Genomic DNA, 60,948 nt, shown 5'->3' with positions numbered 1-60,948 from the left:
CATACATAATTCATCCATTAAAACCAACACATCAACCTGGTTGGCCCTTATATACAACCTTCTATATGTATTCATTACCTACAATGTGTAGGAAAGGCTCTTGACAGGACCACTGACCAGCAACACCTACACCTACACAAGTGTTCTTACTGGGTGATCGCCAACTCTGGACCCCTCCCCCTTTCTACATCTATGTATGTATAGGGTGTTATGTTTAAGCAAACTGCAAGCACCTGTGGTTTGATTCACCACTTTACCAAATCACATATCCAGACAATGGATTGGGTGCAAAGAACTGTGAGCGAAGGAGGATAAAATGGATTGGTAATGTTCCAGGAATTATTGTGCAAGAGCTAACAGAGAATGACTTCTCTCCTCTGCACAGAGCCACTATACATCAGGAGTACAGTAATAACATACGTTGATGCAAGGAAACTTGTGGCTGGGTGGGGGAGTTCATGAAAAGAGCTTGTGTAGAGTCTTTCTTCTGTAAAGCAGGAAACAGTTCTTCCAGGGCAGGGAGGCATTCCCACTAATGGAAGAGGGGTTTTTGATGCTTTCGCCCCAATCAATGGTTAGCTCTTCTGTATAGAACAGGCAGGACATACAGATCAAACTCTTCAAATGAGCACATATGCATCCCTGGAAGAATGCACTTTTGCAACTGATCGCAAGGTTTGCAAGCTGCCTCATGCACTGATCTTGACAAAAATAGAAAAAGGAACAGTGCATAAATACAAATACTGTACGGCAATACACACATAACTACGACGTCTCTACATTTCTGTTTATTGAGACAAACTAATTAAAAGGCACAAACATGGGGCATATGTTTACATGACATTATAACAAACATATACATTAAAAGTGTAGGAATGTGTTCTCTTTCTGCTACACAGGAAGTTCCTAAGCTTTTATATATACAAAAGTTGTACAATTTGATGTCCTAAGGTACAAAAGATCATTTATAAAATTATTTTACACTAAGTTCTATTATTCCCCCCCTTTTTTTTACTATGTAGTCCAAGCCCCTAGAATTGTTTTCACATACTGGGCATCCGTCTCCTGACCCCAGACGTATGCCTCAAAAGTACGGAATATGTTGCTTTTACACCGACACGATGGGTATTAACACAAAAAAACCACACCAGTGGGCTTGACCCTCACAGGCTTGCCTGCATCCTATTAAAATCAAAGTATTAATAGCCACTTTGTCGTGAGGCCCCTGGTTCCAATCAATAGCCACCTGGCTGCTGCTCCAATTATTTCTCACGTCATCTTGTTTATAGGACAGGTCTTAATGAAGATTAAAAAATGTTTGTGACATGATAGCCTAAAAAAGTAACCTCTTCCCTAGATTTTCCATCCTACTTTTTAAGTACAGATTAAAAAAGTTGAAAAAAATGTGTAGCTGTATTTTTTTTTTAAAAAAATGAGACCATCGGGTGGGGGAAAGGGGCATTTCTCCTTCACTGGATAGGTCAGATAGTTACTGGGAAACCCCCCACAAATTGATAACTATGGGTTAACACAATTAACTAAAAGTAAAAATGATTTGGGGGGGGTTTCTCCTGCAAATATTTACAAAGTTGAAGAGATCTGCACAACACTTGATTAAGGAGAAGGGAAGAAAGGGGCTTTAAAAAAAGAAAAGAACACAAAACAATAAGATGCACACTTGGCTTGTCCTGAAGGGGCATCCTAACTAGTTAGTGGTTAGAATAAAAACTGTATATCATTTTATAATATAAGACAAAAAACTTCTAGTGAACAACACCTGCTCTCCTTTGTCAACAGTCAGCAGGTTCTGATTGGGAGAATGGGGGGCATACATACATCATACCCCAGCATCTCCACAGTCTTCTAGCTTAAAGCATTGTTTTTCTGTGTTCCAAAGCCCATTATTTGCTCTTCCGAAAGAGTCCCAACTGGGTTTTGAGCAGAGACCATGCTTGTGTAGGTTTCAAATCCTCTTCCACCAGCCACAGCTGTTCCTTGCCAAACATTGAACAGTTTTTTTTCTCCTTTTTAATGTTGAATATGATGTTATATTCCCTTAGGGTAATATGTCTCGTAGTATTTACATCTCCAAATATCAGGTCACAATCCCTAGTTATGTATATGTTGCAGGTAGAATGATAAGTTACCATATGCTTTGCATATCAGAGCTGGTATCACTTTTCCCATAGGGAATTCGGCCTGAAATTATCATATTCCCAAAAGGTAAAATGCATAATTACTCAAAATGCATTTTCTTAAACAAAACAAAAAAAGGACCATGTAATGCATTTACTTAAAAAAACAACACTACAAACACTACGTTCTGAATCAGAGGGACACAGAGCTGGCAAGTGATCCATCTCCATCCTATGATAATATGGAGGGCCTTTCTTAAGCCTTCTAGTGTTCAGGTTAAAACCGTTTCTTCATTAGATTAAAACTGTTTCTTCATTCGCAATTTCCAGGGCTATCAGCAATGCTGATTTATTTATTTTTTTAAAAAATGAGTGGATTCAACTCCGATCTGTTCCTCTTCCAACATCACTGCCAGCTTGAAGGAAACAAATGTGGTCCAGTAATATAGATCAACAGCCAGCTAACTAAACAGAGACACTATAATAGTTTTCCATTTTTAAAAACTGTGCATGATTATTATTATTATTTTTGCCCCAGCTGAATTAGCCTGGTTTCATTACCACTGTTAACTAAAACGAAACAAAAACAAACGAAACAAAAATATAATTGCTGGTAAGGACTTGCTTTTCATTCCTCTTTTTAATACTGCTGTGAGTTTTTGTTTGCTTGTTTTTACCATGGAGGAGAGGTTGGCAATGCCTGGGGAAGGAAAGGCATGCTCTCCACTGGCCTCATTGCTATATTTAATGGACCAGCTAATGTCATTGGCGTCGGGAGGTTCATGGGTGAGGTTATAGTGACCGGATGTGCTATGTTCACTGGAGCAGTTACTGAAGTTGGTAAATTAACAGGTGTGGTGAGTGTTAACGGAGAGGTCATAGACAACGGACTGGTAATGGTGACAGGGTGGCCTAGGCTCATCGGGCTGGAGATGTTAACTGCGCTTGATACATTGACTGGGCTTCTCATGTTCATTGCAGCAGCCACTGTGACTGGGTTGGTGATGGTCCCAGATGCCACTGAGGAAGTTATATTGAAGGGAGTAGAAAGAGTCACAGGCGTAGTGGCAGCAGTGGACGTTTGGCACAGGTTAGCAGCTTCTAAAAAACAAGAAAGAGATATAAAAAGAGACCAAAGGTTGTTTTTTTCCTAAACATTAAAATTAAAAGACACCCCAGAGAAGACTTTGAACCCCTGGCATGGCAGTCCTTAGAAGGGTCCACTAAATAAAACTTACTGCAATTTTTTGTGGGTTCATACCTGTACTCTTGCAAAGCCAGCCCTCCATCTCTAAGTATCCCTTCCCACTGCAACACATGGTCCCTTCCAGCTCCAGGCCCTCATTGCTGACAGTTCACTCCTGAGCAGCGAGAATGTTTTGATCCCCTCACAGCAGCTCAGCCAATGGCTATGGAGTGCTTGCAGGCCAACAAATTAACCATCAACCTGCGGCTATTCTCAGGTTTCCTGGTAATCTGGCAAAACCACTGGATTTTTTTTTAGAAAACTAATGGAAGTCAACAAATTCTCATCTCTCTCTGCAACAGTTAAGTATCCTCAAACAGCATCAACTTGGGAATAAGACCATTAAATACAATTAATTCTACAGCCTAGGTTAACTTCAATCATGCAATTCATCTGAATTAAATACATTTCCTTCGAAAGTTGTTTTTTAAAATATAAAAGGGGGATTTGTTCATAAAAACAGCACAGTATTAGCAGAAAATCCTCTCATGAGGAACATTATAAGTAGAGGAGAGTGTACATACCGAATGGTACGTACTCTATAGCCTTCTCAAAGTTGTACTGACATTCTGTGAAGGTTTTAAAAAGTCATTATTAGGGACCAATACATAAAGCTGGTTTCACTATTTACCTGCTTAAGATCAATTTAAACCACAGTTGGCGGAATAATTTAGTAAGTGTAACTTCTTACTAAATTACTACAACACCCCAGTCAGTGAGGTGTGTGCATCAAACCCCACTGGTCACATAGCTTTTCAGGTTGGCTAAAAGTTACACACCAGTGTTTCCTTTAGAATTTTGAGAAAGAGTTAGGCTTATACTGTACACCAGAAGGACCCTTGGGACTAACTGTGTGGGGAGAATAAGCAGGAAGCGTACATGGTAGAGGTAAATACCTCTAGTATATCAGCACCACCTGCTGGCTAGCCATAGAATACTTATGCTCACATAGAGGGGGAAAAGAAAAGGATGTGCCACTAACTCCTCTAGTTATGGCATGAAAACAAACAGCTAGCTGCTCTTGGAAACTTCAACTTAGGCAAGCTCCAGGCATAAAGCCAAGGCATAAAGTTGTTCACATACTTGCTAGTGCATCAAAGCCATATAGCCAGAATCTCTTTCAGGTTGCAACTTGTGTGAAGCCTTGGTTGTGCCATGCTATTGCTCTGCTGCACAACAGAAAGACTGTATCCCATCCTTCAAAAGGTGGGCCTCATACTGCACAACTAGGGAGGGTGAGATTAAGAAAAGACTGGCAGGGGCAAAAGGTGGTTGGGTAGACAGGGCTCTATCCCCTATACAATTCCCCAGGGTGCTTAGTTCTTAGTGACAGGCAGCTAGTGTTATTGTCAGAGCCTGGAAACTGCCGCTTTGTAACCCACAAACGTGGAGGAACTGCATCTGGGGAATCAGATTCTAAGAGAGCCAAGGGTCTGGTCTTACCATACAAGCTATATAAATGTATCTGACCCTACCTTGCTTGACTGAAGTTGGCCTCAGTGTCTGTTGACTTTCTGCAATCAAAATTGGAGGTGGAGGAAAGGTGTTGCAATTAAGCCATTCAATGACATTTCTCTAGTTTCCCCCTACTCTCTAGTATAACCGAGGTGACTGCATTTACACACAAGCATGAAACTGTCATGTCTAACTTTAAAATTTCTAACCAAAGCCAAGTGTTCCCAGGCAACATAGGCTCTCAAACTGTGAGGTGAAAACCTATCCCAGTACTATCTACTCTTACTAGCAGCTGCATACAAAGTCTTCAGCGAACCAGGGGACTTTTCAAGCTCAGCAAATTTGAGATTTTTTAAACTTAAGATGCCATGGGTTGAATCTGCCACCTGCCACCTGTGGAGCATGGGGTTTTTCAACTGACCTACAGCCTCTCATCATGCCCTGATCTGCCACCTATTGCATACAGAAGCTGCCAGCACTCCAGTCCTGACCATCACATTCCTTAGGATACTGTGCATGCACAATACTGCCCTGCATTTATAACTGTTGGAACCTAGGTGCCAATAATTCAGTGTGCACCAATGTAACTTGCCATCACAAGAGAAAATGAGTTAAGGAGCACCCAGACTTTAACAGTGCAAGAGAAAAAGAAGCAAACACAAGTAGGGCATCCAGGCTTCCTGGTACCCCTGGGATGAGCACATCCTGACTTGTGTCCCAAGAAGCCAAGGCAGGATGCATCCTGAAGTCAGATCTTTCTGTTTGTTCACTGGGCTGCTTTGTGCTGTGGCTGGTGTTTCTGCAGCAGAGCCAATGGGTTCCACTTCTCAATGGAATGCAACTTTTGTTCCTTTTGTGCAAGTGATTCAGAATCGATTAAGACTAAAGTACTTTCCACTCGCACTCTGGCCATCCTTTCTCAGGCTATCTCCACAGCCCTTTAATTACCAGGCAAAAATTATTTGAATGGTTTCTTTTCTTGACATTCTGATGTATAAAAATGCTCGGTCTACATCATGTGTGAAAACTCTTGTCTTCCAAAAATCAATGGTTAAAACTGCCTTAAGGAATGGCGAGTGCCTTCTGCTTCTTGCCCAAGAAAGTTGGCCATTCATGCAACTGCAGGCTCAGCTTCCACCAAGTTGTCAAACCATCCCTGTTCCTAGGTTGCGGGGGTTTCTCTCCCAGTTCAGTCTTTGCACCCTATGGAGAGTTCAGCATTCCACAGGTCCCCACCCAGCTACAACTCTAAGAACAGTCTCTCCATCCCCAAGTTCCCTGGTCCTGTGTGCATGCACAGTTCATAAAAAATAGGGCAATGCAAATTAATATGCCAGCAGCCACCGTAAGCACCAGAGGAAGATGAAGGAGCAAATGGCAACACAAGAAAGAAATGCAGGTGTTTGGTGGGGCTAAAGTAAGATGTCAGTTATTGAGGAACTGGAGTTCACTTCAACACACCTTTATCTGGGAAGGAAGGGAAACTCTAGGTCCTAAGGAAGACTCTATGCATTAAGCATTAAGAGCATGTCAGGATCATATACATAAGCAACCTGGATTTGCATTGGGGAACCCAGGTTCAAATCCCTAGTCAATCATAAAATGGAGTAATAACCTTGAACCAGTTACATTCTCAATTTATCTGTGAAGCCAAATTAGCATGAAGCTGTGCATGCTGCCATTGGAGGAACAGGATTATAAGATTAAATATTGCTACATCTTTCACTAGAAAGAGTGGGATTTAGTGTTCAGGATTCAGCATCCCAAGAAGTCTTAGCTTTTTCAAAGGGAAATTAGAAGAAAGCTTGGTAAGACTAGTGTGTGTCAGAGTGTGTTCTAGTGGCCCAGAAATTATAATTATGGAATCTACTGTATCATTCTTCGCCCTGATAATCTCAACTCTAAAAGCAGAATAATGCAAGAGGAACACCTGGATGGTTTGTTGTAATTGCCAGATTTCTTTGGTGTATAACACAAAAATCCAAATAATAAGGATAACAATATACTCGTTAATCCTAATAAAAACTGGACATTGCCATATGATCATTATCTACAAGACTTCTACTATAGTAATCTTCTTTAAGAAGTACACTGATCAACAACAGTTGAAAAAGTTAGTGTGGATGGAAGGAGAAATATCAAAGTGGACCTGTAACCAAGAGTTGTTCTGTAGCTTCTATTCATGCAAAAAAACCACGTATATATTATACTGGCCTAGTTCACCCATAACCCAAAACCCTTGTTTGGCTAACAAACCAAGAGTTGTTCCACAGGCAATCTAACAAGATATGGCTTCCTTCTCAAGAGTTAGATTTTTTTCCCCTAGCTACACTTGCCTTCTGTCTTTGTAGCTTGGCAAGCATCTAGGTTGCAGTGGCTGAACAAACCATGGTTAAGGAAAGGTACTGGATTTGCACACAATGTCAAAACATTGTCAAAACAAAACTTAGCCAGCGAACTATGGCTTCAGAATGTGGTTTCTCGGCAATTAACAAACCATAGTTAAGCTGCTGGACAGGGGATCAGACAAGCCAACAAATCATGGTTTAACAAGCCATGACTTAACATATGTGCAAACTAGGCCACTATTACCTGAATTTAAACAAAGATTTTTAAAATCTGGCACTGATTTTCACTGCATTAGGTCGCTGCTACTTCCTTGTATAGAAACCACCGCAAGACATAGAATGGAAAGACATGTGTACTTTTCATACTATTTTAAGAAAAAAATGTATCTGAAACAAAAGGGCTGCCATTAGAAGCTCAAGTGTGGAGAAGAATTAGTAACTTAGACTTCATTAGATGAGTTATGTCACTATCCTCCAATGGTCAGCCAACACTTCCTTGGCTTACTTGTGTGTGTTATAAAGTTAAGACAAAAATGAGCTACAAAAAAGGCAACTGAGTGACCAGCTCAGCCTACAGCAGGTCTTGGAGTCACCATGGCAAGATGAGAACATACCACTTTTTGTTGTTTTGCAACTAATCACACAAGAAAGCAACAGAAAGTTGTTAAAATGTCAAGTGAAAGACAAGATGGGAATAAAAAGCAAGTGGGATGAGATTGGTAACAAGGTCAAGAAACCTAGGCCAGATGCCTTCCTAGCAAACTTAGAGCAACCTGACATCAAAATTGAGAATATCTACACTGTGGCTTTATACCAGTTTAACTTCTCTGGCTTTCCAAAGTTGCTGAGAATTCTCCATGGGGAACCCAGAAACTAGTTCTCTGATGAAGGACTTGTAACTTCTTTTTTCTTTTCTTTTTTTAGTCTGCCTCTGACTGGTCTTAATTCTATCACTAGAGTTCATAGCTTTACAAAAGAAATTGCCATAAAAGGTTTTAAATCAAAGTTTTCTATATGTCCCTGATTCTTAACACTGGAGCAAGAGCTCACATTTTTTATTTAAGCAGCAGACCACGCTGACAGGTGACTTGCTAACACATAATAGGACTAATGCCTCCCAGCCTGGCTCTCATAATTGGGCAATTGCTTGAGGTGATTAAGCAGTAAGGACCTATTGTGAGTCTGATTGGCAATGGCAGGAGGGAATGCCAGATTATCTAGTGGCTGCTGCCATGACACAAGTGTTATTGTGAATTTGATCTATCACCAATAGCATAACAACATTCTAAGGGCATAGATTTTTACCTTTCTTCCTTGCTTTAACAGCTTCTTCCCATAATCTCAGGGTCTCTACCTGTTTTCCAGGCCAGTTAGTGACATGCTGTTGTGGCTGCTGCTGTTGCTGCTGCTGCTGCTGTTGCTGCTGCTTCTGGTTGTTACTCTCTTCGTTCATGCATGCTATTCCAGCCAAATTTTTTATAAGAGAGACACATATATACAGATGCATGTTAGAGTTTTCATCAAAATGATTAATTTTGTTGAAGTTTGGCAACTCTTGAGTAAAGTGGATTTGGGTTTTGGAAGATTTGCATTAGCTTTTCCATAAAACTATCCCTTCATGATTTTGAACAGAAGCAGTTGTGTGCAAATAATTTAACACTTCCAACATCACCTCTGCTAGGACAGCTGTATAAAGCTTCAAACCCAGCCATTTAACAGATTGGAGAAGAACTAGGAGACCAAACCCTCACCTTTAAGTGTGCTGCTGAAATGACTGGGAAAAACATAGCCTACCACTGCCTCTCATTTCATAGGTCCAATTTGTTCATCTTAGATCAGGAGTTCTTTAAGGGACACTGACCTGTCTACTTTATACAGAGTGGATTAAGAGCAAGAACAAATGAGTTTTAACAGACCTTCCCACTGGAAGAGACTCAGCTGCTTTCCGAACATGTAGCAACTGCAGGTATACCGTCTCTGCCAACTGGGAGTTCCATAATGTGTCAAAATGACCACTTCTAAGTCAGACTAAAGTGTGTGCACAGTGGCCAAGTGTGTGCAGCTTTTCCTTATACAGTGACCACAGTTGTGGATAAAGCAGATGGATGGAAGGTGGCCTAGCTGCATTGACAGACTGCACTGCAGGACAGATTGGCTGGAATCATTTATGGAGGGGAAACTGGAAACCTATGCCACCATGGCTTGTACAAGGGCTCAGGGTGGTATCCAAAGCTAGTCCTACTCGGAGTAGACCCAATGATGTTAATGAACGTGGCTAATTTAGGAGCACCGGTTTCAATGGGTCCTCTCTGAGTAGGCCTTAGTTAGATACTCTCGGTAGCCTGGTTCATACATAATGGCAAGCAAGAGTTAAGCAACTATGGCTTAATAGGAATAAACAGGTGTGCTAGTGCATGCTGCTCAAACTGCACCTGTCCCACCTCCTCTCTTTCGCAAAGCCAGAAGAAAACAAACACTAGTGTTGCATACAGATCAGCGACTGTGGCTTGTTTCTCTCAAACAAATAAGAACAAGGAATATCTTCTTTGGATTATTCTTGTGACTTGTTTGGAGAGGAACCAATCAAGGGCCCTGGGTGCACATAAGACTGAAGCCAACACTTGGTTTGTGTCCTTCCGGCAAAGCAAAGCAGAGGGGCGCAGCTCTGATTTGTACAGTGGTTGCTCATTTGTGTTAAGTCATAGTTTAACATGCAAAGAAGTCCATATCAACAAAAAACTTAGTATCTTAATAAAGGCAGGTTATCAGTTACTGCATCATGCATTTCCAGCCTAATACCACTAACAATATCAATTTTAGACAATTGCTACTCACAAGCAGGGAGGTGCAGATTTTCTTGCTTGAAAAACCCAAATTCTGCAATTAAGAGGAATGTGAGTGAAGCGACTTTGCATAATTTAACACAAGACACCATTTATCTCCACCAAAAGACTTCTTTTGCACTCACAATGTGGAAAGGCACAATATGGAAAGGGGTAGGCGACAAACAGAGAAGGTGAAAGAATGGGGGAGACACAGGCAAAGGAAGGCTGCTGTACAAGGGGAAAGCAACAGAGCCTATGTGGTGAGTACAGGCTACAGTTTGAAGATGGGAAAACTTGGTTCAAGTCCCCCTGCCAAGCCATGGAGCTGACCGCTAGCTAAGTCTGAATCGATCCTTACTGGATTGTTGCAACTGTATCACAAATAAAAGTATATATTCTGAAGCAACCCTTCTGAAGTTATTGGGGAAGAACAGGAGTTATGAGGAAGGGCAATACAGAAACCTTTCTTCCAGACTGCTAATCCATGACCGACTCTTGCCTCTAGTATCTGAGGAGACTGGGCAACAACACACATAATTATTTTCCTTCAATTTGGTAGGTTATCACTTATTTTGTAGCTTTATTAGTTCTTAGTCAGCCATACTCATAAACCTATGAAAGTTACTAGCCCACATCTTATTAGTCGTGTCTCAGCTACACGTGCAATAGAATGAGGCAAAAGATTTCTGAGCTGGTAGACTGGACTTACTACTTTTAGACAACAGGTAGAAGATGGGAGGTCTTTTAGTACTGAAAGTAAAACTTTCTCTGCAAATAACCCCCTCTACCAAATAACATCAGGGAGATGGATCTACTGCAGCCTATCCTTGTTGTGCCAGTTTTCTGCCTGAAGTGTTATTTATTTTTAACTAGCATTCAAAAATGCCACTCAATGAGGTGGCACAGCCTACTGTACCACTTCAGATCTCTACCTTCTCATTCTACTGCATGTATAGGCCAAATCTTCTAAGTGACTTAAAATTCATAACAACTCCTATCCATCCTTACTCACCACAAGTTGTTATTTATAAATCTCTGTTTGGATTAGCAGATTCTGACAAAGACATCAAAACCTATTATGTGATGAACAATTTGATCCTATAAATTTCTTATCTTGCTTTCCCCATAGCTAATACGTGCCTTCAAGCTTTTTCACAGAGAACTGAAGGAACAAAAATGAAAACGTTTGTTGTGCTATGGAAATCCTTCAAAGGAGGAACTGAAGTGAGCTGCTGGACCCCTAACTCCTTTACGATCCACTGAAAATTCCATTCTTATGTAGCTGTTTTAGAGGAGGAAATGTCTTCATTATCTGCACTGCTAAACATGACTGGGCATTTCAGCTGCAACAACCAAGATTTATCTTCAGTGCCCTAAAAACTCCATCAGGATGAATGCTTTGTTTAAAAAAACTTGTTTAGTCATCAGCTCTAGCATGCCAAGAACTTTGAAGCGACAATTCAGGGCCTGCTAAAATCAATGGGATACTTTCCACCGACTTCAAAGGGCTTTGGGTAAGGCCTGGCAACATTTGAGATCGACTGAGGTAAGGAAAGAAAAATTGGTGCAAACTCCAGTGTAATACAGAAATTCCTTTCCTTGCAAGTCTCATTTGTTTGACTACAATTCCCCGTAATTTCTCACATAAGCTACAGCAGGCATAGGCAAACTCGGCCCCCCAGATGTTTTTTGGGACTACAACTCCCATCATCCCTGACCACTGGTCCTGTTAGCTAGGGACGATGGGAGTTGTAGTCCCAAAAAACATCTGGAGGGCTGAGTTTGCCTATGCCTGAGCTACATCATGTATTTTATATTTTAAACATGCCACACATACACTACATATAGCTGATGCTAAAGAGTACGTTGAAAGACTGTTTTGAAAAAAGGGGGTGTCCACTTACTTTTATTGATGCCTTGTTTACAGGTATTACAGTTGATACTTTGGCTTTGCCCATGAGTCTTTAAGTGGCTGGTAATATACGCTGCGCTCAGAAGTTTACCACAGATGTTACATGACACCTTTCCTTCATGGCGCACCATGTGTGTCCGCAGCCTGTCTTTGGTGGCAAAGGCAGCCGTGCAAGTCTACATGGAGGGAAACAGAAGGTTTGGGCAGGTACCCTTACACCAATGAATGCTAATTTTAGGTATATTCTTATTATTAATACACCATCAGTCCTTACACCCCACAAAGGAAGAACTGAAATTTGAGATTTAGTTCAAACCCTTCTGACGTGCAATTAAAGCATAGCAGTATTCCTCCCCGTAAGTATACACAGTGAAGGAAGACCCCTTTCATTTGTAGCCCAACCAGTATGGCTGCTCCCCACCCCACCCCAGTAGTCATATCGATCACAGTATGTGTAAACGGGATGCAACACTTAATTTGTTAAAACACAAGTAAAATTGTAAACCTGTATCTGGACTGTACAACTTTAGACTGCCCAGAGTGGGAAGACAGCAGGGGAGAGTATCATGACTGAATCCTCCTGCACACGAATTATTTGCAATATAGGCTAGAATCCTTCCTCTCCTTCTTTCTGGAAAGAATCTGTGTGCGTATAATGCCACTCAACTATGTGAACCATGAAGTGGTTTGGGAGTTTAGCACATCTACCAGGCCTAACATGCTTAGCCACCGAAGTACGCTTTTGCAGCTGGTTAGTATGAAGGCAGTATGAAGATGCAGCCGATAAAAGACCAGTCTAAATACATTCTGGGATTCTATGAACTGGATACCAACTATGGTTCCAACCGTCTCTTAACTGATGCACCCATTATCCAAACACTGAACAGCACACTCATGTCATAGAGCTGAGTAATACTTAAAGAGGACAAAAGTGGGACTTCTGTGTTTTGATAGCAAGACAGTCTTGCATACCAAACTGCCATGGGGCTTATAAATGCTAGGAATACACACACAGGTGGTCTCTTGTATTGTTTTCTGCCAACACTCCTGCTTATGATTTTTCCACTGTTCAGTTACATTTAGTTAAATAAAAATCAAGACAAAAACTAAGCACAAAGCATGAAGAGTCATTCCTTTTAATTCAAAGCACTAGCTGGCCATAGCTGAGTCACGGAGAACAAGCTCAGTCTTGCACAGATGAAGCAAGATAGCCAACTGTTCAATAAACTTAGCCATTTTGCTTGCCTTTAAGCTCAACCTTGTAAACTAGTTGACAAGTTATTAGCCAATAGAAAAAGAATTGCTAGTCTGCCTACATATGCATGCAGGTTGTCATTTATGGCACAGTGACAAGTTGCAAGTGGGGGGGAAAGAACACAACTATTCCTTCAGTTTACAAAAGCTTAATTAGGCAGTCAGCTGAAGGAGATTCCTATTTGCAAACAGATGTTTGCAAGTATGTCTTTGGTTCCTAGCTAACTTTTGTCACAAGAAATTGTTTTCAATACTGGGACTAGAAGTGGCAATATTTGCTGAAAATGCCTTAGAATGTGCTTACTGAACTAAGACTAGATATGGTCTCAGGATGGAGGACATTTTCCATTCTACTGGAGGAAACAGTGAAATTAACATGTTTAAGACAGCAAAACAAGGCACTCAAGTAATCCACTTGTACAGTCCTGCTCAAATACATTCATGCTTCTATCAAGAACATCTGGAGCATGTACATTCAGCCAAGTAAACATAGCTACACACTTTATTCACTCATTATATGCATTTATGTACATGCATTCATGTTGAACACGGGTGTCAAACACAAGGCCCGCGGGCCGAATCCGGCCCGCCAGACCTCGTCATGTGGCCCGTGTAGCGCTGGCCGTTCTACATAGGAAACCTCCACTTTACATGCATTCAGGAAACCTCCACTTGTTTTTATATTGAGCGCATGCCATCCTGTGATGTGACAGATACAACCGGCCCTTTGAGGGTGACCAAACTGCTGATGCGGCCCCCCGATGAATTTGAGTTTGACACCCCTGATGTTGAAGAACAAGAGTTATCTAAGCAGCTTACAATGACAGTATTAAAATGCACTCACACCCATATACACCTCGTATAGACACTGGAATGGTTGGGGCCCATGCAGACAGTCTATGGACCTAACACCCCTAACAATGGATTAGGAACATGGGAAGCTGTCTTCTACTAAGAGAGAGCATTGATTCATCTGTCATACCTGGAAATGCCAGAGATTGAATTTGGGACTTTCTGAATTTAAGGAAGATGCTTCACTGCTGAGTTATGGTTCTTTCACTTTCTCTTATGACAGTTAAGTGTCCCTGCTTTGGTGAATTTATTAAGTTCATGCTCTGAAGTTGGGAAAGGGGAAGAGATCCACCTTGAACTTACAGTGCTCTTTTGTGACATGCCAAGCTTAGCATAATGCCACAGACATGACCCAACACTTTGGGCTGGCTACCAAAGTCAGCCCAAGATCAAGGAAGCTACTACCAGAAGCGGGAGCTTCCCTCTCCCTTGTGCTTTTTCACCTACGCTATAAAAAGTATTCTGGGCCATTTCAGCACTTAGCCAAAGTCGCCTCATGGAGATAAGCTGAAAGAGTGCTCTAAAGCAAGGTGAACCCTACTGAGGCAGCCTAAAGGTGAGATTCCAAGGATTCATACTGCGACCCAATCTGGTTCTCACGCCCCATTATTTCCAATTCAAAGAGCCCCTATGACATCCAAATCCAAACTCTTGTGTGAAGCAGTTTAGCAGACAGCAAATAAATTTAGCACTGTAGATCACCAAACCCCTTACTTGGCATTTGAAGGGCCTCTCTGTGGAATGAACGTGTTTAACATGACAACTTAAGTGATCAGGCCTGTATAAGAAAGAAAAAAGTAGAGACACAAAGAGAACACATTGTTACACATAACACAGTGTAGGTCATTTATAAAACCCAACATCCTCCACAATAAACAATTAACCAACCACCCAAATCTTTCAAATCCATACTTCCCTATAAGCAGCATTCTAAGTGCATTCCTCAAAGAGGTCACATGGCTTGCCTGTGATTATTTGCAGGTCTGCCTAGAAAAAAATTAATCCTCCCCAGCGGTATAAATGGGATATACCCCATTGGTATAATTCTCTTTTTAAGAGAAAGATCTACTAGCTATTAGAACTGGAGATCATCCAAATAGAACAGAATCTCTGCTTCCCCAATACTGCTAGATTGGTACTCTTTCTGGTCTGTATAAAAAGAGTTGTTTTAAGATCTCCATCCACGCCCTGCTCATGCAAGGTCCAATGCAGACCAACATAAATAATTTTTGTTTTAAATTCACAGGCAGCATGTCCTATCACTTGCAAAATTGCCTTTAGATTCAGATTTTAAGACCCAAGAAGGGTCACTGTCCCCTCCCCCACCCCACCCCACCTCCCGCACTCACTTTCCTTATGGCCCCTTCCCACCCCCACCCCCCGCGCGAACACGGAATGAAAATCCAATACTTGAGCTCGCCTGGGATTTTCTACATGGTACCTCGAAAAGCCTTTTCCACAAACACCACAGGTGTAGGGTTTGGTGATGCCACCCTCATGAGACCTCACGTGATAGGTCATGCGGTCCTTCCTTTTGAAACGCTGATTGCAAATTGGGCACTCAAAAGGCTTCTCATCTGAGTGGGACAGCTTGTGCCTGTTGAGGTGGTAGACATCACGGAAGGCCTTGCCACACATCTCACAGGCGTGGTTCTTTTTGACAGGCTTACTGGGCTTCTTCGCCGTCTGCGTTACCGGCATGGCCGTGGCACCAGCACTGCTGCTTGGGTTGGTGGCGGAGGAAGACGTAGTGACAGTTGAGAGGATACCTGCGATGGTCGAAACCAGCGTTGACCGGTTGTTGTCACCTGCGATGGTCGAGATTAGGGGCACCATCGTTGCAGGAGCTTTCTTTGGCCGTGACACTAACTTTATCCCTGTGTGGCAGGATTCATGGCGCCTCAAATGGTAGCTGTCCCTGAAGGCCTTGCTGCAGTATGTGCACACAAAGGAGGTTTTCGGTTTCTCCTTTTTAATCCCGACTATGGTATCTTTTAGCGTTTCCGGTGGGGGCTGAGGTTTCTGTGTTATTGGTAATGGTAAAATTGGTTTCTGGTCGGGGGGCTCAACAGCAGAGCTCAGGAGTGGCAGCAAACTGTTCTGTGCTGCCTGCTGTTGGTGATGTGATGCTTCGTGTGCCTAAAAACAGAAATATTAATTTGTAACTTACAAATGCACCACTTAGCTTTGATAAGGGAAGACTGCTCAGAAACCTGTTGAGATGGCAAATTCCACGCATTACCTAATCTGGTAGGATTTAATTTGGAAGGCAAGAGCTGCCCTTCACTGGAACCGATTTGAGGGGCCCCAGCTCCTAATGTTCAAATGGCACTTAATGTGTAGGACTGTGCACACACAAGGCAACAAAAGGATTCAAGCTGCACACAGAGAACACTGAAAGCAAATCTGTACATATCTTACCTTGCTAATTTATACTACCACCACCAAAATTCAGGTTTTTAATTTCCTCGCCCCTCCCCCCCCCACATTAGCAAGAGTCAGGAAGCCTGACACAAGAATTGAATGAAAGTTATACAGACTGAGCAAACAGAAGGGACAAGACATCCAAGTTTTACCACAGGCCTGACTAAAGTGGTTTCATTTTCAAGTCATCAGTCAGTCAATGTGCTTTCAAATTTTTGACACTGTAAGCAAGAAACCTGTCTTAACAAATGAATCTTGTTCTCATGTACAGCCAGCCAGCAGTTTGTGGCACACCTTTTATAGAATTACCTCCTCCAGGAGATCCACCTAAACTCGTCATTTTCTATTTTTAGGAAGCAGGTGAAGGCAGTTCATAAAATCTTCTTTATACTTCTTTATATGAAGTACTGGAAACTTGCTATAGCTAGTGCAGGAGTGGGAAACTGGATCCGTAGCTCCCCAACCCACCCCCATGGGCTGAATTTGACATGTGGGGGCTGCTCATCTATCAATCATCTGACATTGCAAATGACATTGCAGTGCTGTGATGCACAGATATCTACTGATAATCAGGATTTCAAAGTGCTGTGCAGTACTTTGAAGCTCGGCTGATCAGCTGATAGAGCTTTTAATACCAAAACAGGTGATTGACAAGTAGGTGTGGCTTGGTCAAAATTGCCTATAGATGGGCCAGAGGTTCCCCACCCTCAGGCTAAGAAATGGAAGAGTGCGGTTTAAGTACTGGTTTAGGCATTTGCTTTTGTTTACTGTATGCCTTTTAAATAGCAACCAGTATCAAACTTCCTGGTTTGAGGGAAAGCTAAGAGTATGAACCACCACAGAACATGTATAGAGAAGGAGAGCCTACAGAAACAGCTACAGTCAGGGCTTCTCTTCTGACTAACTCCCTTGTGCTCTGCAGCTAAGAGGAAGGCCAGGAGGGCTGTATACGATATACAGTCGTACCTTGGAAGTCGAACAGAATCCGTTCTGGAAGTCTGTTCAACTTCCAAAACATTCGGAAACCAAAGTGTGGCTTCCGATTGGCTGAAGGAAGCTCCTGCAGCCAACCAGAAGCCACGGAAGCTGTGCTGGACATCCAGCTTCTGAATATCGTTCAAAAACCGGAACACTCACTTCTAGGTTTCAATTGTTCAGGAGCCGATTTGTTTGGGAGCCAAGGTGTTCAAGATCCAAAGTATGACTGTACTGTAGTGTGCTTTCATCTCATATTTCAGACTAATTCATGTTCATTTGCCGAAAGTGCTGGGAATGTCAAACTTCCAAAGTCTTCCAATACACCTCCCAAGACATCAAAATCCTAATCCATGCTCCATTAAGAAAGCCACCCACACGGCCACCAATGGGATCAGAATGTTGATCCTCAACTGGCTAACAGGCCAGGAATAACAAGTAATGTTTGGTCCGCCTCACCCGTTACTTAATACAACTGTCCTCTGTACTTACTCAGCCCAAAGCCACATTTTTGTACGTTCTCAACTGGGGGTGGATTTTGTATGGATTTTAATTGTAGGAACCAATCTTACTTGGAAAGTGAGGTATTGGTCCATCTAGCACTTGAAGGGACAAACTTATCCAAGAGAAAGGAAAGTAATACTGATCCTTTTGTTCCCAGCAGGTATATTCTACTTTATTCATAAAAGTATACCAGAGCGGTTTAAAACAATTGCATGTAAAACACTACAATACAAAGCATACAAAAAGTTAAAATCAAGATCAGCTAACTATTGTGGAAAGATGTATAACTGCCTACATAAGTCTGATGGGATAGGAAAGTTTTCAGCAGGCATTTAAAGTTTGAAACTGAAGGAGCCTGCTGAATCTCTTTTGGCAGAGCATTCCAGAATACTGGGCTGGTGCCACTAAAGCTTTGTTTCTTGTCAAATGAACCTTACCAACATAGTTGGTGACACATCAGGAACATCCTTCTGACAGTAAGAGCTGTTTTACGGTGGAACAGACTCCCTCAGGAGGTTGTGGACTCTCCTTCATTGGAGGTTTTTAAGCAGAGGTTGGATGGCCATCTGTCATGGATGCTGTAGTTGAAATTCCTGCATTGCAGGCAGTTGCACAAATGACCCTTGGGGTCCCTTCCAATTCTACAATTCTATGGTTCTATCACACTCCAGCAGATGACTGAAGTGACTGAGCTGGGATATAAGGGTTCAGGTGGTCCCTAAAGTAGCCTGGACCTAAGTTGTTCAGAACTTTGTAAATCAATAAAGACATTGAACCTGGTTTGGCTGTAGATGGGGAGCCTGTGAATATACTTTAACATTGGTATCACATGCTGTCAGCCAGATGCCTCCATCAGCAATGTAGTCATAGCATTCTGCACCAGCTGAAGCTTCTGAACCAGGCCCAAGGGCAGACCCTACACAGTGTGTGTTACAGTTATCCAGCATCGAGGTTACCAATGCATTGACTACAGCAGTTAGGACTTGCAGTATCCTTCAGGCTAGAAATAAAGTTAAAGCAGAAGGCAAGCTCAATGCAACTCAGCAGTAGTAAAATTCACTACAGAACCCATTTTATTTTGTGACGCGTCTTGAACTGTTTCAAAATATTAATAAAACAGTTTCTCTTATTGCTGATTATTGGGAAGTATATTTATGCAGATTGACTGTTGATGAATTGAACTTTTTTTAAAGAGCAGGTCATCCTAAATAATAGAAAATAGGCAGTAAGGATTGAAAATTGCAGCTAAAACATTTTTTTTTAGGTCACTGCTCTCAAATACTTACTGAAAATAAGTTCCCCTGAGATTAGGAGAACAGATTTGCATATAATTGGTCTGACCCAGAGAGTCTCATGTAGACTGCCCACTCAGACTGCCACAGTTTTTGTAATTTGCTTTGGGTTACTCTTTTGTGATGAAAAGTGATATAACAAACAAACAACCAACCAGCAGGGTGTTCAAACTTTTTCTCTTCAGTGGACTTTTCCCATTTTGACTGAAGTGCTAAGGAATGGCTATGGGTTGCAGAAGATTCCAGGGAAATTTCCAAGGATCCCAGAAAAGAGAAAGAGAGTTGCAGACCACAAGCTTTGCACTGCAGAGGGTATCTAGTTCAATTTCTAGCATTGCCAATTAAGATCTCAGGCAACTAGTGATGGGAAAGATGTCTGCCTGAATTTCTGGAGAGCAGCTGCCCGTTAGAGCAGACTGCACTGGGCTAGAGGAACAAATACTTGGACCATGAGGTTATGCCTTATGTTTATTATCACTCCAGTGGTACCTCTGGTTGCGTACTTAATTCGTTCTGGAGGTCTGCTCTTAACCTGAAACCGATCTTAACCTGAGGTACCACTTTAGCTAATGGGGCCTCCCACTGCAGCTGTGCAGCCACTGCACGATTTCTGTTCTCACTCTGAGGTAAAGTTCTTAACCCGAGGTACTACTTCCGGGTTAGCAGAGCCTATAACCCTGTGTTTGTAACCCAAGGTACCACTGTATTGACTATTTGACTTCATCACTAAACCTGCTTGAACCAAGCATACTCCTAGAATATAGGTAGGCAGACTTAAGACATGCAGGATCTCCTTTTTCTTTTTTTCTTTTTTACTAAAACCCCAAATCCTCCAACCAGAACAAAAGACACACTTAGAATTAAAACATTCTAAACCCAATAACTAGTTTTTAATACAGTACAACTGACAGAACTTTCAGTCCTTCCACAAAAAGATCCCCTCCCCTACTCCTAGCTTTCTTCATTTCAGCCATATAATGGGGGAAGCAAATATTTTGTTGTTGCCATTGTTGAACCACCAGGATTGTGTTCTTAAAGTAAATTGCTGGCCAACTTAAATAGCAATGTCACCTGCAAAACCACTGAAGTTTCCACCTTTTTACTATGCCATTCTCTCCCACTATAAACACAGGAGCAAATCCTCAACATAAGAACTGAGGTAAATGGACATTAGAGTTATATAATCCCACCCACAGTAATTTCCCCAAAAGGAAGATAAGCCACTTGCTTTCTAAATACAGGCGTTCATCAGGCGGATATAGTAAGGTGCACGTTTCAGCAAACCATTTTTTTAATTCCTGAGGGGAGCAATTCTTGCAGCTAATGACTGGGTGTATGCCATGCTGCTCAACATATTACATGATCCCTATCTTAATGACAGCCTATTTGGTTAACTACAAGTTACAAATACAATTATAATGCCCAGTCTGCTCTATTAGATTGTGGATACATTACATGGGGGATAACACAACTGTCGACACCAGTCCACTGACAGGAAGGCTGCTTCTGAAAGCCAACCATGAGCCCGCCAGACAGACAGTACAACCAAGTCAGTTGTACTTGTAATAACTTGTCCATGCTGGAACTAAACACAAGGAGCATGTACGGGGAACTCACACCTTCTGACATGTATATATTTAGTAACACAATGACTAAGGCATTCCAGGCTGAAGACAGGTGAAAATAAGAGATGTACTTCTTATTCTGTCAGCAGCTCCTTGGGGAACAGATTTTAGATCGGCAAATATCGAGGATCTGGTGACAACCCAAGAGGCTTCACTTCTAAATCCATAATGGGGCTATGGCCTGCAAGCCATATCACCTGGATGCCATGGAGAGCACAAACAAGCTGGGCTCAAGGACAAAGGGAATAGTTCTAGCTGAACGACACTTCTATAGAGGGAGCAAAGGTAGGAGAGGACATGACATTTGGTTGGATTTCTCACTTTGAAATGTTAAAAAGAGCTCACAAGAGAAATATTCTCAGATGAGCAACTTTTCAAACGCATGCTAACCTGTGCTTAGGGAGTGTATGCGTGGCCCTGTTTCTCGGCATTTAATGAGAGCTTTTGACAGTGCTCTGTATCAGACAGAATAATAAACCAAGGGAGATGTGAGAATAGCTGCTAGCTGTATCCCTGTTTTGAAACTCACTTGCCCAGCATGAAGACAAAAGAGATCCCATGTACAGTTGCTCAAGTATTCCATGACTCTGCTTAAGAAGGGGCGTGGGGTGGATTCCAGCCATACTCGAGTGTTATCTAGGGGTACTATGTAAGATTTGGCAACCTTAACAAATCAAAGTTGTACTAAGCTTGCTTTCCAAGTAAAGAAAAGTATTTTAAAACCATAAATGGGTCTCACTGTATAGGACTGGGGAGAATTCAAGCAGAGACTTCTTAAAACTTGCCAGAGTACAAGTTGACCCTGAATGACTGCAGAGAAAGACAACTGTACACACTATGTCATTTCCCAGGAATGAACAGTTTGCCTGTACTCTTGCTCCTACTGGAATCAGACCCTATAGGTTCTCTTCAACTGGCCAAATTAATTGTTACCAGTACAGTTTATTTAAATTTTGTCTATAGAGGTAAGAAAAAAATTGAGGCTTGTTTCCTTTCACGCTGTATGAGCTGCACTGTCATTTGCTTTTCGATAGTTGGGATTAACCAAAATTAGTCATACATTTTTAGTCTGAATCAGAATCCAGCGTTGAAATGGTTCTTCATTTGAAGACAGACCTTATTGAAGCTGAGTTAAACAACCATGTTTTGAAAGAACCTCCGCAGTTCATGTCTAGAGGCACTCCATCAAGTACTAAAGTGAAAAACAAAGCCTTTCACAAACTTTTGCTACTAGAAATAGCTTAAGGAGACTTGCAAGGCATGCTGAGTGAGTAAATCCAGGCCATGTTATGCTCACACTAGAGGCCTGCACGAGCCTTGTGAGAACTGGGCTCTCTGGATAGCATAGGCTGGTTCTGAAACACCTGGATAGCTTATTTCAGAGGAAAACAAAGTCTAAACAACATGCAACCCTCTCATGAGTTGCACAATTTCAACCATATATTTTCACTTGAGATAGTCTGACTTAAACCAGCTAACCCACCTCATATACAAGGATCAGCCAGCCGGTGACCCACAACATGGTTCTGCATCATGTCCACAAGCCACCAGGCACAGAGTGCAGGAAGTGACAAGAGAAGTTCCCAAATATTTCAGCTTCCCTGCCCACCTTTCTGCCATTCTCTATTCCATCTGCACATGGCCTGGAAATTAGATAGCACCTCTGGCCACTTTCAGCAAGGCTGGAAGAGGAGACATTTCTGTCCTTACAGAGTCCTCCACTATATTCCAAGCTGAAAAGATGGGCTTAGGAGAGTCCAGACTCCCATTATTATGAAGTTAGCTGTTGCTGTCAGGTTTGTTTTTAACATTTATTTATTTCACTTATTAGACACCTAGTAAATGTACTTCTATAGCCAACATAGAATTAAAAACCAAATTAAAATATTACAACCCCAAAATTCAATAAAAGCCACCCACAACAATACAATAAAATCAGCAAAGCATAAAACAGCACATGCAAGTCACTAATTACTAATTCACAATCAGTAGCACATCCCTCCAAAAGCAAAAAAGAAAAAAGCCTGTGCAAGTACGTCTGTCAGATGCTGCATCTGAGAGTTTATTGAGACCAAAAATGGCTGCAACCTTTTTCCAACTGCCACCTTTGAAATGATTGCTTGCTGAAGATAAATGGCACTGTGTTGTTCTTTGGGGGGGGGGGAGGTACTTTCCAAGGATAGGTAATGTGAGTGCCCAATTTTGTATGAATTGCACAGAACCCTTTTTGCCCCAAATGCTCACAGGCATCTTTAATATAGCAGGGATTGGAGGCTGGATGACCAGAGCGTGAACCCAACACAAGGTTCCACTTTTCATCAAGATTTCAACTAAAATATCATAATGATCCTGTAAAACAATTGCAGCCAAGGATGCAACCACTGGAAACCCAACTCAGACAAGCTTTAACTCTTTTACTGTATGTATATTTCCTTGTAGGCTCTACACACAAAAACTGAAGACAGTAAGCATTCAGAGCCCAATTATCTTCATCCAAAGTTTTTACATATTTTAATACACTGCACACATTATCTACGATGGCAGCCTGGAAGCAGTTCTCAGCAGGGGGCCAGGGCCATAGCCACCTCTATCAAAGTAGCCTGTTAGTGATTAGCACAGCTCCTACATCTGCTTCCATGCCCTTCCCTTTACCTCTGTTGTTAACTGAGGCACCAATAAAAAATAATGGAAGGGAAAGATTTGGCCCAAGGCACCTAACCTAAATCACATTATCAAGGCACAAACATATCAGTTCAAAATGGAACACAAATCCTTCAAACAAGATTCAAGAAACCACACTTTAATAAGAGCCTTTTAAAGCTTTTGGGTTTGTGTGGACCCAGCAAGAAACTATGGTTTAGCATCATTAGAACAAGCTTAGCTTCTCTCTGGACTTGCACACTCTTCTCCCCAACCCCCATGCAACCATGAGAAGACATTTAGGTCCTCTTTTATTACCAGCAACTTGCCATTTTATCTTGAAAAACTGAATTATTTTACTATGGTTAATAGAAACAATCTAATTTCAAACCATAGTTAAAAGAGGCTGCCATGCTTTCACTAATCACCAGTAAGATTTAGGGTTCGGATAATAAGACTAAACTGTGGTTTATCTGAAATTGAAGTGGAAGCTTCCAAACTCTTCTTTGCAGCCCCACCAGGCAAGGGGGAACGTGAAAGTCTGAGGGAGGCTAGGTTCATTTTTTTAACATAAAACCTACGTAACTGTTAAGATGGCTGAACTCTATATACTCATAAAGCTTTCTGCTATAAAAGTAATTTGAACAAGGATATGTACTTTAAGACCTGGGTATCTCACCTTGCTAAGAGTTTGCTGAAACTGGTAAAACAATGTCCCTTTTCTGCCAAAAGCAATGGTTTCTGTGATTCCTAATGATCTCTTGCATTAAGGCCTTCTAAAAAAGGATCAGAGGCTAAATGGTAAATGAGAGCATGAGCATTTGACTATCTTTTGTTAAGTCATTTTCATTCACTTACAGTGTAGTTTTTATTTAGCCTGGGTTTCAAATCAACAGCTTATGATTTTCTTTCTATTACTGTGATTTCTGTGATAGAAAACAAAACAGTTTCAAGACCCAGGGTTCAAGGATTGGCATTGTGAACTTTCATTGCCAGAAGCAAAGTTTTTTTGCACTGAAGCCTTGATGTCAGAGCAACCAATTAGCATAAGTGAGTCATACCTTGGTTGCATTATTAGATGGGTTATCTTTCCCCCAATATTAAACATGCAACGTGTACTTCCTAGGCAGCTATAAAATCTGCTTTAACATATACATAAGCTCAGACACTGGTGTGTAGGCAAAAGTTACTCAGGCTTAAAACCTCCACCTTGCTTCAGAGCAGGACATTTTCAACACATGAACAAGATCAAAAACCTTTAAAAAGTGGGGAGAAATCCATCATGCATACTAATTGACATTAGCATATTTTTATGAAATTGACCTCCTCATAAGATTAATTTTTACCCCAACTCTGAAATACTGTACCAAATTATTTAGCGAAGCAGTAAAAGCCAAGTACAAATATAACTGTGAGACAGCCATTAAGGTCCTAACATATATTTTCACAATAATCATTCCTTCAAGTGGTTATTATGGAAAGAAGCCAAGGGAGTAGAGGTTGGTAAAGAGAAGAAAAAATGTATCTTATAACCTATGATTCACTAAGGAGATTAACAATGTTCAAATCTCTAAACAGGGAAAATAATCAAACCCATCATTGGACTGCAGATGTATCACTGCTAGAATCTGCCTATGGTAAAACATTTCATTCCTTGTATTCAAAGATAAAAGTCACACAAGAGCTCTTAGTTATCATAAGCTCAAACAGATTCTGTTTTCAAGAGGATTTTTTAAGCCTGCATCCAAAGACTGGGCACCTAAGCGAATGACTCATCTTTGTACTTGGGTGACTATTTTCCTTTAGAAGAGAAAGACTGCAGTGCATTTGCCTCAGATTTATTCCTTCGCTTCATGTTTTCAAACTGGAGTCATGCTTTGTATTTTAAAGAGAACAGAAGACTCAGTGGGAAAATGACACAGACTTGTAATTTGCAGAGAGGATTATTTTACCTTCAAGAAAGAGGGGGAGAAGAGGTATTGTAATTAGTTTACTTTTTCCAAGCTAAAAAAGGGGAATGGTTTGTAATCTAGGGTCTCACTTGGATTGTAGATTTAAGGAGGAAGTAGCTTGGCATGCTGCATTCCTTACAGAATATTAATGCTTTTAAGTGACTCAAGTTGTAGGCTGTATGGCATCATTTTGACTACATTATTCTGGCATCTTTTTAAGAAAAAGCAGTTAATGGGAGTTTTGTTTTTCAAAGGGGTTTAAGCAAGGAGAGCTGCTTAATAGAAGACACGTTCATCATTCACTCAGGCCCTGGTTTTAGAGAGCAATCCCTCAAAAATTATCATGGGCAAGTATTCTTTGAAATCAAAACTGCAGACTAGTAAATTGATTAGGACCTGAACATATCCTGCCCCCACCCCAGATGGTTTGTCCCAACATTTTCTTATTAAGTCAACAAATTCCAGCTACATTATCAACATGCTCTCTCCTCAAAGAAGCCCAGTATTTGATTCCACATGCAGGTAAGGGGATTCCTGACCTATATCCCAATAAAGAGGGTTAGGCGTGAAAATTAAAATATAATTTGTCCTTAAGACTTTTCCAAAGAACCACTTACAAATAATTTTCAGGAGACAGTGGACTACTTTCCTAACAGAAGAATAGTAAAAACCCAGGGGGTAAGTAGAAGGGCTTTATGTGACAGAGTAACAGAGAGGAAACAGAATAAGGGAGAAGGGAGAAGAGAATAGTAATTTAAAGTAGGAGAACAGAACAAAAGGGTAGAGAAAGTGACAATTTTTTGAAGAATGGGCTAAGAGGAAATGAAACATGTGAATACACATCTTTAGAAAAAAGGGAGAGGAAACAGGACAAACTGGAGAAAGTGATAAATCTTTAAAGAAAAAATATGCTTTAAAAGTACATGGTAAAAACTGAGGGGGGAAACAAAGAAAAAAGGTAGAGGGAACAGAAAGAGGGAGAAGGAACCAGGAGGCACAGCAGATAGAAAAATATGAGGGCAAAAAAAAAGTAGTAAAAATGGGAGGACAAAGTTGCAAAAGGTAGAAGAGCATAATTGTTTAGGGAACAAGAATTAGTAGCTCAGTTCAAAACTGGAAAACAACAGAAGAGGGCAAAGAAGGGAGGAATACAGAATTCCACAAGCCAAAGTAAGGAGGGGCAAAAGATCAATAATTTGTAGGACAGAAAAAGAATGAAAAATCAGTAAAATTGGCACCACCAAAAACATGGTTAAAAAAAGAGAGGGAACAGTTAAAGGTAACATGCTAGGGGTAAGGGCAGCCAAAGTAGCAGCAACTTACAAAGTAAGAAATTCCAGAGTAGCCGTTAGTTTCAGAACACACACATACACACATAAGGCCCTAATGCACCTTAAAAGACTAAAGGGAAAGTGCCGATGAGTAAAAGAGGGGATAAATGCAAATAAAGCACCAAAGAAAACATAAAAGCAAAATAAATGGGGCAAGGGGGAGGGAGCCAGCACTTATTTTTAATAATAAAAGGCAGCAAAAGTATCTTGGGACAAGAGAAATAATGCAGACCAAAAACTACTAGGAGCCTGGGGAGTAAAAGGTGTTGAGAATCTTTCGAGGGGGTAGAGAGGACATGGTAAGGATTAGTTAAGGAGTCCCAAAGCAGCAGAAGTATTGAGGGAGAAAAATAAGCAGCTCAAAAACACAAGATCTAGAGGAGATTGAAGTGAATGAAAAGTATGCAGAAAATCCTATTTTCCATTGTGGGAGTGAGGAGAGAAAAATAATTTAAGATTCCCAATTAAACACGGGGTAGGGGATGAGATGAAAAATGCAAAAAGAGTTGAGGGGAGAGAAGAAAGTAGGGTGTACAGAGAATCTCATAGCAGGCAGTTAGTTAAACATCCAAAAGAACTGGAGGGAGTTGGAATAAAGAATGCAGCAGAAAATGTGGTGGCAAGGGAAGGAGCAAGAGAGAGTGCACAGGGAAGCTCATGGAGGAAAGAGGGAAAATTAGTAAATGAGTCCTAAAGAACTGGGGGGAGCCAAAGAATGCAGCAGCTGAAAATGCGAGTGAGGAGAGGGATATGCAAGGGGAGGGGAGATTAATTAAAATCGTAAACAATTAGAACATAAAAAAGAACTAAGAGCATACACACACACACATATATATATATATATCAGTAGAAAAATCCGGTGGGGTGGGGAGAAAGAAAAACTAATGTGTCAAGGAGTTTAGCACATAAAGGGGCACGGATACTTGAGCACAAAATGAGAAAAAGCACAGAAGCCCCAACAAGTACAATAATATATATAGGAACAGGTTTTGTTCCCCTTAAAAGCCACCGATATGAGCCCAAGATGGGGGGGGGGACTCTAGCTCAATGGGTGGAGGAGAAAACACTGGATGGCCCCCTTAAAAAAAAGAAACGTAGGCCACCAATATCTGAGCAAATACGACGAGTAGACGGGAGAGCGGAGAGCAGCCACCACTCCCCAAATTAAAGAGAGAGAGAGCTCGAATTCCTTCTTCTTTGGGAAGAAAAAATGGACACACACAAAAAAACCCAACCAGCTACAGAAGGCAAAGTATTGGGGGGGAGGAGGAAAGCCACCTCCGCAAAACAGGTTTGTGTTTGTTTTTCGGTAGTGGCGGGGCTGCTGTTTCGGACGCAGGCGGCTGCGGGGGGGGGAGGGTGCGGGAGAGAGGAGAAAAGAGAGAAAGAGGGAGAGCGAGCGCGCTATAGCCGGCCTCCCACAGCGCCGTAGAGAGCAGCTACATTCTCCTGCCTCCCTCCCTCTCCCTCCCGCTATTCCGCCCCCCCCCCGCCTCGCGCGCGGCTATTCTAGCGGGGGGGGGGGTCGCCCGCCGCTGCTGACAGAGCGAGCCGGCCCTTTGCAAGAAGAATCAGGGCCTGGCGGGGAGGGTTGCGCGGGGTGCCTTGTGCGGGGGGGGGGGGAGGCAGGCAAGCGCGGGCGGGAGGGAGGGAGGGAGGGGGGGTTGGGGGAGGGAGAGGCGGGGACATTTAAGGAGGGGGGGGCTTTTCAGAAGTGCGCGCGCGGTACGGGGGGGGGGTTGGTTTTTGAAGAGGGTGGTCGTCTTCCCTCACCTGAAAGAGGAACGCGGTCCAATTGGCTTCCATGGCTTTGGAAGCGGCGGCGGCAGCCGGGAATACGGAAGGTTATATATATATATATGTTTTTTAAAAAAATAAAAAATAGTGCCTTCTGTATATAGATAGATGAGAGTTATAAGATATAGATATATATATAAATGGTGCCTCCCTCTCGCTCTCTCTCCTCAGGCCCGGCGGCCTGGTCTTTTTGCGGCTCCTCACAGCGCCCGCTCGCTCTTCCTGCCTGCTCGCCTCCCTCTCCCTCTCTTTTTTTCCCCTCTCTCTCTCTCCTCTCTCTCTCCCCCGCCCGCCCCCTCCCCTCCTCCCTCCCCCGGGCCCCCAACTACATGGAGCCGACAACAAAGCACAAGCGGCGGCGGCTGGGGCTGCGGCGGCGGCGGCGGAGGAGGAGGAGGAGGTGGAGAGGAGGAGGCTGCTCAACATGGCAGCGCCACAGCGGCCGCGCTTCCGCTAACCCGCGGGCCGTACCAATACCCCGAATAGGGGGGTTCGGCGGGGAGAAGGGAGAGGGCGGAGCCGGATGGGGAGCCGGGGACCCCGCTCCTCCGCGCCCTGGCCCCAGGGGGGCTGAGCTCCGGTGCGGTGCGGGGAAGAGAGGGGCGAAGGGGAGCCCGGGGGGAGGCGGGAGGCGAGGGTGGTGAGGAGGGCACCCCCGCGGAGGCGCGGAATGGGACGGCCCGCTCTCCTCAGGCTGCTGAAGCGCGGGGCGTGGGGGGGGGAGGTGGAGAGAGAGAAGCGTTTGAGCCTTTTTTGAGCTGTGAGAAGATGGAGGAGAGAGGGCTGAGGGTGAAGGCCCGGGCTGGTCACCAAGGCTATTCCCCGTCCCGCCCTCACTTTTTTAAAAATAAAGCCAAACACAGTGTCCTGTTAGGCTGAAAAGCGGAGAAGAGGAATTCCTGTCAAAAACAGCATCTGGGGGCGGAGGAATTCCATTTTTCCCTGAGAAGTATTAAAATCCACCAAAAATCTGCTTCACACAAATATGTATAATAGGTGTTGCTTAGCGGGGAGAAATCTCCCAAAAGACAAAGGCATACGCAAAATAAAACCCAACCACACACACCAGAAGGTGACAATATGAATTATTTTATCAAATGGGCTTCTCGTTTGCCTTTCAAAACATAATTGGCTTGTTACAATGTTCTGAAATCAATGTCACCATTCACAAATAATGAGACCAGGCAGAGCAGGGTAACTCTTCCATGTCAAACCCAAATCCCCAGCCTAAAATTCAAAATTGCAACATTGGGGAAGTTTAGAAAGTTGCATCCTGCAAAAAAAGAATCCTGCCATTTACACCATCTAAGCTTGCAATCCTAAAAGGACTTACATGGGAGTAAGTCCCATTTAAAATAATGTGACTTTCTTCTGAGTAAGCTTAGGATTGCCCTGTATAGCACTTGGGTGTGAGCCTCATCTAATGCAATACGACTTACAGCTAACTTACATATACAGAACCCTGTACAAATTTCTTTAGTAATGTAGGGTTTCCTTGTTCTAATCTGAAGTACAATTTGTCAGGTCAACAGCAGAATCCTGCATGTTTCCTCTGAAGAAAGTTCAATTTATTTATTAAGATACTTATTTATTTATTTATTTATAAATTTACAATTTATTTATTAAGATACTTATATCTTATCCGTCATTCTTCAGCATAAAACAAACCACCTTTAAAAACGTACTCCCAGACTTGCATAGGATTGTGGCAGACAACTCCAATCCAATCCTAAATGAACTTGGAAGTTAACTTCGAGTAACGTTAAAGATGTTTAGGATTACACAGAGTCTAGAAAGCAATTCAACATATGTGGTGCCAAGTTATTAATAAATGATTACATATAATTGCCAAATTATTTGGCAATATTGGTTTTTTAAACTGTTCATAAACAATGGTCTTAATCTATGGCATGCAGTATATTGATTCTATTAACTTGACCATGTGTGTATTCTTACAGTTTTTGCTTCTTTATTTGATTCTCTCTACTTCATCTATTCTCCAGCCATCCATACAATCAAGGCCATTATCTGTGAAAGGTTATGCCACAGTAACAGAATCTCTAAAGTTTATTTAGTATGCAAACTGGGGTATCCTAGAATAAGAGATATCTGGCAACCCTACTCAACATCCAATGGAAACACGGTTCACTCAATCAAGACCCACTCGGAAGTTAAGTGCCCATTGTGTTTCGCTCTTTGGAGAGGCCTACAACTCTTTATAATGCCCCAAAAATCCAAGGAACAGAAAGTAGTACTGGATTGTGGTTGAAAAAGCAGATTCACCCCAACCCCAGAGCAAAAACATCTGAATCCGGTCAAAAGTTAGCTGGTCAATAGTGGCTGGGCACTGCCCCACCAAACTCAGTCTGTCCTCGGACAGCCCCCACCTGCTGGACATCTTACTTACATGGGAAGCTGCCTTAGACCGAGTCAGAGCATTTGGTGCCTCTAGCCCAATACTGTCTACACTGACTGGCAGTGGCTCTCCAGCATTTCAGGCAAGGAGTATTCCAGGAATTGAACCTGCGGCCTGCTCTGCCAAAATGTTGCACTGTTGCCATCCTTATAAACATGTTCCTCTTCAGGTTTCTTAGCCAGCTGTTCCCACCAAGCAGAAAATCTACTCCCCAACTCTGCATTCTGTTGCTAAAGAGCATGATCAGTCCTTCATGGGCTGTTTTTAGCTCACTTAGATTTCCCCCGCTCCAAATCTTTGGGGATCCCCTGAGCAGGTTTCCACTTTGCTCTTACTTCAATCACAGTCGCCACTTTTGGGCTACCATCCTGCTGGTGGTACTCACCACCTGAGTTTGCTAGTAGAAGCAGCAATTAACAGTTGATTGCTGTTGTCTTTAAAAATATCTGCTGGTCAATTAGCCAGGGGACAAGATGACTGTTTAATTGGTCACATAGTGTTTAACTGATTAACAGATCAACAAAACAGTTACAGTCCTACTCTTTAGGCGAATGCCACTCAGGTTGTGTACCCAGTACACACCATACATTTAAAGCACATAACTTCTCCCAGAGAATCCTGGAAACTATAGTTTGCTATGGCTGCTCTGTGGGGGGGGGGTAACCTACAGTTCCCAGAGGTTTTCTTTAAAAAATATGTAGGATATAGAATGGAAAACTCTCATCCTGCAACTCAAAGTCAACCTCTTAAGGAAGTTTCCAGCAGCCTGATTACAATATGTGTCTTTATTTTGGATCTTATTATTTGTGTGGAATTGTTAGATTTGTACTTTTTTGATGTTTTGTTCATTGTTTATGACTGTTTTTGTTAGGTTTGTAGTTATGACATTTTTTATGGGTTGCACAAGCCGCCTTGAGAGTGGTTTTAACTTTGGAAAGGCGGCAAACAAAGAAAACGATGGATACATTATCACCATATAACTATGTCATATGGAGGGAAACTTGTGGCCCTCCAAACTCTACTTGGAGTACTATTCGCATCACCCCTAAACTTGGGCTGTGCTAGCAACGTCTGGGGGAAACACATGTTCCCCCATCTCTGCCCTAGGTACCATCACCTATACTGTAGAAGGGGCACACAATGGGCTATGAAATAAGTTCGCTGAAGTTAGTAGCCCATAACAAAAGTCACTAGTTTATTTTATTATTACTTTTATATCCCACATTTCTTCCAAAGCACCTCAAGTGGCATACATCGCTCACTCCCTCCTCTCCTGATGTCATCATCACAACAACCCCAGTACGGTAGGTTAGGCTAAGAGACACCCAGTGAGGTTTGTGCCTGGGCAAGGAGTTGAACCATTTGTGGACGTGCAAAAAATGTCATTTTTAGAGGTCCTTGCCTGTCCCTGCCCCCTCAAAAAAAAAAAAAAAGCGCCTTAAACCCTAAGAATAGTATTTACAAGCCTTGGAATAGTATACTCAGTTCCCCTAAGAAGAACTGCAAAGTTAAGCATCATCAGCTAGTCTCTATCCAAGCACCAATGGCATTTTCACGCATTGTTCCAGTAATGAAAGCCATGCAACCACCTATTCACAGGCAAAAACGGGATCCTGAAAACACAGAAAAAGAATTCAACAAGGTATATCTTTACCCTTAATGGGGCAAAGTTTGCTCAATAAACCTGTTGACAATGTTCAAGAAAACTTCAGAAACCAAAGCAGTCGGCTGAGTCTGGAATAACCTTGTGAAGTGAAAGGATAAGAAAGGGATTTATATCTAGATGTTAGGATAGAGATGATAAGGAAAACAGGAAGATACAATGAAAGGTAAATGAGGTGCTGTGGGATTGGTGGAAGTCAATATTCTTTTTCCTTTTTAGTGTTTATATTATTAATTTGTAAGATTTGGATTTGTTTTTTTTATTTGCTTGTGTTTTGTGTATTGTTATTTTTCATTTTTGTTGTTGTGCGGAAAATACTAATAACATTTACTATTTAAAAAAGAAAAAAGAAACCAAAGCAGTCAATACATAGTCTGTTCTCCTTCACGGAGCAGATATATATATAACTTTAGAGCCCTGCTGGGTAAGACCAAAGGTCCCGTTTCCCCACAATGGCTAACCAGATCCTTTCAGGAAGACCACAAGCAGGATGTAAAACCCACAGCCCTCTTCCGATTGCTTCCCCCCGCCTTATGGTATACTATTTCTGAACCTGGAGGTTCCATTTCGTTATGACAGCTCATAGCCATTGAGCAACCTACCCTCCCATAAGATTAGCTAACCTCCTTGCATCATTTCCCTGGGGTGGAGGGCCTGAGGCACTTCAGATGTTCAACTTCTATCACCCGTGATCCATGGCCATGCTGGTTGAGGCCAATAGGAGTCCATGCCCAACAACATCTGGAGGGCCAAAGGTATGTCTCATCAGTGATATATACAGGTCACACTCGGTTTGGCTTAACACCCGAATTTTAAGTAACTTACTTAAAAATAATAATAGAGAAATCAATATATTTGTCCTCCACACAAGAGCTTGCCTCAGGAAGAAAAGTCACCAGTATCTTCATAGCTCAGTTGGTTGCAGGTTTGATCCCCGTATGGGACAGCTGCATATTCCTGCATTGCAATGGGGCTGGATGCACAGAAGAGAAGGATGGATCGAGAACCCAGTTTGATCAGGGTGTTGGGGGAATGGACTCTGTTACATATTCTGTTAATCCAGAATGCGGCTGCCAGACTGGTGCTTGGTAGCAACCACCGGGACCCCATAAGACCGGTCCAATGTGAGAAGTGAAGTTACAGGGAACCAGGCCTTCTCGGTAGAGGTGCCTGCCCTGTGGAACATCCTCCCGTCAGATGTCAAAGAGTGAAACAATTATACGAATTTTAGAAGACACCTGAAGGCAGTTCTGCTTCAGGAAGCTTTCAATGTCTGATATATCATAATGTATTTTTTTATATTCTGTTGGAAGCCACCCAGAGTGGCTGGGGAAACCCAGTCTGATAGGCAGCATATTCATATTATTTAGCATATTGGAATATCTTCTCCATGTATTGTGGAAGTGAAAATCTTGGGTATGGGCTGTTACTATGGGGGCTTTAAAAAATAAAAGAAAGGGGTTTTGTTTGTAGTTTTGTGCGTGTGTATTTTATATTTATTGGCTTGTATCCAATGCCAGCCCTATTCAAAGTAGACCCTTTTGAGTCATATGCGGTGTTGGTCACACTTGGAGTAGACCCATTGAAATTAATGGAGACGGCCAACTTTGGTCCATTCATGTCATCAGGTCTGTGCTAAGCAGGGCATAGTGGGAATACAACCACCTGAAATAAATGGGCATGTATAACATGGATCTATTAACAGGATCTATTTGTGTAGAACTGGTCCACTGAAAACAACCTTCTTGCTCTTACTGAAGTACATATATTGACCGTTTACTGACTGATTTTACTATAAATCACCTTGATGTCCCCAGAACAAATAAATAAATATACAAGGTGACAAATAAATGCACATAGTATTGTTGTTTTTAAAGCCAATAAAGAAAGCAGCAGGCAATAAATAAAATGGCAATCTTAATATTTCTTCACATATTTCATGGTGAAGTCCTAACTGGGGTGGGCTGAGTTGGGGGCAGGAAGTCCCTGCGCTGGAGAAAAGATTCATGTTAAACCCTGCAGGAATTACTAATATTCCAAGGGATACCTAAGGTTGCCCCTTTTCCTCCTGTGTCATTATTATTAATAAAGATTTTCTTGATTTACAAAAGTGTGTGCAATGTCTCTCTCTCTCGTATTCCCCCCCCCGTAACATTTTTGCAAATCAGTTTCATTTGTTGAGACATTAGGAAGAAAAGGGGGAAATAGGTGGGGGGGGAGAGATGGGGAGGCTATTGTGCAAACATTAAGCAGGTGAAGGTTCTTCACATCGCTTTATCCCTAGATCCCCTGTTAGGAAACGCTTTGCCTGTTAACGGTTTGTTTGTTTTGTGTTCAGTCCACTATTTAAGACACAGGAGCAGGGGCAATTAAAAAGTTGGCAACGGTACCCATCACCACCATCTAATTTTCCCCGCCGTGCTCTTGCAACTTATATTTTTCTCTGGAATACCTTTTCTTAAAAAAAACAAAACCAGCAGCTAGAGCACTGATCTGCAATGCTTTCCATTGTTTTTCCCCCGTTTGCAGCTTTTCTGCTGCATTGTGGATGCATTTCAGCAGCGCTTCTTGAAAGAATTCCCTTCCACGCAGTGCCAGTTCTGTATTCTCTGGTGGCATCTTCCCTATGACTGCAGTGTACCGACTTCACCTCTGAGGGAGGTGGGGAGGAGAAGCAGAGTCTTAAAACAAACGCTACAAAATCGACTTGAAATGGCAGCGCGGAGCCAAAAAAAAAATGCAGAAGGAGGCTGGCACATACATCTTCCTTGTTTTGCAATCTGCCTTGCAGATTTGAGACGGGTGGCGTCCTTTTATCCCCCCACCCCCTACTGATACAGGCACTCAGATCCACATTCCCATACCCCCGGAAATATGCTGATGATGCTACTCTGAGGAGGAGATGCCCCATTAAACCGGAGCTCCTTGCTTGTGGCAATCCACCAGGGACGTGCTACTTCCATCGAAAAGGAAGGGGTGGGGTGTGAGGAATCGACTGCAGCTACGGACGAGCTTGACAGCGGAGGCTGCACAACACAGCTCAAAAGAAGGCCAAAGGGTGCGATGGTGGCTATTGATCCCCTTGCAAAGGGTCACTCGGCTCTTCCAAACACCTCCCCTCCCCCCCCACTCCTTCCGCCGCCCCGCTCCTTTCATAGTTGGATTTACCTTTCTGGCCTATATACGACATACGTGTTTAAATACAGCGAGAGAAAGTGTGTGTGTGTGTGTTTGGCACAGGCTCGCTTCGGCGAGTAATTAAAAACAAACCTCTAGGAAACGCAAGGCGAGAAAGGAGGCCAGCCGCCAAAAAGAAGAAGGAAGAAATCCGTGACACCACCTGGATGAAATTCAGAAATCGAGACGCATTAGAAAGCCACATAAGCAGCGGGAGGCGAAGAAACCAGGCGGCTGATTAGACACAGACGTCCCAGCCCCGATCTAAAAGGGAAATGTAGAAATGTGTCGGAGTCTCTTCGACAAACACACACAGGGGAGGAGAACTTGTGGCTCTGAAAATTTTGCAGGACTCCAGCTCTCCTGGGGCCCAATCCTTGTGGTCAGGGAAGATGGGAGTTGTAGTCTCACAATAATGGGAAGAGCCTGGGTTTTCTACGCCTCCGACTCACCCAGATCAGCGTCTTACGGTGCAATCCTACGCAGGCCTACTCATAAATATCACAGAAGGGACCCCAAGGCTCATCTAGTCCAGCCCCCAGCAACGCAGGAATCTCAGCTGAAGCATCCATGACAGATGGCCTTCCAACCTCTGCTTAAAAACCTCCGAGGAAGGAGAGTCCACAATCTCCCGAGGGAGTCTGTTTCACGGCTGAACAGCTCTTACTGTCAGAAAACTCTTCCAGATGTTTAGTCGGAATCTCTTGTAACTTGAAGCCATTGGTTCGAGTCCTGCCCTCCAGAGCGGGAGGAAACAAGCTTGTTCCCTCTTCAATGTGACGGCCCTTGAGATATTTGAAGATGGCTACCATATCTCCTCTCAGTCTTTTCCATGCAGCTCCTTCAACCGTTCCTCATAAGGCCCCATATCATCTGGGTTGCCCTCCTCTGCACACGTTCCAGCTTGTCAAGTCAGTTACAATAAATGGGCCTGTCCCATTCCGCCACCTGAGGTAAAACAGGAATGTGCCACCCTCTGCCCCACAGCATTGCCCTCATCCTGCCACTGCTGGAATGCACACACACACACACCCCTCACCAAATGGCAAGCGAGGCAGCACTCCACAAGGCCTTGATGTTCATCTTCTGTCAGGAGCCAAAATCAAGCATAAGTCAGCGATCAAAGAAAAATACTCAGCTCTTTATTCAAGGAACCCAAACAGCACAGGCCTAGGGATCCCATCAACTCTTCCCAGTAGGTCTTGCTCCAACAGGGCTGTTGCAAGGACTTCAGGTCCCCGCCTTCCCATCACTTCTGAAGTAGGGCTGAGCAAAGTCTGGTTTTCAACATTTTAGACCCCTAAGTAGTAGCAGTTGCCAGGAAATTACCCCATTTGCCTCTATGTAGTGCCATCCTTATTTAGACATTGTGATACAGTGGTACCTTGGGTTACAGACACTTCAGGTTACAGACGTTTCAGGTTACAGACTCCGCTAACCCAGAAATAGTACCTCGGGTTAAGAACTTTGCTTCAGGATGAGAACAGAAATCGTGCGGCGGCAGCAGTGGGAGGCCCCATTAGCTAAAGCGGTACCTCAGGTTAAGAACAGTTTCAGGTTAAGAAAGGACCTCCAGAACGAATTAAGTTCTTAACCTGAGGTACCACTGTATATGAGTACAGTCATACCTTGGAAGCCGAATGGAATCTGTTCCGGAAGTCTGTTTGACTTCCAAAACATTCAGAAACCAAAATGCGGCTTCCAATTGGCTGCAGGAAGCTCCTGCAGCCAATCGGAAGCTGCGAAAGCTGCTCCAGACGTTCAGCTTCTGAAAATAGTTCGCAAACTGGAACAGTCACTTTCGGGTTTGCAGCGTTCGGGAGCCAAAACATTTGAGAACTAAGCTGTTTGAAAACCAAGGTACAACTGTATTGCGATGTTTAGCTGGTGATAACATCAACTACTTAGGGGTCTAATACTGATATAGTTTAACTTACCTTATGTTTTACTTATGTTGTATTGTTACAACTGTTATTCTATAATACAGAGCAAAAGGGGCGGCAGGAATTATGAAAGAAGTGGTAACTGGACCCACGGTTTTTCCCACATCCCAATTGTTTTTTCATAGCACACGCACACATCGTGATTCCTGATATATCGCCATGTTGAGTATTATGAAGCTGTTACCACAACGTGGACTTGAAACCGGTTTTGGACGATGTACATTGCCCTGCCCTATTCCTAAATCTCCTCCTCTCTAGGGTGTTTCCCAAGCAGTCGTAGACTGAGCCTGCACAGAACCCGCCTCTGCTCTGCCCTGTTCATACCTCTGCAGCTTCCGGGAGACCAGGGGAGAAGGGAGCTGGTCACAGCAGGAGGGGCAGACTCCCTGTCTACTTCAGCAGCCAGCCTCATCTATGTCTCCTGGCCCCAAACCCTTCCAGCCTCCGCTTCTGCTTCAGAGTCTGAACTGCTCTCTTCCACAGCCTCTTCCTGCTCACCAAAGCCTGTTACCTCTTCTGTTTCTGACAGCTGCTCCTCCCAGTCTGCTCCTTCTTCTCCCTGTGACCACTCATCGTCATCCCACCACCGGCTCGGAGGCTTCTTCCCCAGGGGTGCCCTTGGGGGTCCCCAACTTCTGCCTCCCACCACGCCTCTGCATGCAGCCAGTCCATGGCATATTCTCTACCCCAGTTGTGAGGAAGACAAACGGCAATGTCACGTGCTGGAAAGTCCCCCTTTCACCAAAAAGTCAGAGAGAAAAGGGTTCCAGTGGTGGCAGAAGTTGTCGGGCAGGGTGCTTGTGTTTCTGCCGCCTGAGGCAGATGCTTCACCCCACCAAATGAGCAAGCTGGCTCTGCAATGAATGCATGCTCTGTGTGTGTGCTTTGGTGTGTGGCAAGGTGTGGGGAACTTTTGGCCTGCCAGATGTTGCTGAACGACAACTCCCAGCAGCCACAACCATTGCCCATGTTTCTGGGAGTCAGTACAGCAACGTCTGGTGGACCAAAGGTTCCCCACACCTGGTGTACTGGGTTGCAGCCACAGGAGGCAAATTCCATAGGGTGTACTCACACCATACATAGAAAGAATATGACTTCCCCCAAAGAATTATGGGAACTGTAGTTTTCTAAGGGTACTAAGATGCCCCAGGATGCTTTTGGGTGGGTTCATGTGCTTTCACACATATATGCAGCCACAGAGAGTATACTGGGAGTAAGACCCATTGAAATCAATCGGGCACATTCCCAGAAAAAGTGTCTATAGAGCCATTGACTGCAATCCTCTACACAGAAGTAAGCACACATAGGATTGTACTGTTAATTAGGAATCTATTCAAAATGAAAGTAGGGAAAAAGTAATTTCTCTTCTGAATGGTTAAATTATCACATTGCTTTGATTAGTGTTATTCTGGGCATTGATAGGGCATGCAGTACATATGAAGGAATATTCGTTTATTTAAAAAAAATCAGCTGGGAAGGGGTGGCAGAGAGACACATGTGGAAGCAGATATTTAAAAAGTATCTAATGGAAGTATCTAATGATTTTAAAGGAATTACAAAGGTTGTTCAAATTGCTTTTCCTCAACTGTAGTAACTAATATTCAAAATGAATTTTTAGGTAGTAATTAACCCATTGTGGTTAAATGACCAAGCCAATGAAACACCTTTCTACCAATTACATTTGCCAATAGGGGTTTAATTAATTGATCCCTGACTTGTTTGAACTGCTTCACAGTGTAGTCTTCTTCTTTGGCGATCACTCGTAGCCGAGCAAGATTGTCTTCCATGACGAGTCTTAGCGGTGTGGCCGTAGGTGACTGTGGAGGCCGATTCTGGATCCACACGTCCTTCCACAGTGGCGACAGAGGTTTCTGGGTGGGAGTTGATCATGGTGAGGGTTTGCCAAACATGTCTTCCTCTTAGCACGTTTCTCCCTTGCGTCCTGAGTTCAAGCGTATTCGAAGTCTATGACACCTTTGATAAAAATAAATGGAGTATAGCAAGTTTGCTCATCTCTGCCTTCTGACAGATAGTCTGCCGGTGGGAATTCCAGAACTTTCTGTGGTGAAACAACAGCTCTAGGTACCGGAAGCATTTATTCTGCTCTAGATTATGGCCATCTAGTACCCATTTACAAGGGGAATATCTTTTATCAAAGACCAAAATTTTGGATTTCTCATAGTTGATGGATAACCCGTTGTCAGAACAGTGATCTGAGAGCTTAGTTCGTATTTCAAGCCAGGTCTGGAACAAGAGAGGATGGTCACATTGTCCACATATAGCAAAAGAGAGGTATTTCTGGTTCCTATTTCTGGGAGATGATCATCTGAGTCCATTAGACTTTCCTCCAAATAATTAAGGAAAAGGCTAAACAATGTGGGGGACAAAATACAGCCCCTTCTCACTCCCCTAGCCATTTCAACACAGTCAAAAGTTGGCCCTGCAACCCACATCTAACCTGCAAATTGCTATCACTGTACAGAGCTTTAATAAGGAAGAAGAGTTGTTTATTCTATAGTAACAGCTGTAATTTGGTCCATAGTTTCGATCTAGAAAAAGCACCTGCTATATAAGGTGCCTCCAGAGTCAGTGGTGACTGGTGCCCGTAAGGGCTGGTAGGGAGCCAGAAGATAAGACAGAACCAGAGGTAATGTCAGACAGAATCAACCGTTTTGTCCCCATCCGCCTCCCTGCTGAATTCTACAAGAGCAGCACTGAGACTAAGTCAACTGATATTAGTGGGGCAATGCCTCAATTGCCCTATGGACCAGCCAGCCTCTCCAGTGTCCACAGAGTCAGTCTTTTGCAGGAGAGAAGCTTAGGTTTGTACATTTTCAGTGGATTGAAGGACTCTGTCACCCTAGCTCAACAAAACCACTTTTTGTTTTATTTAAATAAAGAAAAGAAATGGAATTCTGTGGGTAGGACAATTATGGGTAAATGCAATTAAAAGTGTGAGTTGAAGAAATTGGAAGACTGTAAAAACACCCCACAATCAAGTCAGCCTAGATTGTTCAGTTGGTTAGAGCGTGGTGCTGATGACGGCAAGATTGCAGGTTCGAACCCAGTGTGGGATACCTGCATATTCCCGCATTACAAAGTATTTGGACTAGATCCTCAGGGTCCCTCCCAACTCTACAATTCTATTATTCTAAATCAAGATGGATGCTCATTGTCATATACTTCCCCAGCAACCAAATCAAACCAAATGCTTAGTAAATTCCGGATATGATCTAACTTTGTACCAGAAGTTAGCAAACCAGAGCAAACGCTCTCAATAAACAGGTCATCTGTTTAAAAAAAAAGGAAAGAAGAAGAAGTCATTCATGCAAGGGCTATTGGTGCCTCTATAAGTCTGTTACGGAAACATGCCCAGAGGGAAGGTGCAAGCTGAATATAACTTAAATAAGCCTTGACTTGCCCGGCAGAGAAGTCCGTCAACTTTAAATGCTAGCAACTTGGCTTATGGAACTGGAGTTTTCTGCTGAGTCATCCTCGGAGAAAGCGAGAACACATGCTTGGGAAGTCCTCGGCGCTGAGTCATAAATCAGGCAAACACCTCACCTTGTTTCTGGCTACTCATAAACAGTCTCGTACCTCCGGCCGGCCTGTTCATGTTTCCATCCGCCTACATCCCCAAGACATCTGTGTGAAACTTTGGTCTTTTTCGGGGAAAGTGCCAAAACTGCAGCTCAAGGTGGAGGTGGGGGGAAATATGTATTTAATTTAGTTTAAGAGTGGAGCAGTAGTCGTTTTAAATGGAGAGAAGACCACAAAGAGAGAGAATTCCCTAGGTCACGGGGTGAGAAGGTTTTGCAAAAGCATCAAGAAGGGGAGCATCATCTACGGTGACAAAGCAGCTGCTTCACATGCAGAAAGTCCCTGAAATCTTCAGGTAGAGCTAGGAATCTGCCCTGAAACTCTTTAGAGAAGCTGACAGTCAGAGTAGGCAATACTGGGCTGGGATTGTGCTCCCTGTTTAAATCATGTTTAGAACCTTGAGGACTGGAACCTTGCTTTTTATTTACTTTGCATGCGTAAGGTCCAAGGTCCAATCCCTTGAATCTTCAAACAGGGCTGGGAAAGGGTCCTGTCTGGAACTGCCTGGAGAGCTACTGCCAGTCAGTGTAGACAATACTGAGCTAGGTGGACCAGTGAAGCGACAGTATACAGGAGCTTCCTATATTCTATTTGCAGAAAGCAACTCGAGCTCAGCGGCCATGTGCTTTCGTTTGCATGCAAAAGGCCCCCAGTCCAGCCCAGTCCCCAGCATTTCCAACCTTGGAGAGCCACTGCCATTCAGTGTAGACAATACAGAGCTTGATGGACCAATGGCCTGACTTGATATAGATAAAGGTAAAGGGGCCCCTGATCATTAGGTCCAGTCGCGGATGACTCTGGGGTTGCGGCGCTCATCTCGCTTTGTTGGCCGAGGGAGCTGGCGTACAGCTTCCGGGTCATGTGGCTAGCATGACTAAGCCGCTTCTGGTGAACCAGAGCAGCGCACAGAAACACCGTTTACCTTCCCGCTGGAGTGGTACCTATTTATCTACTTGCACTTTGACATGCTTTCCAATTGCTAGGTTGGCAGGAGCAGGGACCGAGCAACGGGAGCTCACCCCGTCGCGGGGATTCGAACTGCCGACCTTCTGATCGGCAAGTCCTAGGCTCTGTGGTTTAACCCACAGTGCCACCCGCGTCCCTTTGACTTGATATAAGGCTGTGTTAATACTGTATGGCGAAAGAGGGATTCCTACGAGAATATGTGCCGGGCCAGGAAACATGGGGATCAGAGAGGCAAAAGAGGGCCTTCTGCATACTGGGCAGGCAGCCAAACTCTTCCCTGCCCCCTCCCTGCTTGCACAAAAACAAACAAGCCTTGGGGACCGAGGTCTGCTGCCCTGATGCAGCCAAGGAAGGAGAGTTCACCACCTCCAGAGGGAGACAGTTCCACTGTTGAAGGGCTCTACCATCAACAAGTTCTTCCTGATGTTTCGTCAGAATCTCCTTTCTTGTAACTTGAAGTCATTGGTTCGAGTCCTACCCTCCAGAGCAGGAGAAAACAAGCTTATTCCCTCTTTCACGTGACAGCCCTTCATATATTTGAAGATGGCTACCATATCTCCTCTCAGTCTCCTCTTTTCCAGGCTAAACATACCCATCTCCTTCAACCGTTCCTCATAAGGCTTGGTCTCCAGATTCTTGATCATCTTGATTGCCCTTCTCTGCTTGTCAATAATCTTTTCAACACCATGTTGGATGACAACTCTCACCAGCCCCAGCTTGTCTGGTTAAAAGGCCAGGGATGGTGGGAACTGTAGTTCGGCAATGTCTAGACGGCACAACTTCAGCTACCAACGCCTCAGTGTGTGAATCAAAAGGAAGGAATGCCCAGCGGAACAACATCCTAAAGGCATGGGGAATCTCACAAAAAAATAAAGCAAACATGGATACAATGCAGGAAGCAAAAACATAAAAGATGAAACAAATCTATTACTGTGAGATTGAGGTTACAGGGAACCAGACAGAGGGCCTTATCGGTAGTGGCACCCGCCCTGTGGAACGGCCTCCCACCAGATGTAAAGGAAATAAACAACTATTTAACTTTTAGAAGACTTCTGAAGGCAGCACTGTTTAGTTTTTAATGTTTGAAGTTTTATTCTGTTTTTAATGTTTTGTTGAAAGCCGCCCAGAGTGGCTAGGGAAACCCAGCCAGGTGGGTGGGGTAGAAATAAATTGTTGTTGTTGTTGTCGTCGTCATCTAAAAAAATATAGTAAAGCAAAACAAAACAGCACAGCACTATTAAAAGCTCTTTCCTTAAAAAGTGGACATTTCCCCAAAGCTCACTGAAATATACCCTCCAACATTTCTCCAATGAAAATAGGGGCATCCTATTCAATAATGATAATGATAATAAAAATAATAGATTTTTATTATTGAAAACCGACCCATCTGACTGGGTTGCCCCAGCTACTCTGGGTAGCTTCTAACACAGGGGTCAGCAAACCTTTTCAGCAGGGGGCCGGCCCACTGTCCCTAAGACCTTGTGGGGGGCTGCACTATATTTTTTTGGGGAAACGAACGAATTCCTATGCCCAACAAATAACCCAGAGATGCATTTTAAATAAAAGCACACATTCTACTCATGTAGACACGCTGATTCTAACATATATAAACACACAATAGAACATTTTAAAACTTCCCTTCAGCTGTCTTTTAAAGGTTGAATAGTTACTTATCTCCTTGTCTCAGAGGTCACATAACTCCATACGCCACAACGTTTCTCCACTGAAAATAGGGATGTCCTAAGGAAAAGCAGGATATTCCAAGTATCTATTCAGAAACCAGGACAGCTGCTGCAAATTCAGAACTGTCCCTGGAAAACAGGGACACTCAATCTTCACCTGCTGAAGGATGGACAGCAGGGAGGGAGCCAGTCTGGACTCTCTAGGAAAGAAGTTCTGATGTCTAGGAGGTCCTCTCCTGCATTGCCACTACCTGTGCTCCTTAAGATGTTGCGACTGAGAGAAGGGTCTCTCCATGAAGGTTGAAAATCATTAGACGTGGTTGATGGAAGTCCTAGGCTTATAGCCAAAATGTTGTATAAGATGTGAGGAGATGTTATGTTTTGTTTGGAAAATATATATTAAAACCAATAAAAATATTTATTAAAAAAGAGAGAGAGAGAGAGAGAGAGAGAGAAGGGTCTCCCCCGAAAATATCAGAGCCTGGGCAGGTTTGTGTGGAAGAATCCAGCCCTTCAGAGAGCCTGGGCCTAAGCTGTATCTGTATGTGGAATTTGTGGCTCCAGATGGTCAATTGCCAGTGGCGATGGGAGCCTAACAATAAAGTGAGGGCTGCAGGTTCTCCATCCCTGGTACGCAGAGCGCCAAGGAAGTGATAGCAGACCCTCCAACTGTCCCTGTTTTCCAAGGACAGTCCTGGATTTACAGAAGCCATCCCGGTTTTTGATCTGATCCCAGAATGGCCCACTTTTCCTTAGGATGCCCCTATTTTTATCTGAGAAATGTTGGAGGCTATGGAGTTATGTGACACCCCGCCCCCAAGCCAAGGAGATAAGTAACTATACAACCTTTAGAAGACATCTGAAGGCAGCCCTGTATAGGGAAGTTTATTATTTAATGTTTTATTATGTTTTCATATATGTTGGAAGCCGCCCAGAATGTTTGGGGCAACCTGGTCAGATGGTTGGGGTATAAATAACACGATTATTATTATTATTATTATTATTATTATTATTATTATTGAATAGGATGTCCCTATTTTCATTGTAATGTTGGAGGGCATGTGATAGGGGGCATGAGGGTGGGCTGGGTCAGGGTCCTCTAGCTGGCAATGTTCTCCTTCCGCATTCCAAGTCCTCACCCGAAGACAAAGCTAATGACTTGAGTAAACACCACACTAGGGCACTCCAACTTGAAAAGCAAAGTGGCTTGAAATATGCAGGCAGCAGCAGTCAGTCACGGAATCAAAGAGCTGTAGAGTTAGAAGGGATCTCCAAGAGTCATCAATCCAAGCCTCTGCGATGCAGGAATTCCAGCCCTGACCAACTTGGGACCAGTTTACCTGCGAGACCACGTCACCCAATCTATATACCCTCTCCCACCACTTTGATTTGCGGAACTGGCACTTTTACAGGTATCCATAACTATTCCACAACTCCCTGCCTGTCGATATCAGACAGGCACCTTCAATGGACTCTTTTCGGCACCTGCTAAAAACATTTTTGTTTAGACAAGCCTACCCAGATATCTAGACAGCTGATTAGTTTATTTCTGGTTTTAATTGTTTGGATTTTGTTTTTGCTAATAATAATATTGTTTTATTCTTTTTGCAAACCATTTTTTTTTTTAAAAATCAAGTGGTATATAAATTTAGGAAATAAAGCCTAAAACACAGCAGCATGCTTTTTAAAAGCATAATAAAATAAAATGATGTTATATGATTGAGCTCTGTGGCTCTGCTTCCTGCTACAGATCTTTGTCACCTGCTGCTCTTGATGGCACTTAAAATCTGAATTTGTGCGACGTCTTTGGTGTTCGTTGTGCCTGTATGTGTTTGCGTGCCAAAAATAGTAATACAAAAGAAAAAAAAGTAATTACAAATAAGGACGGATAGCAAAGCGACCTGCCCATTTGGTTTTGCTTTTCTGCGGAAGGAACCTCGCGAAGCGAAGTGGGAAGACGGCTGAAATATTTCTCTGGCGAAGGAGGCCCCTGGAGTCCAAGAGGACAAAGGCAGAGATTCACGGGCACATCAAAGGCGGGGAAAGCTTAGAGGGATGTCTAGAATTCCGCTGGAAACAAGAAACCCTCCTCGCAGCAGCTGCCAGACAATGGGGGCTGGCCCTCTCTCGGCAGTCGCAGGCTGCCCCAAACCCACGAAAACCAGGGGGAAGCATGAAAGACTCTCGAGGCAGTCCATAAAAACTGCCTGCTTAAAAAACCCTCCTGCCTCTTTCATTAGACACAGGCAGGCCAGCTGCACGGGCCCATGCCAGGCTTGCTGTTGAGGACAGGGCCTCGTCTGCAGGACAGGGGAACGCAGGGAGCTCCCTTTGGCTGAGTCAGGCCATGAAGTCCATCTAGCTGTCGGCCTCTCTGCACAGAAATGCTTCTGAAAACCAGCTGCTGGAAGCCACGGGAGGAGAGATGAACTCAGCTCCTGATTTCAAGTTTCCTAGATCTATTTAACTGGCTGCTCAGTGGATCGGACTAGACGGGCCTCTCTTTATGTTCGGGTTGCCATATTTCAGAAAAAAATCCTGACACCCACAAAGTTGTTGTTGAGCTTTTTTGAGAGCAAACCCAAATGGCGGAGCTTTTTTTGGGAAACCTCCCCTCAAAATAGTGAAATTTTTTGGAGCCATTGCCTCTGTTTTTTCCATCCATCCATCCAGGTTTTCCCTGACATTTTGCCACTTCGGCAAAAAACCCCGACGCCATTTTTTACACCCAGAAACCAAGACATTTCCTGACGTACAGCAAGCCTACTTTATGTTCTTACTTCATACTAACTTTTGGGGTATGATGACCCACAAACCCAAATTTACTTGGCCCCATTGGTTTATCGTCTCCCAAATTTTGGACTTCAGGTCTTTAGCTACCACCAATTTAATGCATTTTAACTGCACGTTTGCCTGTTTGATAAACATTAACTTGAGGCGTGCAAGTAAATGTGATAAAGGCTGCAATCCGATTCCACAAGGTTCACGCAGGTCCCGATCCACAGGCTGGGAAACACTGGTCTACGCTGACTAGAAGCTGCTCTCCGGGTTTTTATGCAAGGAGTGTTTTCCCAGCCCTACCTGGAAATGCCAAAGATTCCACCTGGGACCTTCTGGAAGCAAGGCAGGCACTCTGCCATTGAGCTACAGCTGTTCTCCTAAAAACAGAACATGGTTCTAGTCCTCATGAGTCTGAATGAAAGGGTTGATTGAATTATGAACATAGGAAGCTGCCTTGGATATAGATCCTGGGTCCATATGGCTGAGTCTTGTCCACAGTGATTGGCAGTGGCTCTCTAGGGGTTCAAGAAGGGAGCCTTTCACAGCCCTAGGTGGAGATGCTGAGGTTGAACCTGAGACCTTCTGCATGCAAAGCAGCTGCTATGTGGCCTTTCCTCACCACTGCACTTTGCTTCATGGCGAAAGAAGGTAGCGGGTGCTGGCAGACAGGGACCACTAACAGAGCAAAAAAGAGGGGGATGTACTCTTAGGGGAACCCAGAGACTTGCTGAGCTAATTAGGCAAACAAGGCCAAAAATAAAGCCTGAGCATGCTCAGTAACCACAGCTGGTTGAGTGTTAGCTGGAAATAATAGCAAACAAGAGCAATGCTTGAACACAGGAGAGGGGAAGACCTGTGGCTGTCCAGATGTTGTTGGACTCCAACTCTCATCAGCCCCATTCAGCATGGCCAATGGAACAGAGATGATGGAAGTTGTGGTCTAGCGATATCTGGAGGGGCACAGCTTCTCTGCCCAGTTTCTAGTGCAATGCTTGAAACCCTGATCAGCAGCATTCCAGTTTAGGTGGTTTAATAGAATCATAGACCTGGAGGAGATCCCATGGGTAATCCAGTCCAACCCCCTGCAATGCAGGAATCTTGCCCACAGCTGTCCCTGGGCGGGCTTGAACCAGCATTCTTCTGGTTAACAGCCAGAAGCACTGACCCATTGTTCACCGAGGTGACAACACATTCCTGCTGTAGTTATAATACAACACACTTAGCAGCACCGTGCTGTGCTTGTTTACTCCTGAGTAAGCCCCATGCTCCCAAATAGCCATGCTTTAAGAATGCAACTTTATTTTAGACAGCAGCTGTCCATCTTATTTGTGGCATCGCATATTTCCGTGTCCTTTTCTAACTTTTTACCTTCCAGGAACATTCTCTGCCATGTCTGCCAAAGAAACCCAGGGATGCTTATACCCTTTTGACATGGCCACAGGTGTGGTCTATTGGGCTCTTCTGTCACTGTAAAGGTAAAGGGACCCCTGACCATTAGGTCCAGTCGTGACCGACTCTGGGGTTGCGGTGCTTATCTCGCTTTATTGGCCGAGGGAGCCGGCGTACAGCTTCCGGGTCATGTGGCCAGCATGACTAAACCACTTCTGGCGAACCAGAGCAGCGCACAGAAACACCATTTACCTTCCCGCCGGAATTTACCTTACCTATTTATCTACTTGCACTTGACATGCCTTCGAACTGCTAGGTTGGCAGGAGCAGGGACCGAGCAACAGGAGCTCACCCCGTCGCGGGGATTCGAACCGCCGACCTTCTGATTGGCAAGTCCTAGGCTCTGTGGTTTAACCCACAGCGCCACCCGCGTCCCTCTTCTGTCACTGTATTTGGACTGAAAGCGTGCCATAGAATGTCCCACCCATGGTAGTAGTCTATGAGATGTTGCAGCAACAGGAAGAGGGCTATCGACTTTATTCCTCACTTGTGGGTCTTCCAGAGACATCTGATTTGCCACTGTAGGAAACTAGATGCCTTTTTGCCCGATCCAGCAGGTTTCTCCTCAATGCGCTTTCAGTGACGCTCACCCTCTGGTGATTAGCATTCTGTAAGTTTCCAAAGAACTCTGATGTGCAGGAGAATGTGGTTATTGGAAACACTCTGCCCCTTCGCCTTCACTTTCTTGGTTAAGTTCACAAAGGACTTGCATGACCTGGAGAACTTTAGCCCTGTCTTTCATCTATTAACTTGTGCTTTACATGTGTTGAAGCAGTCAAACAGATGGCACGATGCATCTGATCAGGCAGAGGGAAGACCATCGCAAACCCAAACGGCATTTTCAGTTTCTCCCACTAGATGGCTTCAGCAAGCCACGGTTTTTTGGGAAGCGATTTTACAGCCTCCCTCCTAAGTGGCTTTAGCAATAGGAAGATGATATACGTGACCAACATCTTAACGAGGCACACGCTTGACTCTTCCGCCATCCGACAGTAACCCTAGGAAATGGATCCTTTCCTATTTGAACCAGCAAAGATGTAGTCCATGGGTAGGCAAACTAAGGCCTGGGGGCTGGATCCGGCCCATGGATGGTCTGGGAATCAGCATGTTTACATGAGTAGAATGTGTCATTTTATTTAAAATGCATCTCTGGGTTATTTGTGGGGCAAAGGAATTCGTTCACCCCCCCCCCCAAAAAATAGTCTGGCCCCCCACAAGGTCTGAGGGATAGTTGACCGGCCCCCTGCTGAAAAAGTTTGCTGACCCCTGTAGCCAGAGTGAGTTTGGGACAAATCAAGTTTCTTTCTGCACAGTTCCTACTTCCTAGCATCTAGTCAAGAAAACAGCACTCCTCTTGTAAAGCAATCCAACACTTTGTTGCTGTTGCTTAATGTTAAATAAAACCACTTTAAATCTGGGTACAAATGAGAAGCAACATCTGGATGCCTGCTCCAATCATGTACAAAAGAGCGGCTGGGGTGTGCATGTCTGATTTTAAAAGCAAAAGGCATGAGGAGTGCCAAAATAATGCCTGGAGATTATTTTCCTTTAAACTGGACCCCAGCCTGAGCAATGAGCAGAGAATGTAGCTTAGGAGCAGAGCACATGCATTGCAGGGGGGTCCTGGAAACCTCCAGGTTCAAAGGTGCCTGAAAGAGCTGTGGCAGCACCAGACTTAGGGCAGTGTGGGTGGATCCCCTGCACAGGGTGCCGAGCTGAGATGCAAAATAAAAAATAGCTACATTTATACAGGTACCTACTCAATTACAGACATCCCCTCATTTGCACATGTTCAATATGTGCACGACCACGCATATGTGTATTGCATCAAACCTGGAATTGACCCAATGGAATGTGGGTTAGAACGGGGTGTTTGTAGGTTTCTCCAACTGTGTTTCAAATATCTGTGATTTCACTTAAACACGCAGTGCTTTAAAATGTAACTCCTACATAAATTGGAAGTTGTCTGTATTGTGAAAATAAGAAATATGGGGGCAGGGGTGGCACCAAATTTGGCCTTGCTCAGGGAGCCAGATTACCAAAATCGGAAGATACCTCTGTATGATGCCCTGGGAAACCACTGCCAGTAAGGACAATTGTGGAACCTTCAATGCGGGGTTCCCTAGGGCTCAATCCTATCCCGTAGGTTGTTTAACATCTGCTTGAAACCACTGGTGGGGTTATCCTGAGGTTTGGAGTACATTGTCAGCAGTATGCTGATGACACTCGGCTCTGTTTCTGCTTTACATCTGCAGGTGGGGCAGTGGAAGTGCTGGAACAGTGTCTTGCCTTGGAAATGGACTGGATGGGAGCCAACAAACTGAAACTCAATCCAGATAAGACTGAAGCCCCATTCCTGGATGGTTCCCTAGACTGGATGGGAGGCAGATTGCCTGCTCTTGAGGGAGTTACACTTCCTCTGAAGGAGCAGGTTCGTAGCTTGCAGGTACTCCTGGATCCTTTGCTGTTGCTCAAAGCTCAGGCGGCCTCAGTGGCCTGGAGTGCCTTTCATTAGCTTCGGCTGGTGGCCCAGCTACGCCCCTATCTGGACAAGGATAGCCTAACTTTTGTTGTCTATGTTCTGGTAACCTCAAGGTTAGATTACTGCAATGTGCTATATGTAGGGCTGCCTCTGAAGATGGTTTGGTAACTTCAGATAGTGCAGACCGCCCTGGATACCAATTAGCTTCTGGGTCCAATTCAAAGTGCTGGTTTTGACTTATAAAGCCTTAAATGGCTCAGGACCACAATACCTCAAGGACTTATTTTCATATAAACCTTAGATCCTATCTTCTGATGCCCTTCGTCGTGTGCCTCCTCCTTGAGAGGTCCAGAGGGTGCAACATGAGAACAGGACCTTCTCTGCAGTGGCTCCCCCTCTGTGGGATGCTCTCCCCAGGGAAGTTTGCCTGGTGCCTTCATTATACACCTTTAGGCACCAGGCAAAAACGTTCCTTTTTAACCAGGTCTTGAGGGTTTTTTTGGTGGGGGTTATTGGGTTGTTTTATTTTGATTATGTCTTTCGTGGTTTTATATTTTGATTTTATTCTGTGAACCACCCTGAGACCTGCCACTATAGGGTGGTATATTATATTGTGAATTAGTTCTGTTCCTGTTAACAGGCAGCCTGTAGTCAAGAGACAGGAAGGGGCTTACTTTTAACGATGGAGGGAACATTTCTCTGTAGTTAAAAGTGCAGCTTTGCATCTCCAGGCATCCTGGGAAAGCATCCTTGCCTGAAACTCTGGAAAGTTGTTTCCAGTTCTAGGCAAGAGCCAATTCTGCTGTGTGCCTCTGCAAGAGCAACTGAGAGAACCAATCCCCTGTGCGCCACAAAGCCACCCACTGTTCTGAGAGGCAGCAGGCTGCCTCTTCTGTGGGCACACAGATTTCCAATATTTATTTCGTGCCATCCACCTCCAGTGCTCCCCGCAGCACGTTCAGCAGGCAGGGATGATGGCACATCACCACATTGCAGCCCGAGACGCAACGGGATTCCAATCTGCATGCTCTGCGAGTGCCTGAAGAGTTCTTGGAAAGAAAAAGGGCCTGTTTGAAAAGGGCCTACCATTGTCGGAATCAAGCACTATGTGTAGGCCGCTCCAATAGAAAACAGGCATTTGCTCAGAAATTTAAAAGCATAAACAAGAGTGCCTTATGAAGGGACAATGGTGGGTGGGTGGGAAAATGGCCCCGACAGACCTTAAAAGAAAAAACAAGAAAAAGCAGGATGGAATCTAAAGAGCAGTTGTTTTAATTCATAGCACATTCCTAAGTTGGAAGCAGAGGTAGAAGAGTTAAGAATGCAAGCAAATGTGGACTTGTTTTTAAAACTTGCTTTTTCTAAGACCCAAAAGCAACTTCGACTGAAATCCACACACAATATATGCATCTTAGCATGCATGTGTGCACACATGCACAAGGTGTGGCCCAGGTTTTGAAGGAACCCACACAAATGCCCTCCTTGCTACATCAGTGTGCCCCTGGTCTTTTCTTAGAATGCAAGCAAGAGGTAGCAGCAAGTTAGTGGGGCAGTTTTAAAATTCACAAGAGTGCCCTGAGCAATGCTATGCTGGTTCTTAGGGGGAAATTTACCAATCACAGTTTAAAGGACAGCTCAGGGGAAGCATCAGTCTTGAACCTGCTGGGGAGGGAGTCCTGGAACCTGCCTGGGGAGGCAGAGTAGTCTTGTCTGCTTTCCAGCAGACAGTGGTACAATCATTGTCTTACCTTCTGGCTCATGTTCCAAGATAATCATCCCAAAATGCAGCTGCACCATACTTCTTTGCAATTGGAAAGGATCATCTTGTCTACACCACTTTAAAGTGGTGCCTCCCCAGAAACTTCCCTGCAAGTAGGAAGGCTAGCACATCAGGGATAAAGGTTGTGGCTCAGCCTGCTCTGCTGCGAAAGCAGGTTATCTGCAGTATTTTCGTAGGTTCATACAATACTCCCAATGTTGAACCAGTCCTCAGCATAAAGAATAAAGCATTTTTAATGCATCTTTTGGGATAAAACAGCTCTAAAAAATGAAATGAAAACTTTTGGTTGTTTTTAATATGGACTTAAGAGCAAACACTTGTGAGAGTGAAGGACTTGCAGTAAGATGGGATTCATCCATTCCTAGCATGAACCCAGAGTTGCAGACGGACTGAAGGCCTAACAGAGAAACAGATCTTCAACTGGTTTGTTGTAAACAATAATGAAAGGCTTTCCAGGAAAAGCAGGTACTGTGGCTTTTGAGACATTTGCACAAGTCTAGCATAACTTGTTGACTCTAACAAACCGCCCTTAAAAAACACCCCTCTTGTTCCGAAAGTGGTTTCCATATGTGCCGTTGAAGACCCATCGAGGAACGTTAGCTTGGGATGCAAGAAACTGGTTGTGATGTTAGGGGCAGGGGCGTAGCTCAGTGACAACCTGCTTTGCAGAGACACCCCTGCTTCAGTTGCCAGTATCTCAAAATAAGATGGGGAGAGAAGCCTGCCTTCAATCTTGGCGAGCCAAACAATACTGAGCTACATGGACCATTGGTCTGACCTCGGTGTAAGGCGGCTTTCTGCAGTCATGGGTTCTTTGGATCCCTGAAACAGAATTCAAGGATGCAAGCAGTGATACAGAACATCGCACACTTTTCAGAACTAAGGTCAGGTGTCCCTGCATTGCACTCAGTTCCTCAGCAGTGCAGCTATTAAATTGGCATGGAGCCTGTACGTTAAGAACCAAGGGGGAGGGAGTGTAATTCATCCAGTAAACACGTGCAGAAGTCACTAGGAATGAAGCCATTGCTCATTTTTGCAGGAGTCATGGCTTGCAAAGAGTGAAAAAGGACTGCCAGAAAGGGTGATTTAGCACCATGGGAATGTGAATGCAATCTCAAGAGTCCAATGGCATAGCTCATTAAGAGCCGTTTTAGAGCATTTTTCCAAGTCTTTGAATTGTGCAGCTATTCAAAATATGTCGTTTTATGGTCCCTATGATTTTTACTTAATTCAGTTGCTGTACTATTTTCAACGGACTGGTTCCACAAACTAAATGACCACAGCTGGGGAAGAGGAAGTATTTGGTCCTTGTTTGTGAGATGATGAAATTCTGGTGCATTGCACTGTCCTTTATGAAATGCTTTAAATACAATTATTTAGGACCTCCAATACATAGGCCTCATGACCCAGAGTTGCAAAGGAAATCAAGAGCCACAAGTATGGTAGTAATGGAAGTAAATTCAACTTTTATAAATGCTTCAGATCACAAGATTTATGAGTTGCAAGGGGCATAGAAAACAAGAACTGGACATGGATTTTAGGAGTCCTATGTTCAAGTCCTGTCTCTGCCAAATTCTGTATGTGACCTCTGACCAAGTATTTGTATTCAGTAGGTTCAGCAGTATGCTGAACTTCCCTTCCCTTACTTGAGGGAAGAGTGTGTGCATGTCTGGAAAGGTGGATATGCTTAGCAACTTGCACCCTGTCAGGCAAGGAGCACAAGGTTGTGACTAGTTGAGTCTGAGTACATTGCAGTGCCTGGGTGCTCAGATATCTGGTGTTGTTTATATAGTTTGTATGCTGCCCACTGGCTATAGAGTTGGCTCTTGAACGAAAATACCAGCAGCCATTGACAATTTGAGGTTTCTATGAAAATGCTAATGCCAACTACATTTGAAAATCACCATGGGCCAGTCAAAAAAGGCCAATCTGCACCCACCCCATTTTGAGAGGAATCGCATCCAGCAGGGTCAACAGTCCTCAGTTGCTGCAATGCCTAAATGACCTCTTCCCCTTTGGTGGATATGGACTCCAGGAAACACAATGGCAGTGATGCTGAAGGAATTCTATGCTAAAGCTTGCCAGGCCGTGATCCAGCAAACAAAAACGGGTCTCCTCCTCTCCCGTGTACTGCTGAACTGTTCTGCAAGGGCCTGAAAACATTCAAGGAGGAAAAGGGTTGTCTTTTGGATAGGCAAGCCTCTAGGAATCCTCTCCTGGCTCCAAGTTCAAATCATCCACCAGCAGGGCTCCAAGTCTGCATGCCTCAGTCATCTGTTAACAGAAACGATATGCAAACTAATTGCAGCCAGAGAGTTCACGTTTCATTTCCTGGTTTTACCGATTTCTTTCTTTCTACATTTTTCTGAGCAGCAAGCAGAAAACAGAATCAAAGAGATTACCAAAAAGCAACACACATTTTAAAAAGCGAGAGGGCAATCCTGGAGTCCATTTAACTCTAGCGCACACAATTTTATTCTCTGAACTGAAAAAGGGGGCAGATTATACACTAACATTTAATGCACTTAAAAAGCTAATGTAACCATGTTGGTTCGTAAAAACCAGTTCAGCCATACCTTTATTGGGACCTATGAAAATGGGGCAGAAGCGAAGCTTTTGAGCTCTCCTGACGAAGAGTCTTGGACATCTTCAAAGCTTGTTACATTTTTGCAGGGCCCAATAAAAAGCATTGCTCAACTGTGGATTCTGAAGTTTCATGCTGGCGGGGGGACAACACCTGTGGCCCTCCAGATGTTGGACTTCAGATCCCACCAGCCCCAGCCAGCATGGGTCAGGGATGGGAGCTGCAGCCATGCAACATCTGGAGGGTCATAGGTCTTCTCCACCTCAAGTTTAACAAACTTCTTTACAAGCCTGTTAACACCTCCCCACTGTACCCTTCCCACACTTTGCCACTTTCCAACTGCAGCAACCAAAGGATTACTTGCCCAACCCAGGTGCCAATCACATTGCTGATACTAGTCAAATCTATGTCCCCCTTTCCTTTCTCCTCTGATGCCCTCTCGAGTCCCAGCCTCTCAAATACTTGCACAGCTGTTAGTTGTAGCAGCCCTGGCTATAAGCTCCACAGGCACTGGGTGGAGGCAGCTCAGAGACTAGGGGCGGCAGCAGTAGCTGCCCGGAGGACTCCCAAGGAGAGGGGAGAGAGGAGGCTAAGGGAGCATTGCACAAGGGAGGGTATTTGAAGAAGGGTAAGGCTGCCAGCTTGGCAGGCAAGGGGTGACATAACTGGGCTCCTGGGCCCCACAAGGGTGCCACAGAAAGAATGTAGTTGTTTAAGGGAGCCATGGACTCAGAAAGGTTGAAAACCTCTGGCTTATGGCCAAAGGTCTTCACAAGGATATTCTGTGGTCAGGATCTGGCAAATAATCTGACACTGCAAACCCCCCCCCCCCGTTCTACCAGATGCAATTATGCATATCACTGAGAGGTTCATCCACTCCGGCCATTGGAGTATTATATACTCCTGTTTTTACTCTTTGAATTATTTTTTGTTTGTTTTACCATGAGGTTCCAGGGTGGATGAAAATTTTAAATACAATAATGCAAGTTCTGCTTGCATTAATAAGACTCTCTCTCCTACCCATGCTCACCCCAAAATCTGCTAGTCTCTCCCAGCCCCCTGGAGATTTTGAGGCTGGACAACAGGCTGCTCAGTGGAGGAAAAGTTAAGCTGCAAAGGCAGAACGGCAGCATTGGATTTAACTGAAAGGCGTTTCCTTTCCATCCTACGTAAATGAAAATTCTGATTGCTACCTACTAATTACTGGTTCTGACAACTGGGCCCTTTGTTCACCCCACATGTGCAGACACATTACTGCAAGAGATAAAAGTTTCTGGAGTGCAGGTGGGATTCAGGCAAGAGCTGAACTTGGAAGTATACCCTCCTACAGAGTGCAAGGGCTCTATGCAAGTGTTTTAGCTGGCTAAATTAACTGATTAAGTGTGCAGAATTGTATTCCTTAAACCAGGAATAACCAATAAGGTGCACTTCAGCCGTGGGGATCCACTTCCCATCAGCCCGAGCTAACATGGTCGGAAGAAAGGCATAATGGAGTAGGCCAGCAACTTCTGGAAGGCTAGGAGCTCCCCATTCGTTTTACTTGGCTGCAAGGCCCCCAACTGCTAATCCCAACTACAAACATACATTCAGGAGCATTAACCTTTTTATTTTTTGCTTCCAAGTAGTTTCTTGAGAAAAGTGTAGATTCTCTAGTAGTGAATCATGAGAAGTAGCTCCAATAATGGCTAAGAGAAGCCAGAGGCTCCCCCCTACCACAGTATCACTGTTTTCCACGAAGCAACTTGATCATATGCCAATTATTGAAGGATCATGTGCCAATTATAGAAGGCTATAATTTGCATTATTGTGCAGCAAGTGCCATACTCTAGGGTGTTTGATCCAGCACCAGAAACCTTATGAGGCTGACAATCTTTTGCCTCAAGCTAAGACCCAGGTGTTTTATTATGCAAAGGCAAGTCACATGTTAATTACAGCTCTGGCTTTTCCCCCTGATGAATATTTACCTTTTTCCTTTGTCTTGTTTGTGCCTTTTTAGCCATTACTAAACAAGCGTAGACCTTTTATCATTAGAATCCTGTTTACCTCAGCAAGGCCCAAAGTCTCATCATGCAGCAGTTACCCAAGAGGCTATTTTCAGCTTACATTTCTGAGGAAGCTCACTGTTCCTCAGTCTTTACAGTTCAAGAAGACTTTACTGGACTTTGAAAAAGCAGTTGTGATGCACAGGGCCTCCCCGGCACCAGTGAAGGCAAAAACCTAAGCTCTGCAAATACGGCACTCCCTCTCTACCTCTTCATCAATAGCTCTGTGAGGAAGATGGAGAGATACTGAATGGCCCTGACCCAGTAAACTCTTTGGCTAAGAGATCTGAACCCAGCCTTTCAGGATCCAATCTTCATCCAATGAGCTACACAATTAAACAGGGGTGAAGAACCACACAAAGGATCCAGTGTCATTCCAGGGCCCTTTGTGTTTGCCTGCTAAAAGGTAACTTTTAGCATTTGATGCATGGCCAAAGAACTTGTTTATACCATCAGAACTCCCAAGAGGCTGGTGCTTATTCTACCTTAAATGACTTCGTCACAATGTAGCCTATCGGATGATTTTGCCGGCACTATTCCTGCCACTCTAGTTAGTATAAACTAGCTGCAAGCACTACATCTTAAGGCACACAGCTTTATAGCAGCTGACGTAGCAAGTACTGGACAACCATTAAGAACATTCTCATCACTTCCAGATTAGCAGGAACCAGAGATTGTGTGGTTCACATTGTAACACAATGGCTCTTCCTCACCTTACTTAAAAATGCACCCCCTACTCAAGTCAGCTAATCAGACTTTTATAGCTGTTAGGCTGCAATACCTTAGTTTTTGAGCATGTGTGTGTAGCGATGGGTGCATCGCTTTACTTGCATACAGGATGTGTCAAGAACGGTGAGAAGTACTGCCTAGCACAGGGGACGGGTGCTACAGCCCACCACATTTGGAACTAGACAATGGCCAGCAAAGTGCAGGGTTGACAGTGTTGAGCCTGGGAGACCAGGATCCATGAGGTGGCCTCAGGCAGATGCTGCCATTTATCTTTCAGGAAAGTATTTTCTTTGGATTAACTTTTAGCCCACAAGTGCGGCCCTTCAAGAGCTCTGAAGTAGGAAGGTAAGGCAATGGAACAGTGAGTCAGCCCACATTCCAAGGTCTATTTACACGAAACTAAAGCACTGGCGTGATAAACTTGTCTTGCCCAATACAGAAGTCAAATAGTCTTACCTTGTTATCCAAAATCTGCACTCACCAACAGTTGTGAGAGCCCTTGAACAATGTTTTCTATCCCACTATAGAGGAGCAGACTACATTGCTTGAACTCCAGCTGCATGACCATGTAGGATCCACGATGCTCAACTTCCAAGAGGGGTCAAACTCAACCCTCTTCACGGCTCACCACTGTTCCCATGGGGTGACAGGGATCCAATGCAAATGAACGGGCCACAAATACCCAGGCCAAGGAGCTTAAAGGCTGAATTCATTCATCATGGCACAAGACAATGTAAGAGGGCATTATTTAATACAACAGAACCACCATGCACTTTTTTATAAAATTTTATTTTGTCAAAAGAAAAAAAAAGGCAATAGCCAATTGAAAACCTACTTAATCTTAAGACTCCAATTTCTTTGTCTTTAAATTTAGATAAATGACTTATTGGTTTAACGTTTTTAAACAAACCCCCCTTTTCCCGTTTAACATTTACCATCTACTCGTGCTGAATCCTTCCAAGGAGAATGCTCCAGCGTACCTCTCCAGGTCCTTGCTTTGCTCCTTTTACCAAAAAATGAAAACTCCATCGTGCATCTTAAGGGCTCCAATCGTCAAAAATAGGAAAAATCTTTGGAATAGCCAATTGAGTTGAATAAAAATCCACACGAATGCGGTTTGGTTGGGGCAGGAATCCACTCCTATGTTCCTGGTAATTTGATCCCGCTCCATGAATCCTTGCAATTGATCCTCCCTATCCTATCCACATTATGATTTGAATCCAATGATCCAGCTCCAAGGATTGGGATCCAGTGAGCCCTCTCCAATCCAAACCTTTATAACCAGCAAAACCAAAAAAAAGGAGGCAAAAAGTTAGATACCGTAATGAAAAATAGGATTTAGGAGAATGATAAGTTATGTCTGCTATTGAATAATAAAGATTGGCATTCATAACTATCAATTCCCCAAGACAAGCTTTTGAATTGTGAAGCTTAGATTTTAGCAATGTTAATTATCTGGAGGAAACATTCTAGTATTTACACAGGGTAACTGATAATGCCAACATATCAATTCCTATATGGCGCTTTACAGGTTTGGTGGTTGAAAAAAGTTTTCTATGAAGTTGCAAAAACTTGCTGCTAAAGCTATCCACCTACTGCATATCTAAACTAAAAGCTCATTATTGTACTATCTGGGAGGTAACAAATTTAATTGATGCAAGTCAACTCTCGACTTATCCTGAAGGGGAAGACGTGGATTTAAAAAGAATCCCCCATGTTTAAAAACCCCTCCTATAATTGCTTTCATTCTGTTACTTTTAAGATGAAACAGCAATGCTATATCAGTCACACAGAGGACATGCAGATTTTAGCAGTATTGAGGTTATACTTACAGGTTTGAAACAACCTGTACTTTACAGGTGCACTAATGGTTTGCACCTGTAATCAAATGATACATTGCAGTCACTCAGCATACGCCCCCCACCCCCAGAGACTGGAAGAGTTACATGGGTACATTTAGCATTCATTGCATCATGGAAGTTAGAAGATTACAGCTAACTAATGGAACAATGGAGGTGTTGTGTACTAGGCTAGTTTCAGTATAAGGTCAATACTGCCAATTTAATCTGTGACAATAGCACTTGGAGTCATACCATTGCCTCCATTATTGATCTGATCCTCCTCAATCCTCCTTTTGACAATCCTAAAATGATTGACATGTGTTCCACAATCCTTTAATCCAAAGCATTCTTAATCCATCTCTTCAGATATGTCTACAGAAAGACACATGAAAAGGCAAGATAAAAATGTAAACTCCCCCAGAAGAGACAAGTTAAACCACAATTTCCCCCCAACATTCCCAGCTTGTAGAAACCATAGTTGAACAAAGACATTTTATACAGCAATACCATATTGGAAGAGAATATGGGCAGCAAACTACCTAACTAGAGAGAACCCTGCCTAGGACATGGTAAAATACAATTCATCAAAGACATGAGGGAATGTTGATGTTAAGGAGCAAATACTCACTAGGGATATTATACAAGAATGCAATTCAACACTTTAGCCAATTTTGAGTAAAACAGCTTGAATTTTTTTTTTAAAAAAGAAAGACTGTACTGAGTAAAGGAAAACTGCGTACAACATGGAGGGGTTTTCTACAAAAAGGAGCACCATTAAAGATCATTTATGTACGGGAACGTGATCTGCTGTGACGGGGAGAGTAGCGTGGAGATCCTCTGCTTCTTCTCGGGGAATAACTGCGACTTCTGCTGTTGCTTCGGCTACGGCTTCTGCTACGACTACGGCTGCGAGAGCGAGATCTTCCGTAACTCGGACTTCTTGGGCCATCAACTTTAACACGGATGTAGGCAGTTTCTCCCTATCAAATAGACACAACTTTCGATTGAAAGGTCTACGCTTTTGAGCTGTCTTTGCAGGCATGCTGACAGACTGAAGGTCTTTTTACAAGAACCAAGAGGAGTTTCATCACATCTCCCTGCATACCATTCTTAACATGGGATGTCCCAACAGGTTTTCAGTATTTGTTAATGCTGCAAACAGAGACTGCGCCTCCTTACCTTCCATCCTATTGCATCCAACTGTAACCCTGTGCATCCAATTCTGGTCAAAACATTAAGTGGAAAA

The 60,948-nt window shown here is 43.6% G+C and overlaps 2 protein-coding genes across 7 annotated transcripts in view; both read right to left on the bottom strand.

The window, feature by feature from the left end:
* Window positions 1–773: 773 nt before the first annotated feature.
* VEZF1 (vascular endothelial zinc finger 1) lies at window positions 774–28,851 on the bottom strand. Of its 3 annotated transcripts, none has more exons than XM_053367565.1 (9): window positions 28,544–28,851; window positions 15,448–16,166; window positions 14,742–14,805; window positions 11,914–12,097; window positions 10,020–10,061; window positions 8,490–8,642; window positions 4,857–4,895; window positions 3,906–3,950; window positions 774–3,236 (listed from the first exon to the last, which is right to left on the bottom strand). In XM_053367565.1, the coding sequence occupies exons 1-9, from the start codon at window positions 28,574–28,576 to the stop codon at window positions 2,809–2,811; spliced, it is 1,707 nt and encodes a 568-aa protein (XP_053223540.1). In that variant the 5' UTR covers window positions 28,577–28,851; the 3' UTR covers window positions 774–2,808. The 3 variants fall into 3 exon arrangements, with proteins under 3 accessions (XP_053223540.1, XP_053223541.1, XP_053223542.1); XM_053367566.1 differs by having other exon boundaries at window positions 15,469–16,166; window positions 28,544–28,850; XM_053367567.1 differs by lacking the exon at window positions 3,906–3,950.
* A 29,780-nt stretch (window positions 28,852–58,631) lies between these two features.
* SRSF1 (serine and arginine rich splicing factor 1) overlaps window positions 58,632–60,948 on the bottom strand; it is a 7,856-nt gene continuing 5,539 nt past the window's right edge. Inside the window, exons 4-5 of one of the 4 annotated variants that reach the window (XR_008327665.1) lie at window positions 59,955–60,074; window positions 58,632–59,134 (exon numbers count right to left, since the gene is read on the bottom strand). Coding sequence is in view for 3 of the 4 variants with exons in the window: in XM_053366314.1 (XP_053222289.1) it covers window positions 60,488–60,682 (195 nt within the window). In the remaining variant the exon portion in view is untranslated. Of the gene's footprint in view, window positions 60,683–60,948 lie in introns of all 4 variants that reach the window. The other 3 variants (XM_053366316.1, XM_053366315.1, XM_053366314.1) reach the window with 3 other exon arrangements.

The sequence above is a fragment of the Podarcis raffonei genome, chromosome 15, assembly GCF_027172205.1.
Source record: "Podarcis raffonei isolate rPodRaf1 chromosome 15, rPodRaf1.pri, whole genome shotgun sequence".
Lineage (NCBI taxonomy): Eukaryota > Metazoa > Chordata > Lepidosauria > Squamata > Lacertidae > Podarcis > Podarcis raffonei.
The sequence above is the reverse complement of the archived record's forward strand: the minus strand, read 5'-3'. Positions and strand labels throughout refer to the sequence as shown.

Coding starts and splice junctions, on each gene's coding strand:
- VEZF1 (XM_053367565.1), bottom strand. CDS start 28,576: ATGGAAGCCAATTGGACCGCGTTCCTCTTTCAG. Junction 14,806..15,447: donor TACCATGTAGAAAATCCCAG/GCGAGCTCAAGT, acceptor TTTCTTATACAG/GCCTGATCACTTAAGTTGTC. Junction 3,951..4,856: donor GCCAACTTCAGTCAAGCAAG/GTAGGGTCAGAT, acceptor AAACCTTCACAG/AATGTCAGTACAACTTTGAG.